Source organism: Sus scrofa, chromosome 9 (genome assembly GCF_054392235.1).
Source record: "Sus scrofa isolate SSC_HxYL_T2T_F1_AM1 chromosome 9, Sscrofa_HxYL_maternal_Yorkshire_Landrace_v2.0, whole genome shotgun sequence".
NCBI classification, from domain to species: Eukaryota; Metazoa; Chordata; class Mammalia; order Artiodactyla; family Suidae; genus Sus; species Sus scrofa.
The window spans coordinates 5,379,789-5,451,877 of NC_139391.1; the positions used below are offsets into that span (position 1 = coordinate 5,379,789).

General features: G+C 40.2%; 5 protein-coding genes and 1 pseudogene across 5 annotated transcripts; 4 read left to right on the forward strand and 2 right to left on the reverse strand.

The window, feature by feature from the left end:
- The first annotated feature begins 3,808 nt into the window (after positions 1–3,808).
- On the forward strand, positions 3,809–5,002 carry LOC102165149 (olfactory receptor OR51C1-like). Its single transcript, XM_084978223.1, has one exon. The coding sequence runs from the start codon at positions 4,058–4,060 to the stop codon at positions 5,000–5,002; it is 945 nt and encodes a 314-aa protein (XP_084834349.1). The 5' UTR covers positions 3,809–4,057.
- A 7,378-nt stretch (positions 5,003–12,380) lies between these two features.
- Positions 12,381–13,325, forward strand: LOC102165268 (olfactory receptor OR51C1-like; annotated as a pseudogene).
- A 6,202-nt stretch (positions 13,326–19,527) lies between these two features.
- On the reverse strand, positions 19,528–29,100 carry LOC100514670 (olfactory receptor OR51C1-like). Its single transcript, XM_084978286.1, is given in 3 exon segments — positions 19,528–20,018; positions 20,021–20,469; positions 29,039–29,100. Coding segments are annotated over 3 exon segments (1,002 nt in total).
- A 6,098-nt stretch (positions 29,101–35,198) lies between these two features.
- Positions 35,199–36,149, reverse strand: LOC100625873 (olfactory receptor OR51C1-like). Its single transcript, XM_084978224.1, has one exon. The coding sequence runs from the start codon at positions 36,141–36,143 to the stop codon at positions 35,199–35,201; it is 945 nt and encodes a 314-aa protein (XP_084834350.1). The 5' UTR covers positions 36,144–36,149.
- Positions 36,150–47,375: 11,226 nt separating this feature from the next.
- Positions 47,376–54,698, forward strand: LOC110255384 (olfactory receptor OR51C1-like). The gene is made up of 2 exons (XM_084978225.1): positions 47,376–47,411; positions 53,680–54,698. Exon 2 carries the CDS (start codon positions 53,681–53,683, stop codon positions 54,623–54,625), a length of 945 nt encoding a protein of 314 aa, XP_084834351.1. The 5' UTR covers positions 47,376–47,411; position 53,680; the 3' UTR covers positions 54,626–54,698.
- Positions 54,699–60,292: 5,594 nt separating this feature from the next.
- LOC100625684 (olfactory receptor 51E2) lies at positions 60,293–63,267 on the forward strand. Its single transcript, XM_021062411.2, has one exon. It carries the CDS (start codon positions 61,166–61,168, stop codon positions 62,126–62,128), a length of 963 nt encoding a protein of 320 aa, XP_020918070.1. The 5' UTR covers positions 60,293–61,165; the 3' UTR covers positions 62,129–63,267.
- The last annotated feature ends 8,822 nt before the right edge of the window (positions 63,268–72,089 follow it).

A 72,089-nucleotide genomic window follows, 5' to 3' on the forward strand; every position in this document is an offset into this window, starting at 1 on the left:
CTTTGTGCTTGAGCTGTGACTTTGAGATATTTTACTGGCAAAATCAAAGAGTTAGATAGATGGATCTAAGATTTAGGAGATTAGCCTGGGAAGAAGTGAATATATTAAAATAGGAAAACAAATGAATAAAAAACATGGAATGACTAGGGAAAGGAAAGTATGTGGAAATGGACAATGGGTTTGGAGAAAGTTCAAACTAATTTTTAATCACATCCATAAGTTAAGTTTTGTGGTTAATTAGATGATAAAATTTTATTACAATGGGCATACTTAATGGAAATGATCTTGAATGGCTTCTAAACTAACACTAGAAATCTTAAAGAAGTTAAAAATATATTTTGAGCAATAGCTTTATTTTTGCAATAAATGTTATGTTCACTACAGATTAATATAAATTATAGCATCCAATATGGATATATTTTTTTCTCTTTTTAGGGCCACACCCATGGCATATTTGGAGGTTAACAGGCTAGGGGTCACACTGGAGCTGTACCTGCTGGCCTATGCCATTGCCACAGCAACGACAGATCTGAGCTGCATCTGCAACCTACACCACAGTTCATGGCAATGCCAGATCCTTAACCCACTGAGTGAGGCCAGGAATCGAACCTGCATCCTCACAGATGCTAGTCAGACTCGTTTCTGCTGAGCCACGATGGAAACTCCTATAGCATCCAATATTATGCTTAATTTCCTATTTGCTAAAATTGTCATTAATTTATTTGTATAGCATAACAAATACATGCAATCCAGAAAAAAAAATTGTTCCAACTCTGAACCATAGAAATGTTAAATAAGAGATTTGCACACAGATATCTCTAACACATGTTTGCCTTGTTTATTAATAGAGATTATATCATTGAAGTATTGCTATTATTATAATTATTATTTTCATTGGAAAGTGTAGTATAGTTTTTAATATCACAGATTCTAAAGTCTTATTTTCTGGTTCCCAGCATCATCTGTTTCACATTTTATCTTTGGTAATTGATCTTCTAAATTTCTCTTTATTTTTATCTATAATAAAAATACCTCTTCCTTAGCTTTGTCAAATCATCCTTGTGAACCTAAGCTGAATCCCACCTGGTCATGGTGTATGATCTTTTTTATATGTTGTTGGATTTGGTTGGCTAAAATTTTGTTGAGAATTTTTGCATCTATATTCATCAAAGATATTGGCCTATAGTTTTCTTTTTTGGTGATATATTTGTCTGGTTTTGGAATTAGGGTGATGGTGGCATCACAGAATGTCTTTGGGAGTCTTCCTTCAAATTTTTGAAAAAGTTTAAGGAGGATGGGTACAAGTTCCTCTTTCTATGTTTAATAGAATTCACCTGTGAAGCCATCTGGTCCTGGACTTTTATTTGTAGGGAGTGTTTTTATGACATATTCAATTTCATTTCTAGTGATCGGTCTGTTCAGTTGACCTATTTGTTCTTGATTCAGTTTGGGCAGGCAGTAAGTCTCTAGTAAGCTGTCCATTTCTTTTAGGTTGTCAAATTTGTTGGCATACAACTGTTGATAGTATTCTCTCATGGTTTTTTGTATTTCTGTAGTATCCATTGTGACTTCTTCTTTTTCATTTCCTATTGTGTTTATTTGATTTTTTTTCTCTCCTCTTCTTGGTGAGTCTAGCCAGAGGTTTGTCAATTTTGTTTACCTTTTCAAAGAACCAGCTCTTGGTTTGATTGATTTTTTCTGTTGTTTTTTGAATCCCTATTTTATTGATTTCCTCTCTGATCTTTATGATTTCCTTCCTTCTCCTGACTTTAGGTTTTGTTCTTCTTGTTCTAATTAATTTAGGTGGTAGGCTAAGTTGTTGACTTGAGATTTTTCTTCTTTTTTGAGGAATGCCTGTATTGCTATGAATTTCCCTCTGAGCACTGCTTTTACAGCATCCCATAGATTTTGAGTGGTTCTTCATTATCATTTGTCTCAAGGTATTTTTAAATTTCCTTCTTAATTTCCTCATTGATCCATTGGTTTTATAGTAGCATATTGCTTAGTTTCCATGTAGTAAGTTTTTTCTCATTTCTTTTCCTGTAGTTGATTTCTAGTTTCATGCCATTGTGGTCAGAGAAGATGCTTGAAATAATTTCTATACTCATAAATTTGTTGGGGTTAGCTTTGTGCCCCAACATGTGATCAATTCTTGAGAAGAATGTGTATTCTGCTTTTTTGGATGTAATATCCTGAAAAGGTCAATTAAGTTTAACTTTTCTATTGTGTCCTTTAGGATCTCTGTTGCCTTATTGATTTTCTGTCTAGAGGATCTGTCATAGATGTGAGTGGGGTGTCAAAATCTCCTACTATGATTGTATTCCCATCAATTTCTCTTTTTATGTCTATGAGTATTTTTTGTATGTATCTGGGTGCTCTTATATTAGGGTCATATATATTGATGATTGTAATAACCTCTTCTTGAATGGATCCTTTAGCCATTAAATAGTGTCCTTCTTTGTCTTTCTTTATGGCCTTCGTTTTAAAGTCTATTTTGTCTGATGTGAGTACTGCAACTCCTGATTTCCTGTCTCGTCCCTTGGAATGAAATATCTTTTCCCATCCCCTCACTTTCAATCTATATTTGTCCTTTGCCCTAAGGTGAGTTTCTTATAGACAACAGACGGAAGGATTTTGCTTTTTTATCCAGTCTGCCACTCTGTGTCTTTTTGATTGGAGCATTCAGTCCATTGACATTTAATGTGATTGCCATCAAATGAAATAATCTACATAAAATGCTTGGGACATTGTATAGAATGTGGGCTTATTATTCACATATTATATCTCTGAATAATCCCGTAAGGAGCAGGGTGTACATGTTACAAAAGGTTTTCCTTATTGATTTTTACCACATCAGAGGCAGGCTCCATAATGGTAATTGAGGCAGTATTTTAATGTTACAAATTAAGAATACTGGAGTTCCCATGGTGGCTCAGTGGTTAACGAATCCAACTAGGGACCATGAGGTTGAAGGTTCGATCCCTGGCCTTGCTCAGTGGGTTAAGGATCCAGCGTTGCCGTGAGCTGTGGTATAGGTCACAGATGTGGCTCGGATCTCATGTTTCTGTGGCTCCAGCATAGGCCAGCAGCTACAGCTCCAATTAGACCCCTAGCCTGGGAACCTCCATATGCCGAGGGTGCGGCCCTAAAAAGACAAAAAAAAAAAATTAAGAATACTATCAAGCTTCAGACTTATGGGACCTGAAGCATCTTCCTTTTAGTTCCCTTTAGTAAATACATGTTTTGAGATAGGATGAACTGAAATCATCTGGGGTGGCTTTTTAGGTATACCTAGTCCCTGAAACAGAGATGTTCCCCTGCTAAGTTAAAATGAATTTTCACTTGGAATCTGAGTTTAATAATTCTAAAATTCCAAGACAAAATTAGTCAATTATTGTCTTAGGCAAAGTTCTGCTTATAGTTAGACTATTTCAGGAAGGGCAAATAAAATACAAATCGGTTAGCAAAAACATATAGAGTACTATAAGCAAAGAAATCTATGAAGCAAAGATTTGCTAAAATTAACCCCTTATTCTGATGAGTAAATATTAATAAGTTTATAATCCAGTTGAAGAATAAAAATATAATACAAACATTGGTACGAGTACAAGATAAATGATAAATACCAATAGATTTAGCTAAATAAAATGAAATTAAATTGAACTTAAATATATTGTTTCAGTGATGAATATCATATACATAATACTGAGTGAGAGAAGCAAGATGCAAATAGTACACACTGCATGATTCTATTTACGCCAAGATCAAGAACAAACAAAAGTAGTTATGGTAATAGAAGTCAGAACAATGGCAACTGTAGGAGAGGACAATCATGAGGACGAGGCATTGGGAGGGTTTCTGGGTTGGTGGTAATGATGCCTCAGTTGATCTTGGAAGTGGTCACGTAAGTATACATAGATGCCAGGCTTCATTGAGCTGTATTCAATGCTTTGTGCACTCTACTGATTGCGTATTAAACGTCAACTAAAAATGATTTCAAAATTCTAAATTTAGAAAGTCAAGGTCTCACAAGAGAATTCTGCTCCTGCAGACCACAATGCCAATTTTCCATAACACCACTTTGCCCACCTTCCTCTTGACTGGAGTTCCTGGGCTTGAATGGGCCCATGCCTGGATCTCCATCCCCTTCTGCTGCCTCTATTTAACTGCCCTTTCTGGAAATACCTTAATCCTCTTCATCGTCCTCACTGAGCCAAGCCTCCATGAGCCCATGTACTATTTCCTCTCCATGTTGTCCACCACAGACATTGGCTTATGCCTCTCAACGCTGGCGACCGTACTGAGAATATTTTGGGTCAATGCCCGGGAGATCAGCTTCAATGCTTGCGTATCGCAGATGTTCTTCATTCACCTCTTCACTTTCATGGAATCTTCGGTGCTCCTGGCTATGGCCTTTGATCGTTTTGTGGCCATCTCTCACCCCCTGAGATATGCCACCGTTCTAACGCACACAAGGATTGCACAGATTGGTTTGGCAGTCGTCACCAGGGGCACAGTCATTCTGACACCACTAGTCCTGCTTCTTAAGCGTCTGTCCTTTTGCCGCAGTCGTGTGCTCCATCACTCCTACTGCTTCCACCCTGATGTGATGAAGCTCTCGTGTTCAGATACAAAGGTCAATAGCGCATTTGGACTAACTGCCATTATCTCTACTGCTGGAGTGGACTCCGTCTTTATCCTGCTTTCCTATGCCTTGATTATTCGCTCAGTTCTCAACATTGCATCCCCGGAGGAGAGGAAAAAGGCCTTTAGCACCTGCGTTTCTCATATCACTGCTGTGGCCATATTCTACATCCCCTTGATCAGCCTGTCTTTTGTCCACAGGTTTGGAAAAGAAGCTCCATCCTATGTGCCTACACTCATTGCTAACATGTACTTGCTCATTCCTCCTGTGATGAATCCCATCATCTATAGTGTGAAAACAAAGCAGATTCAAAAAGCTATGCTCAAACTTGTGTGTTCCAAGAGAACTCATATCTAACACTCCCGCCCCCCAAAGACCTATTTCCAAGTCAGTGAAAATTGACCACAAATTAGAGTTGGAGACCAATGCAGTTTTACAGTTGGATGTAACTAGGTACTATCCAATTCAAACATCTCCAAATCAAGTTAATCCCACCTAAGACAAGCTTATCTTTTCTACCACCAAAATATAATTCATAGTCTCACTCTCTGTCACTTATCCTATTCCTACAGATGACTAATGAAACTCCTGTCTCAATGCTATTTCTTCCCAACACCTCCTATCATTCACTTTGAATTACTTTTCCAAATAGCCAGCTCAAATAAAATTTTAAAACAAACCAACAGACCTCTCTTTCATGGATATTATTCCTCATACACCACCTAAATGAAGCAAAAACTCCTGTCTATGATGAAGTCCTTCGCAATTCAGGTTCAATTTTCCTTTAAAGTTTAATCTACCCCTTTCTCTCTTCCCATGTTCTACAAGTATGAGAAAATCAGTCTGCTAACTCTTCTACTGTGTACATGCAACTTCTCTAACTGCAACTTCTCTAACTGGGTGCTTTACTACGAATTCCACTTCAACCCTGACATCCATCGTTCCAATTTGAAACTCTACTTATGTGTCAAGGCTCGTCTTTAAATACCTTCATTAAATTTCTCATGATTACAACAATGACATCTGATCTTTCTATAATTCGATTTTCCCAATGCTTTGTCTGTATCTTTTGAATACAGCCAAAGAAGTATTTTTGGCTCTACATTTGTATATAACTATTGTAACTTCCACAAGGCTGTAGCATAACATAAGAAATTTCTCTTATAACTGATGCTAGTTTTCCTTCCTGTGTTATCTAGTAATTGATCATAGTTCTGATTTTCCAAATCATATAGGGAAAGAGCTATTTTGGAACCTGAGATTGTAGTCTTAGCAATTTATCCCAGTTGGCATCAGGCACAATTTGACTAAGAATAATTTAAGTCATTTCTCTTCTGGAACAGGAAGGTTTCCTAAAACTACTGCTATTTTGTAAGTTTTTTTCTTAATTTATGAATGCAGAAGACAAAAACTTATAAACTGTCTTCAAATGTTCACTCAGCTTTTGCTCCTTCATGCAGTAAATCTGTATTTCTTATCTATTCTAACACCAAATATCTCTTCATATCCATCTATAATACTAAAAGTCTTTTCAACTAAATCATGATTTCCTTATAGGTTTCTAGGTGTCCAATGCTTTCTCTCCTTTCTGTTTTTCATCAAATGATCAGAAAAAAAAAAGATTAAAAGGATTTTGAATTAAATTTAATTGTATAAGAAATATTAGATACCTTCTCACTAACAAAAGACTTTATAGAAATAGCCAAAGTCCTCCTTGATATATTCCTTCAAGTCTAGTCTTTCCACCTTCTGTGTGAACCTGATTTTTATTTTTACTTTTTAATGAATTTCTATTCATAGATATGAATAAAATAAAAATTAAAGCAAATATCTTTATCATTTGTATTTCAGACAGAAATGCAATTTTCTAGGGACATTTGACTTTTATTTCGAGAACTACATGAAACAAAGTAGAGAAACCTGCTCATTGCTCAGAATTCCTACCTATCTCTCTCTTCCTTCAGCTCTCTTATTCAACACCTTCCTGGGTATTAGCCCCAACTGGTTTCAAACCCCATTGTCTATTCCTCTACAAATCTTTGATCTCTATGTGGTACGCTAGCTTTGGATCGCTAATTTTATAGACATAGAAATGCTTTGAAACACTCTTAACATTTACTTACCTAGGCTCAACTCACACCTACCATAGTGTCAAAATACTCTGCCACAATTATTCTAGCTCATTGCCACCCCAGCGCCCTAGATTTAGCCTGATTTGCCCTGCCCGACTTCACACACTCACTTCTTCACAGAAGATGATAAGACAGTGGCACATTGCACCATATGAGGCAGCATCAGCTCCGAGTCCTACAGACTTGAAAATAAAAAGGATAAAACCAGGGCCATGACCATCCCAAATTATATCCTTATTATTTTTTCAACACCAACATGTATCTAGTACCTATAATGAAACAGGTTTTAGGACTGATATTGAGACTATAAATATGAACAAGATCAGCTTCTTGCTGTAAGTGAGCCTATTGCTTAGTAAGGAATATAATGCAAAAATGTACTTGCATTAAAATGTTTATTACAGATGTATCCACTTTCAAGAAAACTTAGTAAAGGGCACTAATGTTGAATAGTTCAAATTGCAAAGAACTTATAATGGTAATTCTGCTTTATTACAACAATGGTATGAAGTCACAAATCACCTGACATAGAAATAGATACAAAGAGGCAAAGCCAAACTGATAAGAGCAAGTTAAAAATGAGAAATAAGGATTTCTCTTGTGGAACAGTGGGTTAAGGATCCAGCATTATCCCTGCAGTTGCTTCGGTTGCTGCTGTGGCATGGCTCTTATCACTGGCCCTGGAATTTCTGCATGCCACAGAGAAAGCAAAAAAAAAAAAAAAAAAAAAAAGTAAGTAAAAGTGGTGTATTATTTGAATTAATAATGCAAATCAATGAGAATATAGTATCCACTATATAGAGCTTAACTGATAATAAAATTTACAAAAAGCTACCTCTGTCTGTAATGTATTTTCCAAAGGCCAGTCCATAGAATTATGACACAGGAACCTGACCCCCTTGCTGTACAGTGGGAAAATAAAATAAATAAATAAATAAATAAATAAAATAAATAAATAAATAAATAAAAAGAATTATGACACAGGGCCAGATACATAATAACTGATGGGGCTTTTGTTAAAAATACAGATTCCTGGAGTTCCCATTGTCACTCAGCAGGTTAAGAACCCAAGTAGTATCTATGAGGATGTAGGTTGGACGCCTGGCCTCACTCGGTGGGTTAAGGATCCAGCATTGCTGCAAGCTGCAGTGCAGATGGCAGACACGGCTCAGACCTGGTGTTGCTGTGGTTGTGGTGCAGGCCAGCAGCTGCAGCTCTGATTCAACCCCTAGCCTGGGAACTTCCATATGCTGTAGGTGTGGCCCTAAAAGGAAAGGAAAAAAAGCACATATTTCTAGTACATTAATACAATGGATTCTAAACTGAGCTATCAAGCCACAAAAAGATACTGGGAAACCTTAAATGGATATTATTAAGTGAAAGTAATCAATCTGAAAAGGCTACATAGTTGATGATTCCAACTATATGACATTGTGGGAAACATAAAAGCATGGGGACAGGAGTTGGGGCCAGGGAAGGATGTACAGGTGAAATGGGATTTTCAGGGCAGCCAAACTATTCTATATGATACTATGATGGTGAAACAAGTCATTATACATTTGTCAAAATCCATAGAATGCACCATACCCAGAGCAAACCCTAATGCAAACTATGGACACTGTGTGATAATGATGTGTCAGTGTTGGCTTAGTGATTGCAACAAATATATCACTTTGGTGGGGGAATGTTGGTGGTGGAGGAAGCTGCTCATGTGCTGGAGTGGGGAGTGTATGGGAACCGTGTAATTTCCACTTAATTTTGTTATAAACCTAAAACTGAAAAATAAAATCTACAAAAAAATTCAGTTCCTCAGCCCCACTTCAAAATATTTTATTTTATTAGTTCTTGCTTAAGAATCTGTATTTATAACAATTTGGAGAGCCACTGAGCTATAACAAAGCACACCAGGCATTGTACCATCTCTCTTGTTTGTTCTTTTTTAATTTGCATTCGTTTATTTTTTATATGTTTTCCTTTTTTACATATAATGATCTTTATTTTTTCCATTATAGCTTTATCAGCAAACTAAAATTTATTTGTTTTGATCTCTGCCTATGGGGCAGGGGGAATCATCTTTAAGGCTTTCTGTCTGTGGAACAACTGAATCTAATATCCTGGTACAGGAGGGTGATTCTTTTTTCCCAAAGCAGGTGTGGAAACTACATTCATACCCTTTTCATGTTTGTTCAATATTTACATTTTCCTGGCATATGATTCCAATATCAATTATGGCAAGTCAAAAAGAAAACCACTTTGGCAATTGCAGTGCACTAAACCACATGGGAGTGCAAGCAGCATTACTGTGACTCTGAAGCACAAAGCCAACACAAGCAAGTACAATTGGCCACGAGATCCCTTAGGAATAGGTTTTCTGGTGGTAAATGACTCTCCTGTGAGTGAGTTCTTCGTAGAGAACCTCCACTCTGGGAGCTGAAGGGGACCTCACAGCCCTGTCTCTTCCTCATCCTCCTCTCTTGATGTAAGTACAGAGCATGAGAGAGACAATGGGTATGCATCCATGTTAGAAGGGTTTTGTGCACTCATTTTGCAGCAAGAGATTTGGCTTCATCAGAGGAAGTATTTCTAAGAGGAAATTATAACAGCCATGCAAACACAAGATGTGGAATTGCCTTTGATTTAAAAATGTACAGCAGGGAAGGTCCTAGCATTTTACTGTCTTCAGCACAGCTTAGAAATGAGGAACGGAGATTCTCTCCAAAGCCCTGAATCTCCATTCTGAAAAAATTTATAAACAGTGAAATTCTGAAATCCAGGTTTCCAGGTTATGTGGCCAATCTGAAATCTGACTATGAGTCCCTAGATAAAATAAAATATCTAAAGTTTATTATTCATGGTGCTAGACGTGGAGAATCCAAATAGCCCCAAAATTCACTTTGAGTAATGAATGTATAATTCTGCCATAAAAAGCAAGATTTGATTTCTTTAAGTGAAGCACAGACTATGAGCTTTCTAGGGTTGTATGCTCAAATCTCCCTTGAATGTTGACAAGGAAATAAGTTTTAAATAGAGCAATAAAAATCAAAACATGGAGTTCCCATTGTGGCTCAGCAGAAACGAGTCCAACTAGTATCCGTGAGGACGCAGCTTCGACCCCTGGCTTCGCTCAGTGGGTTAAGAATCCAGCGTTGCTGTGGCTGAGGTGTAGGCTAGCGGTTATAGCTCCGATTAGAGCCCTAGACTGGGAATGTCCATATGCCGTGGTGCAGCTCTAAAAAGAGGAAAAAAAAAATCAGAACATGAAAAGCAAATCTTTCAAAACACCAGGTGCTGTAAACACTAGTGCCTGTGCATTTATATGACTGTTAGAGACAGGAAAGATAATAGCGTATGGCTGTTAAACACACACACACACACGAATACTTGATATTTTAGTAACGCGCAAGTATATATTAACATAAAAGTTTATGTTTTTATATGTCCTTCTACCAATTTACCACTATTGAGAAACATTGATATGTACCACGGTGGAACATTAGCAGATTTTAAATTTATAAAAATGGTATTCAAAGCCTCGCTTTTCCACTCTGTGAAATACTGCAAAGTTCCTCCCTCTAGTTTTTACTTTCCTGGATGAAAAACCTGAATCTTACATACAAGATGATTTTTAAATTAAATAATTCCCTTAAAGCACAGAGTATCACTGTGGGATTCTTTAAATGATAGGTCTTAACTTCTTTCAAAGTAACTATAGTTATTATCATTCTCCAATTCACCAATGAGAAAAAGTTATCAAAAATAATCTGTCCTCTGATTTTAAAACTTTTTGCATATTAATTTTTGAATGATGCCAGGAAACTGAGAAATTGATTTAATTATTTGTTATTGATTCAATTTAAATTCATTTGATTTTATTCCATTGATTTCATTTCATTTAATATGTTTTTAAGTCAAATAAGTATAAAGTCAAGAGAACATGAATCACCTTATGATCAGCCTAGTAACTATTCCATAGTCACTAAAATGTGCACTTGAAACTTTATTTATCGGGGTCCCTTGCATAATCTCTCATACAGTTAAGATATTAAGCAGTGTCCATACACATGTTTCTGTGATGTTTTTTTAAATGGCAATTACATAGAATAAGAAAACAATAATGGAAATTGTTCATTCAGTCACCTTAATATTAATATTAAATGACAAGACCAAAGGCATGTGGCTATTCTGAATCCAAAGTGAGCAGCCTCAGATGTAAGGTATGTTAGGATCTCTGTAGCCTGTAAGAACAGGAATAAAATTTGCAACTGGACAGCAATAATAGCTGAGGATTAAAAATAAAAGTAGTCAGCAACACAACACATAGTGACAAGAGGTGTCCCAAACTAAGATTTGGAGCCTGGGTATTTTACTAACACAGCCGCAGGAGTATATTCGCCAAACCAAGTGGTTGGAGCATCGTAGTTGAATGTTCATGAGTGGTCAGTGGGATTCCAACCAATGCCTGGGCCAATGAAGACATCATCCAGTCTCCCAGAGGCCAAAGAGAAGAAACCTAAGAACAGAGCACCACCATATTGGCTTAGCGAGGATCTTAGCAAGACTTTCCAGCACAGAAAGGACTAGATCAAGGGGTTGAGTCAATATGGGAAAGGAAAAAGGAACGAGGAGAAGACGTATCCAGAACCTCGCCTACATAACTGTAAGTCTCATTTCAGATACTACCCACTGGTGGAGCTGGACACTCAGGTGTGTTATTTACCTTGATGAATCTTGTTCTGAGGCTGTGGCAAGTAAACAGTGGACAATGATTGCAACAACACCAGGCTGGAGAGCGAAGCATCTAAAATCAGGTCTCCACACACCCAGGTCCCTGTTAGCCCTGGAACGTGATACAGTTGCTTCTGAAAGGAGTACTTGCTGAAGGTGACATTACAGAGAATTTTCTTTAACATGTATCAACACAACTACAGTGACAACAGATGAGAAAAGAAAAAACAATCAAGATCGGAAACTAACCAACAAACAAAAAGATCAGAAACAGCCCTAGCAAATCAGGAGTGAGATTCATTGACCAAGAAATAGTGAATAGGATATTTCAATGGTATAAAATTATTTCTTTACTTCTTCAAAAGGCTACATTTTTAAAATATATTATAAAATTCCACAATAATGCAGTAGTGTTAACACAATTTTCTAGCATATGCATATTTTTAGTTAAATAATGAATCTTATCTTTAAAACCTAATATTATTTTGAGGTCTCCATTAAATTAAATTCTTGGTATTTTCAGATTATCTTAATCTGATTCTCCCTCAGTGTGGGGATTGCAAAGAAAGACAATGCTTAGGGTCAAAGTGGAAGATGACAAAACGAATCCTAAGATTAAAAAAAAAAAAGCCCTTTTCTCTATTGAAAATCAGGAAACAAGAATCATGGGGGATAAGTTCAATACAGAAAAAAAAAGAAAGAAAGAAAAAAAAAGAAAAATTGGGGAGGAAAAAAGAGAGGCTAAAGTTGTAAGGATAATCTCCAGTTTGATTTCTCTAACTGTTGTTAATAGGAATCACAATGAAATTACTGAAGGGTGTTGTCATTTCTCATTCTAGGACATTTTATTGCAACCCCACTGTTCTTCCATAGTAATTATGTCACCTTCTCCTAACATCACTTCCTCTCCTCTGATCTTTTTCCTGACGGGCGTTCCAGGTCTGGGAGCTGCCCATGGCTGGATCTCATCCTCTTCTGCTGTCTGTACATAACTGCCCTCTCTGGAAATAGTTTAATCCTATTTGTCACCATCACTGAGTCCAGTCTCCATGAACCTATGTACTATTTCCTCGCCATGCTCTCAACCACCGACCTGGGACTGTGTATTTCTACGCTGGTCACTACGCTGGGCATATTCTGGTTCGACACAAGACAGATCAGCTCCCATGCCTGTGTTGCCCAGACATTCTTCATTCAACTCTTCACGGTCATGGAGTCTTCAGTGCTCCTGGCAATGGCCTTCGACCGCTTCGTTGCTATTTGTAACCCACTGAGATATGCTACCATTTTGACTGAGTCCAGAATCGTCAACGTGTGGTTTGCCATCCTTGCCAGGGGGACAGTGATCCTAATGCCTCTGGCCCTACTTCTTAAAACGTCTGTCATTCAGCAAAAGCCACGTGCTCCATCATTCTTTCTGTTTCCATCCGAATATAATCCAACGCTCCTGTTCAGACAAGATCAACAGTGTCTCGGGACTCACTGCCCTCCTCGTGACTGCAGGGTGGACTCTGCCTTTATTCTCCTCTCCTATGTCCTGGTCTTAGGACCATCCTAAGCATCGCTTCCCCAGAGGAGCGACGTAAGGCCTTTAGCACTTGTATCTCCCACCTCGGTGCCGTGGCTGTCTCTGCATCCCTCTTATTAGCTTGTGCTTTGTCCACAGGTTTGGGAAAAGGGCCCCTCCTTATGTACACACTCTTATGGCCAATGCGTATTTGCTCATTCCGCCAGTGATGAACCCCATTATCTATAGTGTAAAAACCAAGCAGATCCGTGGAGCCGTTAAAAAAGCCCTCTTTCCCAAGCGATCTGAGGTGTGACTTTCACAGCTCTGCAGTAAAATCTGCACCTTAGTTATGACTCCTAAGACCTATAGTCTCTTTGGTCTGTCACTCAAAATAAAAAAAAGAAAAGAAGTAGAAGGTTGGGTGGGCTTGGTAGAAAATTATTTTTTTACTTTTAAAAATTTTATTTATTTTTCATTGAATGGCAGTTGATGTACAATATAGTGATTCACAATATTTATTTATTTACTTACTTTGCTTTTTAGGGCTGCACCCGCAGCATATGAAGGTTCCCAGGCTAGAGGTCGAATCAGAGCTAGAGCTGCCGGCCTACACCAGAGCCACAGCAACGCCAGATCCCAGCCATGTCTGCGACCTACACCACAGCTCATGGCAACGCCAGATCCTTAACCCACTGAGCAAGGGCAGGGATCGAACCAGCAACTTCATGGTTCCTAGTTGGAGTCCTTTCCACTGCGCCACGACGGGAACTCCAATTCACAATTTTTAAAGGTTATACTTCATTTAAAGTTATTATAAAATATGGGCTGTATTCCCTGTGTGGTACAATATATCCGTGTTGCTTATTTATATGTTATACTTTGTACCTTTTAATCCACCTTCCCTATATTGCCTCTCCCCCCCTGGTAACTACCAGTTTGTTCTCTATATCTGTGAGTGCATTTCTTTTCTATTATATTTACTATGTTGTATTTTTTAGATTCTACATATGGATGGTATCATACATATTTATCTTTCTCCATCAACTTAGTTCACTTAGCATAATATCCTCCAAGTTATCTATGTTACCGCATATAATCTGAATTTTTGTATAGAAGAGGCTAAGTAATATATTTTATAATTTTTTGATGACCCGATGAATTTTATTACACTTATAGTTGTACAAAAATCATCACGAAGAAATATATTTTATAATTATTAAAACTAATAAATGACCTCTGCAAAGTTGCCAAAAATCAGGGAGTTCCTGTTGTGGCAATGCAGAAATGAATCCAGCTAGTATCCATGAGGATGCAGGTTCAATCCCTGGACTTGTTCAGTCAGTTAAGGATCTGGCACTGCCGTGAGCTGTGGTGTAGGTCACAGATGCTGTTTGGATGCGGCCTTGCTATGGCTGTGGTGTAGGCTGGCAGCTGTAGCTCGGATTTAACTCCTGGCCTGGGAACTTCCATATGCCATGGGTGCAGACCTAAAAAGCAAAAATCAAAAAAAAAAAAAGTTGCTGAAAATCAGATCAATAAATTGAAAATATATTGTATTTGTATACACTAGCAAAGAACAAACCAAAGCAGAAATTAGGGGGGAAAATTCCATTTACAATAGCATCTAAAAGAACAATACTACTTGGAAATACATTTAGCTAAGGAGGTGCAAACCTGCATGCCAAGCACGTTGTGCACAAAAACACTGCTCGAAGAAATTAAAGAAGTCATAAACAGATGAAAAGATATGTCATGTTCGTGCATTTTAAGACTTAATGTGGTTAGTATGGCTATACTTCCCACACTGGTTCTTAGGTATGATGAAATCCCAATCGAAATTCAGGTTTGTTTCTTTAAATAAATTGACAAGCTGATTTCTAAATACACACGAAGTTTTAAGGCACCCAGAATAGCAAAGATCATCCTGAAGAATCAGCAAAATTAGAAGATTCATACTTAATTTCAAAATGTACTACACAACTGCAGTCATACAGACAGTGTCATACTGGCATGCGATAGTCATTTAGTTCAATGAATTGAGAGTAAAGAAGTAAAACCTCCCATTTCTTGTCAATTGGTTTTTGACACAGGTATCATGAAAGTTCATTTTCCACAAATGGTGCTGTCACCCAAATGTCCATCAACTAAAAAATGTCCACACAGCATGACGGATTCCTACAATGGAACATTAGTTGCAAGTGAAGAAGAGTGAAGTGTTTACATGGACCACAAAATGGATGAACCTTGGAAAGATTATGCTAAGTGAAAAAAGCCAGTAACTAAAGGCTGAATCCTATGGGATTCAGTTTATATGAAATGTCCCAAATAGGCACATCCACAGAGACACAAAGTAGATTAGAGGTTCCCCAGGGCTGGGGGAGAGGGAAGGGACTGAGACGTGGCTGCTCCTGGGTAGGGTGTTCCATAACAAATATCCCAGAGTGAACTGTAGTGATCGTTGCACGGCTCTGTGAATATTCTAAAAGCATTAAACTTTTCCATATTAAGTAGGTAACTTGTATGGTATGTGAATTGTATCACAAAACGGCCACAATGAAAAAAGAGGACTGGAAATACATAAGGAAGGTGGAGAGAGGATACATGTCTGAACTGCTTCCACCATAGAAAAAGGAGAAAATGTGTTTGAAATAAAAGTTAAATTAATCGTGGCACCAGAATATAAATACAAGTACAATCTGTGATCTGTACATGTGGGGGATCCATGAAAGATAGAATAAAAATAAAAAACATTGATAGATAAAACTGTAAATAGTTCAGGAGCATGTCGAAAAGAAGGTTTAGACTGCCCGAGGGGATGGCCCGGGTTCTGAGATGCTGGACTCCATCAGAATAATCAGCGACTTTACTTCTAACCCTAACCTGACCCTCTTTATGCCATATTTTAGGCTTCAGAGAACTTTGCTTAATGGTGGGAAAAAAATGAATATGAATTGTCCCGCCCCAGAGGCAAGTCTGCACTTGAACTCTGGCAATATCAAGGGACAGTGAACCTGTAGGACCAGATGAAGACCGAATAGCATGTGTCCCTCCCCATGGCAGGATATCTCATCCTCCCCCACAATACCGAAGGCAGTAAGTCCATAGAGAATGGAAACACTACCCTTGAAAATATCAGTGGAAACTCATAAATGCTTAGATCACACACTGACATGTTCCTAAATACAGCATATCAGGCAGCTACAAATTGACAGGAAATAGCTACACGTATGTGCAGAGCACTCACTTTAACATTTGAATTAAGTCATAGAATATTAAGTCTGAATATTTTGAAAGTGTCCCCATATCATACATGTAGCATCTCCAAGAGTACCTTCACGTACACCCCAGAAGCATAAATGTGAGGAGAGATGGTGGGGGGAGGAGAGCTGCTGTCGCCTGTCTTCGCATGTTAGGGCATGACCTGACCAGAGTCTGATTTTTTTACCATAGTCTTGTGAACGAGTAGACCTTTCACCTTCACTCAGAAGTACCCAGATAAACTAACTCTAATGGGAAATGTATACACATGTCAAACACTCTCCGGGTATTCCAGAAAATTTCAATGTCAGCCAGGTGCACACCTGCCGGTGTGCAGGGAGAGATGGGGAGAGATGGAAGAGGGTATGCCTCCAGAACCCAAAGGGGCCTGCTAAGCATTGGGTATCTTTCTTGCTTTGGAAAGCAAAATACAATGTTTTTCCTTTACTATGCAAGAGATATCCTAGCATACTCTAGAACACTGGGTCATTCAAAGTTTCACTGATGTGTCAGACCTCTATATTTCCAGGCTGATTTCCCTCTGGAGTGCATGTGTTGCTAGCTACTTCTTGTCCATCCCACATGTTTATGGTTTCATCATTTCATCAATACAGTGGGCAAGTGTCATACTTTGGGGGATGTCCTACTGCTCCAGATCTCTTAGAACTGCATTATGACAGAGTTGCAGAAAGACAGCATAGCCCTGGGTCAAGACTATGAATGTGAACAAAAGGGTGGAATAGGAGTTTGCTACCATGTGCTTTTCAAAGAGCCCTGAACTTTGATAACCACCCACAGACAAGAGTACCTGTGGTAGAATCTCTGAGTTCAGTAGAGGAATTCCAGCAAAAAAATCCAAGAATAGATGCATTGAAGAAGAGAACAGTTGCATTTTTCTTGCATCACACTACCCCGGAGCAGCCCGGCTCAGCGCCAGGAGAGACCCCCTCTTCCACAGGGGAAAGTGAGAGGGTAGCGAGGGAACACCCGGCTGCCCCATCTACACAGGATGCTGCCAAGGAGGCCCGTGTCTTTCTCACCTCCCCCAGGATACTGAAGTGATCCGCACGACTGAGACACAGGGAGAGGTGGGAGCACAGCATCCCAGGCTTGGAACTCACAGAAGGCATGCAGATCCTATTATCTACTTTGCAGAATCCACTAGGAAGCCTGCCCACAAACCACTGGAGATGCCTCACTTCAGACCCCCTATCTGACCTATGGTACTTCCCAGTGGTCCGTGTGCCTTACCGTACACCCTCCATAGCCAGCTCCCTGTGTGCGTCCCCACAGGCAGAGGGTGTGAGCTTTTGCAGGTGGCCAGTGCGCACACACGGAAAGCTGGCTGGACTCTGCAGGACTGAGAGAAAGCACACAGAGTTGAACTATCAACACCACCCTAGGGAAATTAAGTGGGAGGCTAGCAGAAGTCAGCCTGTCTCTGTAGAATGGAGAGAAGACATACAATCTGAAGATTCGTCCCACCACCACTACCCCCAAGGGGAAGTAAGGTGTGTGAGCAGTCGCATCCATCCAAAAGATCTGTGAAAACTTTAGGATCCCCAAGCAGATCTGACAGGTAATTCTGTTGAGGCTTGTTGGGTGACCTGTCCTGGAGAATGTTCTTTGCATGCTTAAGAAGAATATATATCCTGCCTCCCTCTGTTGAGTAGAATGTTCTGCTTATGTCATTTAGGCTCATTTAGTCTGAAGAGTAGTTCAAGTACAGCGTTTCCTGGGAATTATCGATTAGCAGCATTCCAGAAGATTATATGTAGAAATATTTGGTGAACTGTGGAAGTACTTATTTGCCTATAGTTACTAGTTCCTGTTATTATCGGCAGTCCAGATTAGAGCAACTAAGAGGACTCCTGTAAGGGCCGTATCAAGCTTGATTGTGTTATGTGCACCTGACCCCACTGTGCCAGTGGTGACGATATTGTGTCTCGGCAAAACCACCATTCTCTATGCTCTGCTGCTGTCAAGAAGACAGAGAACCATGAACCACAATCATTGTTTTCCAGCAGGGTTCCCTGATATATGCTGTTAATCGGAGGATGCTAGAGGGAGGCAACTGCAAGGACAAGCATCTCCACCGTTGCCTTGCTCCTCCTGTCAGTGCCAAGACAGCAGCAGTTCTTTGCTGACTGGTATGGAATCCAGTTTCCAGTTTCAATGTTTTGACATTCCCAGCACAAATCTCATCATACTCCCTAGAGAGAAACAGAACCAGACACAGTGGACCCCTTTTTAGGAATCTGAGTCCCAGTTCTATGAGCGGTCCTGCTATGAGTGACATCCTACAGTTCTTATCTCCATACTGTGTTTGTGTTCCCTTTGTGTCATTTCAGTCATCTAATACCTGTGTATCCAGATCCTTGGATTAAATACTCCCAGGCTTAAACACTGGCATAATCTGTGTTTTCCTATCTAGAGCGTGGCTAACAAACCCACATGAACTGTCCTTGAGGAGAGGGTCCAGATATAGCAACACAAATCCAACCGAATTAAATTCTGTCCATATTAGGTACATGTTAAACTTGGGAATTCAAGAAAAATTACTGTATTTCCAGATGATATTTGCTAAAACCAAGAACAGATTTATTAAGCGTCAAGAATAACAGTACTTCTGAAGAAACTATACAGATTGGAGTTAAATTAAGCAGAGTTATTTTCTCAGAAAAATTGTGCTAGAAATCTTTCATAAAGAGGTGGGGGAAAGTAAGAATATTTGACAAACAGTTTAGATTACTGTCAAAGCAGTAAAATGTGTATTGATGATGACACCAGCTATTATGCTAAAAGTCAGGGATGTAAGAGACGGAAAAGTAAAAATATTTGGAATAATTCCATAATTATGGACAATGTCAGTTATATGTGCCAGATTTATATGCTAAAATTCAGTAATTTACAATTGTTAATACACACTGTATTCCCATCCTTGTCTCAAAAAAAAAAAAAAAACCCAAAATAATTCCACATTTGAAACTGAAGCTGGGTCATAGGTTATCTTGGTCATTATAAATTTTTCATCTTGATGAGGAAATATTAAATCATTGTGGTTATCTGAGGAAAATAGTAAAAGAGAATTCCCAGCCTAAATTTATCTCTTTTAGCCCGGAATCGTCTCCCTTAAAGCTTAGTGGCTTTCTGGGATGCTTTAATTCCAAGCATGAGTCTCAATATGTTGCCTTCTAGATGGCATTTTACTCATCTATACAATGCCAGAATTAGGAAAAATAAAACTGAAAACCCATTTAATTCTTTGCTGCACCAGGATGGAGAACTTTTATCACAGCTCTGCGTATCTGTTTGGTCTTCACACTGTAGATGATGGGGTTCATTACAGGAGGGATCAGCAGGTAGGTGTTAGCAATCAGAGTCTGTACATAGGCTGGGGCTCGCTTCCCAAATCTGTGAACAAAGGACAGGCTGATCAATGGAATACAGGAAAGAGCAGCATCCTCAATGTGGGAGAAACATGTGCCGAAGGCTTTCTTCCTCTCTTCCGGGGGTGCGATGCTGAGGATAGTCTTAATGATCAAAACATAAAAGAGGATAATGAGGACTGAGTCCACGCCAGCAGGGGTGATCAGGGCAGTCAGCCCAGCTGCATTGTTGACTGTGGTGTCTGTGCACGAGAGCTTCATCACGTCAGGGTGGAAGCAGGAGGAGTGGTGGAGCACGAGGCTGCAGCAGAAGGACAGTTGTTCAAGCAGCACCACCATAGGAGTCAGTGCTAGCATCCCCTGGTGATGATGGCCCCTCCAATCTGTGCCATTTTAAGATCAGTTAAGATAAAGGCACATCTAAGAGGATTAGAGATGGCCACAAATCGATCGAAGGCCATGGCCAACAGCACGGACGATTCCGTGGCAGTGCAGAGTTGAATAAAGAACATCTGTGACAAGCAGGCATTAAAGGCGATCTCCCTGGCATTGAACCAGAATATGCCCATCGTGGTGACCAGGGTGGAAACGGACAAGCCTGGGTCAGTGGTGGACAGCATGCAGAGGAAGTAGTACATGGGTGCGTGAAGGCTCGACTGGGTGACAATGACCAAGAGAATCAGGCTGTTTCCTGAGAGAGCAGTCACACAGAGAAAGCAGAAGGCAGTGGGGATCCAGGTGTGGGAGGCTCCCAGCCCAGGAGCACCAGTCAGCAGGGAAGTGATAGAAGAGGATGTGGTATGTTTAAAACTGACACATTGAACTCAAACTGATAAATTATATGTAATGATAAATTATATGCAATTTTTATGTATTCAACATGAAATTATTTTACCAAGTAACTATTTATAAGGGAACAACATCTATATTATATTAAGCATTCATGAAGATTCACACACAAAAAACTACACATCTAATAAAGGAGCAAAAAACAATAAATGAACAAGTGTGGGAGGACATAGACATTGTTTACAAACAAATGTCGTAACAACCAGTCTTATTTAAATTCATGTCTGTTGAGTGAGATTTTATCCATCACTTCCTGACTTCATGTGGTAGACAGCCATTAAATATTTGTTGAAGTCTGTCTATAGAGTTGAATGAAATTTTAAATGAATAGCAAACAGTATATGCAATGATTCTGACATAGTAAATAAAGTAAGTTAGCTTCTGGTGGCCCAAAAAAAGGAATCCACGCTTTATCTCCTGGATACTTTCTTTCAAGCAGGTTGAATATCTTCAATCTTAATAAGTAACTAACATTTGTTCAGCCCCTACTAGTGGTTGTTATGTTATCTTATATAAACATACAGTCTATTTGCAATATCATAACTTGAACTGTATCTAATTAAATTTAATACCACAAAATGAGTAAAAGCAATCAAGACAGTTACAAACAGAACAATTTGTGTATAGAAGATCTCAAAAGTAAATATTATGGATATTTTGAAATGTTCATTTTTTGGCGTATCAAATCAATATTTTAGGATTGCATATTCTAAACTTTAATATGTTCAAACATGGACAAAATGTGTTTATTGGCTGAGTTATCCACATGACAAGTTACTGTGTGTGCCTGAATTACTCCATCTCTATGTAATACTGATATGCTTAACCCAAAGGATGATTGTAAAGATTAAATTAGTTAATGCATGTGAAAAGTTCTGAAGGGTACTTATCTATGATACAAAATTCACCAAAATGAAACAAACTAACAAACTAACTTATTTACAAAACAGAAACAGACTCACACTTACATAGAAAACAGTCTTATGGTTACCAAAGGGTAAGTGGGGAGGGATAAATAGGAGTTTGGGATTACCACATATATGCTATTGCATATAAAACAGATAACCAACAAGGACCAGTATAGCACAGGGAACTATGTTCAATATCTTGTAATAACCTATAATATAAAAGAATCTGAAAAAGAATATATATAATATACATATAACACTTTCCTGTATACCTGAAATTAGCACAACATTGTAAATCAACCATACTTCAATAATTTTTAAAAGTTCACTACATATTGGCTATTACAACTTAAAGTTAAAATATTATATCATCGTTTAGCTCCCTTTCTTTTTTTAATTTTTGTTAAATTTTATATTGATTTTTTTCATTATATCAGGTTTATAGTGTTCTGTCGATTTTCTGCTGCACAGAAAGGGGACCCAGTCACACATACATGTATACATTCTATTTTCTCACATTATCATGTTCCATCATAAGTGACTAGATATAGTTCCCAGTGCTATACAGCAGGATCTCATTGCTAATCTGTTCCAAAGGCAATAGTTTGCATCTATTAATCCCAAATTCCCAATCCATCCCACTCCCTCCCCCTCCCCCTTGGCAATCACAAGTCTGTTCTCCATGTCCATGATTTTCTTATCTGTGAAAAGGTTCATTTGTGCCATATATTAGATTTCAGATATAAGTGATATCATATGGTATTTGTCTTTGTCTTTCTGACTTACTTCACTCAGTAGGAGAGTTTCTAGTTCCATCCATGTTGCTGCAAATGGCCTTATTTTGTTCTTTTTTATGGCTGAGTAGTAGTCCATTGTGTATATATACCACCTCTTCCTAATCCAGTCATTTGTCAATGGACATTTAGGTTGTTTCCATATCTTGGCTATTGTGAATAGTGCTGCAATGAACATGCGGATGCATGTGTCTTTTTCAAGAAAAGTTTTGTCCAGATATATGCTCAGGAGTGGGATTGCTGGGTCATATGGTAGTTCTATGTATAGTTTTCTAAGGTACTTCCACACTGTTTTCCATAGTGGTTGTATCAGCTTACATTCCCACCAACAGTACATGAGGGTTCCCTTTTCTCCACACCCTCTCCAGCATTTGTTATTTGTGGACTTCTTAATGATGGCCATTCTGACTGGTGTAAGTCGTACCTCACAGTAGTTTTGATTTGCATTTTTTCTAATAATCAGTGATGTTGAGCATCTTTTTCCTGTGCATGCTGGCCATGTGTATATCTTCCTTGGAGAAATGTCTATCCAGCTCTTTTGCCCATTTTTCCATTGGGGTGTTGGCTTTTTTGTTGTATAAGTTGTTTGAATATTTTAGAGATTAAGCCCTTATCAGTTGCATTTTTTTGAAACTATCTTCTCCTATTCTATAAGTTGTCTTTTTTTATGGTTTCCTTTGCTGTGCAAAAGCTTGTCATTTTTAGTACGTCCCATTGGTTTATTTTTGCTTTTATTTCTGTTGCTTTGGGAGACTGACCTGAGAAAACATTTGTAAGGTTGATGTCAGTATCTCCCTGTCTTTACCACTTCTCTCTACATATCCTCCTCACTTATCCACGTATCTTATTATCTCATAGCTGACAAAAGAGATGGAAGTATTATCTTTCTCACTTATATATTAGAAACTCGTGTGGGGGAAGGGTTAAAAGAAAGGGAACTTCCTTGAGAACAAGAAGATTACTTGTGCGGAAGCCAAAGTAAAAATCACCATGAAAAAAAGTCTAAGGATTGTTTAAAGTTACACAGTTTCAGATATTTTCAAAATGCCACTAAAGTATGAGATGTAGAGTGTTAAAAGGTAATACTCAAAGGTAACCAGGATCCAGTATGGAATAATTTTATCACCATTCAAAGGGTAAAAATGTGGGTTTTTTTAAACAATAAGCAAAGAAAGAATATACCTCTTTTTGTACTGTGAAGTAATCCCAACAATTTTTCCTTCTTTTTTTGAAAAAAAAATTTGTATTCTCTTTCTTTTGTAGCATTACTACAGTCTGTAAACATTCTAATTTCTTCCTCAACCAAAACAATTTGTTAGAATGAAGGAAGGAAGGGACTGATTTCTTATTAACCCTGTCTTCCTGTTGCATGCTTCTCCTTCTCTTCATGAACAACTTATTAAATGTCCCCACTTCTTAAACTTAAAGGGTTTACAGCTCTTTAATGGTTCACATCTAGAGTTGAAGTCTGTTTTGTTCTTGGACTGAGACATACTCATGAGCTTCCACCAGTACTGTGTTCATCTCTGGAGCTCAGGGCCCTCCTCCAGACTCATTCAGGTTCTTGGCAGAGGTAGTTCCTTGTGGGATAGAGTTCCGGTCTCCACTTTCTTACTGCCTGGGGACTGGAGTTGCTCTTACCTCCCAGAGACTCCTCTCATTCTCAACCATGTGGACCTCACAACATCCCATCTTGCCTCTTCTAATCCAGAAGAAGAATCTCTCCACTTTTTTTCTGTTTTTATTTTTCTTTTTGTCTCTTTTAAAGGCACACCTAACTAGGTTAGGCCCACCTAGTATAATCTTGCTTTTGATTAATTCAAAGTCAAGTAACCATGGATCTTATTAATATCTGTAAACTCCCTTTGCCATATATTATAACACAAGAAGAGAAGTAATATCCTGTGACATTGATAGGTCCATTCAGACTCAAAGGTGGGTTTTGTACTGAACAAGTGTGTAAGAGGCAGGCACGTCGGGGGCCCTTTTGGAATTCTGCCTACCATAACCGTCTAGGCCATCTAATCTGCAGACGTTCGTAGATTCAGCTTCTGCAGTACTCTTTTTTTTTTTTTTTAATTTTCCCACTGTATAGCAAGGGGGTCAGGTTATCCTTACATGTATACATTGCAATTACATTTTTTTCCCCACCCTTTGTTCTGTTGCAACATGAGTATCTAGACATAGTTCTCAATGCTATTCAGCAGGATCTCCTTGTAAATCTATTCTAGGTTGTGTCTGATAAGCCCAAGCTCCCGATCCCTCCCACTCCCTCCCCCTCCCATCAGGCAGCCACAAGTCTCTTTTCCAAGTCCATGATTTTCTTTTCTGAGGAGATGTTCATTTGTGCTGGATATTAGATTCCAGTTATAAGTGATATCATATGGGATTTGCCTTTGTCTTTCTGGCTCATTTCAGTACTCTTTGATTGACCATCCTCATCTTCCAGTTCCATCACCAATACCTTACATAATTAACACTCTCACCAGTTTTTCAGGTAATTAGCAATATTTTCATAAGCAATTTACCTTCCCTGAGTTTCAAGTGTTTACAAACTTTCTCTGTATTGATGCAAAGTGGTCTCTCAAAAATACATATTCACATCACTCCTTATCCAGAGCTCTTCATTGCCTTCAACATGAAGTCAGAACTCTGTCTCTTTATTGCAGAAGTCAAGGATATCCCAAATCTACTTTAACCACCCCCAGTCCTCTCCCTAACCCAGGAACCTTTTGATACAGTCAACGTGGGCTTTTTCTACTTCACCAAACTACCAAATACAAATTCTCTCACATTGCAATGCTTTACTTAATTCGTCTCCATCTCACGCCTCTTGAATTAGCCTATATTCTTTAGACCCTTTAGTTACTCCACTGAACTCTTTCTAAATTCAACATTTCATTTATTTCTTTTTTTTGTAATTTTATTTTTATTTTTTTTACAGAATAAAATACATATAAACACAATTATTCACACAGATTTTTTTAGTCTGAAATTTCATTTTTATTTTTTACAGAATAAAATACATACATTTAAACACAATTGCATTCACACAGATTATTATAACATGGATCTTAAGAAAGAGATTAAGTGACTCCCTCTGGAGAAGTGGAATGGAAAATATGCTGCGACAAATAGGAAATTTATTCTATACTTTATCTTATTTTGTATGGCTTTCATCCTTACTATTTAGTATTATCTATTACATTTCAATTTTTCTTTAAAATTAGCATTATATTAAAATTGTTATATTATGCAACTAAAATTTATAAAGAAAGCCTTATATACCATTAAATATTTTATATAGTATAATAAAAAGAATAACTTAACTGGTAAGAATAACAAAAATAATACACCCTCTGAAAATAAGTAAAATATAAAATGCATAAATTGGTTAAAAAACAATGTAATTATATAAATATGTCCTCACAATTTGTTACATCTTATTGATTCTTCAATATAGGCATTACACCATTCTAGGTGATGTGATAAACAAGACATTATAGACCTTACATTGTACCATGGAGAGAAATGGTTATTAATAATACAATTGCAGAACTGTATTATTTAATTGTACAGTTGCATTATTTAATTATAATTATCATAAATTCTTTGATGGAGAGGAAATCAGAATGAGATCTAAGAAGACTTCAGCATTCCAAGAATGATGTCAAATGACCCCCCCTTCATGGTGGATTATGCACTTATTTACTATGAGATATATTTCTTCTCCAGAGATTCCTTGTTTGTATATCAATTGTATTTTTGGTTTGCAGTTATTCTGAAGTTTTGATATAAGAGTCTATATGTATATGAGATTATTTTAAGTTGTTCTCTTAATTGCAAGTTCATCTCCAGTGTCCTGCATTTGTACCCACCTCTTCTCATGATTTCTGATTTTGATGGTATAATTGTGCATGGATGATTTCGTATCTTTACTGTATATATATCTTTACTGGTGAGGCTTGTCATTTGTGGAATTTTTGTTTCCTGTTGCTGTCTTGTCTTTTCTGCCTAGAGAAGATCCTTTAGTATTTGTTGTAAGGCCGGTTTAGTGTCACTGAATTCTCTCAATTTTTGCTTATCTGTGAAGGTTTTGATTTCTCCTTCAAATCTGAATGAGAGCCTTGCTGGGTAGAGTAATCTTGGTTGGAGGTTTTTTCCTTTCATCACATTAAGTATATCATGCCACTCCCTTCTAGCCCGCAGAGTTTCTGTTGAAAAATCTGCCAATAGCCTTATTGGGGTTCCCTTGTATGTTACTTGTTTCTTTTCCCTAGCTGCTTTCAAGATTTTCTCTTTGTCTTTCATTTTGGTCAGTTTGATTATTATGTGTCTCCGTGTGTTCCTCCTTGGGTTTATTTTATATGGTACTCGTTGTGCTTCCTGGATTTGAGTGAGTGGTTCATTTCCCATGTGAGGGAAGTTTTGGGCTATTATCTCTTGGAATATTTTTTCTGTCCCCTTCTCTCTCTCTTCTCCTTCTGGCACCCCTATAATACAGATGTTGGTGCGTTTCACATTGTCCCAGAGTTCCCTGAGACTCTCTTCATTTTTTTTCAATCTTTTTTCTCTTTTCTGTTCTGCACCTGTAATTTCTTCTAATCTGTCCTCCACCTCACTTATTCATTCTTCTGCCTCCTGTATTCTGCTGTTGGCTGCTTCTAGTGAGTTTTTTATTTCAGTTATTGTATTTTGCATCTCTTCTTAAGTTTGATATCTTGTATCTCTTTGCTCAGTGTTTCCTGTAAGTGATCCATTTTTGCCTCCAGTTTATTTCCAATGTCTTGCATCTTCTTCAGCATCAACAGTCTAAAGTCTTTTTCCTGGAGGCTGAGAATCTCCTGATCACTTAGCTGTTTTTCTAGGTTTTTTCCTTTCTCCCTCATCTGAGTTATAGTTCTCTGTCTTTTCATTTTTATAGGTTTTTGGTGTGGTGACCTTTGTACAGATAATAGAGTTGTAGCCTCTCTTACTTCTGATGTCTGCCCCCCTTGTGGCTGAAGTCAGTATGGGGGCTTGGTGTAGGCTTCCTGATGGGAAGGAGTGGTGCCTGCCCTCTGGTAGGTGGAGCCAATTCCTATCCCTCTGGTGGGTGGGGCTTAGTCTCTGGATGGGATTAGAGGTAGCTGTGTGGCTGAGGGGTCTTTAGGTACCCTGTTTTCTGAGGGGCGGGGCTGTGATGCCACCTGGATTGTTGTTTGCCCTGGGGCTTCTCAGGCTGACTGACGGGTGGGGCCAAATTTTCCCCACATGGCCCCCTCCAGAGAAAGGCAGCTGCTGAATATTCCCAAGAGCTTTGCCTTCAATGTCCTTCCCTCACAACAAACCACATTCACCCCTGTTTTCCCAGGATGTCCTCCAAGAACTGCAGTCAGGTTTGAACCAGATTCCTATGAAGACCTCACTCTGCCCTGGGACTCAGTGCACGTGAAAGTCTGTGTGCACCTTTTAAGAATGTGGTCTCAGTTTCCCCCAGTCCCGTGGAGCTCCTGCACCCAAGCCCCACTGGCCTTCAATGCCAGATGCTCCAGGGGCTCTTTCTCCCAGTGCCAGGTCCCCACACATGAGGGTTTGATGTGGGGCTCAGAACTCTCACTCCTGTATGTGAGTCTCTGTGAACCAGTTAGTTTCCAGTCTGTGGAGCTTCCCACCCGGGAGGTATGGGGTTGTTTATATCACGAAATCAGCCCTCCTACCTCTTGATGTGGCCTCCTCTTTTTCTTCTGGAGTAGGGTATCTTTTGTAAGGTTTACAGTTCATTTGGGTGGAGATTGCTCAGTCTTTAGTTGTGAAAAATTCAACATTTCATTTATTTCTATGTAAGCATTACATGTAAACATTAAGTAGTGACATTAAGAAATATCAGGTGGCATCACCTTCACCAAGTCAAGTCAGAAGAAATTACTTCTTCTAGAGTCACAACCTTTTTTCATTTAAACATCCAAAACAGTGGTTATTCCACTGTGTGTTCTTTGAAAATATGTCTCTCCAACTAAAATAAGCTACCGGCAGATGGATCATTCTTCTTCATCATTATAGCTCCTGTATTTTGTACTATGTTGGGCAGTGTGGGAAGAAAATATGTACTTCTTGATGGAAATTAAATCCTAGAGTTGGAAACTGAGAAAGGAATCTCACTTAAGCCCCCTTCATTCCCACAAGAGTGTGTGTGTGTATGTGTGTGTGTGTGTGTGCGCGCACACGCGTGCGCACGTATATTGGTTTTTTTGTTTTGTTTTGTTTTGTTTTGCTTTGCTTTGCTTTTAGACAGAAGACTTTCCTAGTACTGCAGGGTAAACTCTTTTGTGCATCCTTCCATTTGTTGATGGTAATTCTCCCCTTATATGAAGACTGTAGCCCAGCCCCACTGTAAGAGCTACAAGTTCTGTGCTGGTCTCCCTTGACTTATATCTCTCCTCTGATCACAGAGAGATTTTAACATGGCCGTTGGGTCAGGAAAACCTAGGTTCAAATGCTCACTCTACTAAAACCCAGGTGAGGTCCTCCATATGAGCATATGACATTGGTGTCTTCTGTGCAGTTAGAGTTTACCAATGGCATTCGTTTGTCAGGATTAACTAGGATCACGTTTATAAAGCACTGAACCTGTTAACGAGTTCTTGGGAGACATTTAATAATGGTAAATGAGGGTGAGGATGATGCTGGTGGTGACTGGTAGTAGTCGTGCCGGCTGGCTTTAGACATGGTTTTGAAATGTGGCACAACGAACCAGGACTCACCGCTAGTCAGAGAACTTGCATGCTAACAAACTCTTCTGAATAGCAAGACATGTGATCTGTAGGCCAATGTAACATCATCATTTACCATATCACATCCCCAGGAATACAGATGGCAGGAAAGAGCTTTCCACCACTTTCTTTAGGCATCATGAAAGCTTTTTGCAGTTGATAAAATCTCCTTCATTCTGAAAGAAATGAGACTTCTGCGTAAAGTCTTATATTTTCTCTGAATATAGCAATTTTATTTACAAAGTATGGAGGTGTGTTCTTTCCTGCCCTGCTTGCCTGAGGAGCTGGAGAGGTTAAGGGCTCAGGGAAAGGCAACTTATACAAGGAGCTAAGATGCAGGTTGTGTGACATCTCTTAATAAGAAAACTCCTGATGGATTTTTTTCTTGTGTGTGTGTGTGTGTGTGTGGCTCCTAGAGTCTGAAGCTGTCCAGGGGTTCGTTCTACCTCGGGTTGCCTTCTCCTACTTCATTGCACTTATTTTTGTCATTTCTCTGTGGGGACTGGTATGGTAGTCCGTTGACCCTGTATCCTGGTAAATGTTTGTTAAACATACACTTGTGAGTAAAAATTCCAAGACAAACCCCCTACTCTATGCATGAGTTCACTCCTTATCCCCACACCCAGCTGACAAATATATCAGCCTCCAACATCACGTGGGAGAATTTTGTACATTCCTAAGAAAACTTCACATTTCTTTAAAAAAAATCATTGATTCCTTCATAAAATATTTTAAGTATCTATCACATTCCAGCATTTTGCACTGGTAACACAGGGAATAGAACAGAGACATTTCCCTCTAAATGCTCAAAGCCCAATGAAGAAATAAACACAAAACTTGATGATTACAACAGGGCATATTTATGGTGAGAACATCGAAGGGCCTGTACTTATCTTGCGGGAGGCCAGCACCAAGTTTGTCAGGAGAAAAGGGAGAACCGAGTAAGGGAAGCACAAAAGTGACTGATAACATATTCAGAATGCCTGGAGTCCTGGGTGCAAGTGGGAGAGCTGGTAGCAAGTGAAACTAAACAGGGAGGCAGGATCCATGCTGCGAAAGTTCTTATGGGCATTCTAAAGCATTTGAATCTAAATCACAGAATAAGCAATGCTTAGTATGAAACTGAATCAATCCCCAAAGTAATAGTGCCTGTTTTCAACAAGTTTCAAATCAGGTGTGTCCAAGACGCAGGCGAGGGAGACCCTGAGTTCACTCCCTACCCCCCCCCCATCTGCTCCCCTCAATGCACACCAACTTTACTATTTACAGGGTAACTATTAGTGAGAAATACCTGGAGACTAGCAGAAAAGATATCCTACAACTAGAGATACAAGGAAGGAACCACAAGCATGTAGGAGGGGTGGAGACGTGGTGTAGCCAAGACCCATACCCCAGGTAGGTGACCCACAGACAAGGGGATAATTACAACTTCAGAGATTCTCCCCAAGGAGCAAGGGGTCTGAGCCCCACATCAGGCTCCCCAGACCAAGGGTCTTGCACTGGGAAGACAAATTCCCCAGAATATTTAGATTTGAAGGTCAGTGGGGCTTTCTTAAAGTCCCAGAGGGCTGGAGGAAATAGACTGCACTCTTAAAAGGTGCACACAAAACCTCACATGATACAAGACCCAAGGCAGAAGCAGTAGTTTGAAAGGAGCCTAGGTCAGACTCTCTTAGAGAACCTCCCAGAAAGAGGGAGGCAATTGGAACTCACACTGGAGACATAGACCCTGGCAGCAGCCATTTAGGGGAGCTCACCCCACCATGAGGACACTGTCTCTGGCAAGCACTATTTGGGGATCCTCCCTCTAGCTTATTAATGCCAGGACCAGCTCTGGTCACCAGCTGGTCAGCTCTAGACCTGGGACACCCCAGATCAAGCAGCCAGTTAGGCAAGTAAACGGCCCCAACAACTAGCAGGCCCAAGAACCCCAGGACCCAGCCCCACACACCAGATGGCAGACATCAACTCCAGGTTGAGAAAGATGAACAAAACTGGAGGCACCACACTTTCTGGTCTCAAACTATACTGAAAAGCTATAGTAATCAAAACAGTATAGTATGGTACAAAATAGACACACAGTTTAATGAAACAGAATAGAGAGCCCATAAATGAACCCACACTTATATGGGCCATTAATCTACGATAAAGAATGAAAGAATATATAACAAGGAAAAGACAATATTTTAAATAAGTGGTGCTGAGAGAACTGGACAGCTAACATGCAAAAAATCAAACTGGACTAATTTCCCATTTTTTATATAAAAATAAATTCACGATGAATTAAAGACTTCAGTATAAGACCTGAAACCATTAAATTTCTATGCAAATCATAAGTTGTCCAATCTTTGGCATAGGTCTCAGCAATATTTTTTGGGCTATGGCTGCTCAAGCAAGAGAAATATAAGCAAAAATAAATAATCTGTAGCCTGTCAAACTAAAAGCTTTTGCACAGTGAAGAAAAACTACCAGTACAAAAAGGCCTCCTACTGAATGGTAGAAGATATTTGCAAACAAAATATTTGACAAGGAATTAATATCCAAAACATACATAGAATTTGTACAACTCAACTTCAAAAATAAACAAACAACCCAATTTAAAAATGGGCTGAGGTCCCATATAGACATTTGTCCAAAGAAGACACCTAGGCCAACAGGCATGTGAAAAAATGTTCACTATCTCAGATTATCAGGGAAAAGCAAACCAAAACCACAATGAGATACCACTTCACACTTGTCAGAATGGCTATTATCAAAAAGACAACACATAACAAGTGCTGAGAAGATGTGGAGAAAAGGGAATCCTTATGTCTTGTTGGTGGAATGTAAATTGGTGCAGCCATGACAGAAAACAGCATAGAGATTAATTTTTAAAAATTAAAAACAGAACTACCATATGATTCAGCAATTTCACTCCTGGGTATTCATCCAAAGAAAACAAAAACAATAATTTGAAAAGATATATGCACCCCTATGTTCACTGCAACATTAATAATAATAGCCAAGATATGGAGGCAGCCTAAGTGCCTGTCAGTATTTGAGTGGTTAAAGATGTGATAATGTGTAATTGATATTACTAAGCCATAAAATTTTTTTTATAATCTTGCCATTTGCTGCACATGGACAGACCCAGAGAGTATTATGCTAAGTGAAATAAGTCAGACAGAAAAAGACAAATATAGTACGATTTCCTTTATATGTGGAATCTAAAAAAACAAAACAAAGGAACAAACATAATGAAGCAGAAACAGATTCATAGATACAGGGGACTACATGTGGCTGCCAGAGGGTTTGAGGGAGGAGAGAAATAGACGAGGGAGATGAAGAAATAGGTGAGGGGGATTTCAGACATAAAATAAATGAGTCACAGGAATGAAAAATACAGTAAGGGGAGTACAGTCAATAATTATGTAATATCTTTGTATGGTGACAGATGGTAACTAGACTTATCGTGGTGATGACTTTGAAATTTATGGAAATATCAAATCACCAGGCTGTGTAACAGGAACTAACCTAGTGTTATAGGTCAATTATACTTCAAAACAAACAATCTCATAGAACAAGAAATCATATTGTGGGGGTGGGGGGGCAGTGGAGGGAGGCAGTCACAGTACAGACTCCCAGTTCCACGATGAGTGCTAGGGATGCAACGTACAACCTGACAAACACAAGCAGTGCTGCTGGGTGTTACCTCTGAAAGCTGTTAAGAGAGGCAGTTCGGAGTTCTCATCAGAAGGGAACGTTTTCTTCCTCCTTCTTTCGTGTTTTTCTATATCGGAGGATGACGTTCACTAAACTCATTGTGGGAACCATTTCATGATGTCTGTAAGTTATTACGATGTCAACTTTAAGCTCACACAGCGTTGTGCACCAATTATTCCCCAGTAACACTGGAAGAAAAAATAAAATCGCTTCAAATCAGTCCGGGAAGAGAGGTCTGACTGCCTATAACAAAAAGATACACGAATGACACTGGAAGAAGGAAAAAGTGCAGTAAAACGATAAAATAAAAATATTTTTTTATTTTTTGAAATATGTGAAAGCAGGTGGATATTTCCGTTAGAGAGAGCAAAATGGTTGAAAGTTGTGGACAAGAGATTCGTGGCGTCATTCCAAAGTGAAAACAGCTCACGGGAGTATTACTCTAATACGCACGATAACCTATAGGTAGCTTGTTAAAATGCAAATTCTTGTGCTCCACCTGAAGAGTCTCTGATTATGTAGTTCTTGGGTGGAGTTGAGGGATCTGCCCTTTAAAAACCAACTTCAAGTGCTTTCGATGCCCTGGTGCTGGATCACACTGAGATCAGTGAAGGATGCAAATGGAAAGTGGATGTCCCATTATAAATTCATCCGGTGGGTGGGATGAAGACAGACTCTGAGGACCCATGGGAATGAAACTGGACAAATTGTGTGTTTTAGGTAGTTGTTAAATGGAAATTGATTATTTTATTATCTGAAGTTAAAAAACAGCAACAACAAAAATGTCATCATGGAGCATTTTTAAAGTATAAGAAAGTTATAAAAAAGTATAACTAAACATTATTTAATGATCCAAAGATAAGTACTTTTGACATTTGGAACGTGTTATGGACAAAACAAGGTCTCCACTCAACAGTGCAGAATAGAAATGTGGAGACAGAGTTTGCGGTGAAGTAGAAAAGAATAGCTCTATTGCTTTGCCAGGCGAAGGGGCCTGCAGCAGGCTAGACCCATCAAAACTGTGTCCCACCCTGGAGGGGGTAGCGAGGAGTCTTATGCTGTTCAAGGAACAGAGCTTGACTGGCTCCCAGACATTCTTCTCATTGGTCGGTGGTGAAGTGAGTGGGAGCCAGCATCATCAATCTTCTGGTTCAAACTGGTCTGGGCTCTGTACTTATACTTAACTTCTTCCACCTGGCAGGGGTTTCAGTATCTGCAAAATAGCTCAAAAGTAATGGCTCAGAATATTATCTGCAGCCCCTATGGAAGAACTTAAGGTCCCCTACTTTGCTAAGTAGCTAAACTATTATTTTATCTTGCTTAACTGTTTTCTTTTCTCTCTGCAATTTCTCACTTTTCTGAATAAGTTTATTTTTGATGAAAGTTTTTCTACAGGCAAAAGGCAGGCAGAAGACATGGCTGGGGTCTACTCTGGGGAGGCTCAGGGTTCCAGGACCCTGCTTGGTCAGAGTCTTTCCATACCTTTAAAACGACTATGTTATATGCACGAATATGTACACGTGTGTGTGTGTTCACATGAAATTTATACACAGCAGTGATAAATACAATGTATACTAATCTATCTTTTCTCTGAATGTATTATTTGTATCTATATCATTATTTAGCATGTTGTATGAGGGTTCATATTTTACCAATATTCCTAAGTAAATGTTTCCAAATTAGCATCACAATAGGTAATATAAGTTGACTATCACAACACCTCATTGTGTTCTTGCCCACTTTCCCCCATTACACACACGTTTAGAAGATGAATCATTAGACATTAGATACTTGAAACATCTACCGAGAGTTCTGAAGGACTTTTTTCAAAATTGGAAAAGTACCCTTTTAATTCACATTTTCTCTCTCTCTCTCCCCCCTTTCCTTTTTTGGCCATCTCACAGGATATGAAATTTCCAGGCCAGGGATCAGATCAAGCCATAGTTGTGACCTATGCTGCAGCTGTAGCAATGCCAGATCTGTAACCCACTGTACCTGGCCGGGGATTGAACCTGTGTCCCAGGACGCCAGAGATGCCACCAATCCCATTGCACCACAGCAGGAATGGTACATTTCTTCTTGTTTAGTGTGCTTAGTCATGATCCTCAGCTATGAGTAATCTATTCTGGGGAACATTAATCACTACCAATAATTGTAATTATTTCTAAACTCTAGACTTTCCTACTGAACTAAATTATATCAGACATATATTGGTAGCTGCATATCTTACAAGTGATGAGACTATTTGGACCCCAAGTTATGACTTAATTTGTCCATTTTGCAAACATATCTTAATTCTGGTTCTATTCTGTGCCAGGTGCAATATGTGCGATATGGTTACAGGTATATAATACACAGTCCCTGTTCTCAAAGAATTCAGTGAAGGAGTCTATAAATAATAAGTCACTGGATCTTCAGAAGAATGAGAGCATATATAAACAATTTTTTTGATGTATAGTGGTAACTAACATTTAGTGACTGATCAAACATCAATCATAAAAGATAATATTAGGAAAGAATACACGGAAAATGTCCTAAATTAGCTTAGGAAGGAATATTCTGAGCATAGCCTTGCGAATTTGCTTTGTCTTCACGCTGTAGATTATGGGATTCATGACGGGAGGGATAAGCAGATAAATATTGGCAATGAGAGTATGCGCAAGGGGAGGGGCATGCCTCCCAAATCTGTGCACTAGTGACAGGCTGATCATGGGGATGTAGAAGATGGCAACGGCACTCAGGTGTGATACGCAGGTACCAAAGGCCTTTTCCCGCTCCTCTGGGGAGGCAATGCTGAGCACAGAGTGGATGATGAGGACATAGGAGAGGAGGATCAAGACCAAGTCCAGGGCAGCAGTAGCGATGACAATGGCAAGACCAAATGCACTGTTGATCTTGGTGTCTGTGCATGAAAGCTTCATCACATCAGGGTGGAAACAGTACGAATGGTGCAGAACACGACTTCGGCAGAAGGACAGACGCTTAAGGAGCAGGAGCAAAGGCACTAGAGCTGTTGTCCCCCTAATAAGGATTGCAAAGCCTGCTTTGATGATCCTTGAATTGGTTAAGATTGCGGCGTATCTCAGTGGGTTACAGATGGCAATGAAGCGGTCAAAAGCCATTGCCAGGAGTACTGAGGACTCCATGAACGTGAAACCATGAATAAAGAACATTTGGCCGATGCAGGCATCCAAGCTGATTTCTCGAGCATTAAACCAGAAAATACCTACCATTGTGACCAGTGTGGAAAGGCACAGCCCTAGGTCCGTGAAAGAGAGCATGGAGAGGAAATAGTACATGGGTTCATGAAGGCTTGGCTCAGTGATGATGACAAACAAGATCATGCTATTCCCTGAGATGGCAATGGCATAAAGACAACAGAATGGGATGGAGATCCAGGCATGGTAAGTTTCAAAACCAGGGATGCCAGTTAGAAAGAAGACGGCAGGCTGGAAAATGCTCTGGTTGAAGGATGGCATGATGAGTGAAGGAGAAAAATATTTTCACTCTCTTCTACATTTCATGCAATTTAGGGTCACTAGTGAATCTTGCCCTGATCTTCATTGGAAGTGCATTGCTCGTTATTCCTGTCTTAGACTTGGAGTTGACCTTGGGTGGACTAGAGCTAGAGGAAGAGACAGAGCACTAAACTGTATGAGGACACTTGGGTTTTAGTAAGACTCCCACTCAGCCACTAGGCTTCAGTATATATCCATATACACATATAAGAGAAGTCAGATTAGATGATGGTAAGATATTTCTCACTTCTATGATTCTATGATCATAGACAGATAGGGCATTGCTGCACAAATCTAGGAAAACACAAAAGGCAATTCGCCCTGCTTCTTCACTTCTCACTTTCCAAGGCAAAAATCCTTAAGAGGTCCATTAAAATTTACATCTCTGAATACCCAATTAAAATGGTATAATTAAGAGACCATTAAATATTTTATAGAAAAATACTCCTATTTGAATACATACACAAGAGCTATTGATAAAAATGTGATGCTAGGAAAGAACCAATTCAATCTGTGCAAACAGACTAGTGATTGTCAGTAAAGTGTTTATTCTAGTAGCTGTGAACCTGATATTGTTTACGGGAAGTTCTCCCTGAAGAAATCAGGCTTAAGTTAACCTTACCAAGAACAAAGGAATCCATCGCAAGTTAACAGATAATAACTGGAGCCATATAATTTGAGCCAGATTCTTAATATTCCATTATTTCAAAAAGACGCTGAAAAGGAATTGAGGGATTTGGAGGTGGGCATGTTCCCTTACAAAGCCTCACCGAGGCTGGGTGTATCTCCATCCAGAGGGCGGATGATGACTCTGAACCATCTTCTCTCAGGACATGAGCTCAGCTCAGACCAAGAAGTCTCAACCCAGATCAAGACACCTCTAGGATCAAAAATGCTCCTCTAAATTAGTTTTTGTCCTAAGTTTTCTGACATCCTATTTTTATCTGTAGAAAGAAGGCTAGGTTTTTTTTAAGAATGTGTGTATCCTCTGTCTCTCACTCAGGCATGCATTCTTTCCACAAATATGTAAATAACAGACAAAATGCCAGTGTGCAATGAACAGAATTAGAATTAGACCCAGTATTCAAAGAAGATCTGTACATGGCTCAGGCAGAAAAAATCTGAGCATAAGTTAATTTGATGAGTTTCATTCCAGCTCCTGAATGAATAGGGAGTGGCTTCATCTTGAGTGGGAATAATTGATTATAGGACATGTGATTGCCACCTGGATATTGGCACTGACCATCTACCTCTCTAAGGATTAAATCATGCAGCTGCTGACCTTCCACGCCCCGTGAAAGGAGCTCAGGGTGGAGATCAGGAATGAGGCACTCTGTGCTCTGGGAAAACGGGCAGAACAGGTCTTCAGAGAGGGAGATGTTTTCAGGAGAAGGTTTTATGAGCCCAATTCTTGCATCTCCTTGTATATGGAAAAGCATTCAAATCCTTCCTGGTAATGTCTGCGCCTCATGACTGGAAGTTCCCTTCTCGAGACTAGCAGCAGTCTTCTCTACAGGATGTGTGCTTGATGGCATATGCCTCCCTGTCCACCAAAATCACATAACCTTTGACATTTCCCCCCACACCCCTCTATGGAGTGGTTTTTCAGAGCTTTCTGAAATGCTGCCTCCCAGGCTATAGTCTTAACTTAAAACCTAACTTCCAGCTCTCACATTGTGCATTTTTTCCCCCTCTACATGATAAAGAGGGAATTTGAGGAGAAGAAAAGAGAAAAATGTTCAATATAGGAAGCCTCAAGAGGAATCACTAAAAAAAGTGATAATGGCTGGAAGATTTGAATTGAAGCCATGCATAACAAACTTAACTCCACGGGTTTTAATTCAGCCCTCAGACTTCAGTTGGAAGACAAACCTCACTTTTTCATTTTGACTTTCATGAATTGGAATATGTCTTTACCTCTGCATTCCCAACAAAGGGACTCTGGCCCTGACAGTAAGGCTTGAGAATTTCTGGGTTGAAGTTACAGTAAAGGTTAAAAAAAATATCTTAGAGTAATAAAAATCTAAGGGGAAGGAGGTCTGAATAAAAGGCCGTGAGGAATAGCGGTATTTAAGAAAAAGAGTAGCACCTACTAATGAGACTGCAGAGGCACAGCCACTGAGGTACAAATGACCCCCAGGGAAATAAGAATTTCATCAGTTTTTCTCAGACCTTTGATCTCAGAGGCAGGAAAAATGCCCAGCACAAAAGTGTCTAAGAGCATCTGTTGAATAAATGAATGAATGAATTCCACCCGATAATAGTGACAGACTGTAGACATTTCGTATCAGGCCTCTGTAGTGATTCCTGATATATAGCCCTTCACTTTATTCTCTTAACTCTATGTATGTATGTATGTATTTTGCTTTTTAGGGCTGCACCTGTGGAATATGGAGGTTCCCAGGCTGGGGGTCAAATTGGAGCTACAGCTGCCGGCCTTCACCACAGCCACAGCAACATGGGATCTGAGCTGGGTCTGCAACCTGCACCACAGCTCACGGCAACGCTGGATCCTTAACCCACTGAGTGAAGCCAAGGATCAAACCCACATCCTTATGGATCCTAGTCGGATTCGTTTCCACCGCACCACAATGGAAACTCACACTTCTTATTTTTAAAAGAACCTAATTTTAAAGAAAAATGTGGAAGGGAGGAACACATGCTAATGACTCCAGTCTCATAACTATTTTGAACAATACAGCAATTATCTTTCAATTAATAGAAGAATATACTATATAAATCTGTTGAATATGTACTACTGAGTTTACCAATTTCCTCTGAACTGTTTGTTTTATAAACTACCTGAAGATTATACATTCTCTGATGTATTCAGAAAAGACTTCCATGCACTGAAACACTGACCTCTTGCAGAGAAGACTTCTTGGGTCTGGAAAGGAGATCACTTGATCCTGCCCCTACTCTTCAAAATCATCCCAGGCAGCGGCAGAAGCTCTTTAGAGAGAGAGAAAGACAAAGATAATGAGAAAAAATGACCTCAAGCTCACACGTTTACAGGCAGAAGAGTCTTCTGTCCTAAGGCTGGAGAAACGCATCAATCTCTGATCATTGCTGCCCCTTAAACCATCTCAAAGAAGTTCCCTCTTGTCAGCAGACCCCAAGGCCGTTTCCAGGAATGAGACAGCTCTCAGATTTGAAAAGGAAAGACTTTATAAGGAGCCCAGGAGCCACTTGGTGAGAGCCGTTTACCCAGAAGAAAAACAATTCCTAGGAGAAAACTCTGCACGGCTGTGTCTGGCTAACCCTTTGTGCCCTAGACAACCAACTCTGGAGGACAGTTTCCTTTCAGTATAGCTTATCTTCCTTCCCCAAAGGAGAATCCTGGAGGTTGATTGTTACTGTAGTTCTCATTCAAGAGCAAGTTTACGCCTGTCCAACTTAAAAGACAGCGACTCAGCAAAAGCAAGCCTATGGAAACCTGCTCCCCACGTCCTGTGTCGTCAGGGAAATGCCATCAGGACATGATACCACCACACACCCGTGAGAAACGCCAAAGTTCTTAAGACTGACATCAAATCCTGGTGAGAATTTGGAGCAACAGGAACTCCCATTCATTGTTACTGGGGATGCAAAATGGTATGGCCACTGTAGAAGACCGTTTGCTGGTTTCTCACAAAACTAAACACGCTCCTACCGTACGATCCAGCAGTTGTAGTCCTTGGTGTATACCCATGAATGGTGAAAGCTTCTATTGACACAAAGGTTACACGTGGATATTTACAGCAGCTTTATTCATAAGAGCCAAAACTTGGGAACAGTCAAAATGCCCTTCAGTAGATAAATGGATAAATAAACTGATTTATCTGAACATTAGAATATTTTCAATGCTAAAAAGAAATTAGCTGCTAAACCATGAAAAAACATGAAGGAAACCTGAGTGCATATTTACTTAGTGAAAGAGGTTTGTCAGAAAGGCTATAAGCATATAATTCCACACGTATGACTTTCTGGAAAAGGCAAACTTTTGGAGATAAGAAAAAGAATCAGTGATCACCAGGATTTGGGGGAAGGGAAGAATTAATAGGTGGAGCCTTGAGCATTTTTAAGATGGTGAAAATACTCTGCATGCTACTCTAACCTTGACTATGTGTCATTACACATTGGTCCATGACGACAGGCTGCACAGCACCGAGAGGGCACCCTAACGTAAGCTACGGACTTGAGTGATAGTGATGTGTTGGTGTAGCTTCACCAGTTGTAACAAATTAAGCGCCGTAGTGAAGGGAGTGGTTGCTAGTAAGGGAGAGGATGTATACGTGTATGGGGCAGGGCAAATATGGGAACTCTGCACCTTTCACTCAATTGCTGTGACCCTAACAGTTCTCTGAAGAATAAAATCTATTTAAGAAGACATCAGCAGGGGTTCTCATTGTGGCTCAGTGGGTTAAAAATCCGACTAGTATCCATGAGGATGCGGGTTTGATCCCTGGCCTCACTCGGTGTGTTAAGGATCCAGCATTGCTATGAGCTGTGGTGCAGGTCGCAGACGTGGCTTGGATATGATGGTGCTGTGACTGTGGCGTCGGCTGGCCACTGTAGCTCCGATTCCACCCCTAGTCTGGGAACTTACATATGCCCCAGGTGTGGCCCTAAAAAGAGGAAAAAAAAAAAAGACATCAACAACATCTAAAGAAGATGGCAAAATTTTGTGAGTCCCTTTTGTGTCCCTTGCTAGCTTACAGATGTACCAGGTTGTTCTGATAACTGGCCTAAAGCTGACACCAGAATGTTTATCTCTGTGGTGCAGGTATTAATCATGTTTGACCCGCTTCCCTTGAAACTGTGGAAGCACTCAAGTGGCTTTCAGCCTTTGTCCACTTAATGTAGCCTTTGCGGACTTCTGGGGAACTGAGAGGGCTGATAAGTTTCAAGAACAACAATTAATTAAACATGCTTCTTGGCACATGCTCTTGTGCCAAGAGGACATTTCCTGGCAAAGTTCTGTTATTTGGAAGAAGAGGATGAGGTAACTCTTTTCATTAGAATTACTGCAGAGCAGAGACCTTACTTAGCTTGTTTTTTTTTTCCCCTTCTGTCACAAGATTCTAGATCCCTGGGGAAGTCTAGAAAGGCACACTTCTTTCCAAGAATTCAACAAGAACCTGATAAAATATGTCATCATTTTTTTGATATCTTCTGAACTAATAGAAGCATCATCTCCCCCCTGGGAAGCAATTCAACAGATGAGGAAGATATTTTTACAGCCAGAAACTCAGTGCTGGGGTGGGGGGAAGCACAAGTCAAATAGAAGCTTCCAAGATGTAGAAGCAAAGGAAATGCCCAGGCTGTCGCCGGGATATAAATGGGAGCCCCTGCCCACCATCCTGAGGGTTCCGTTCTGGGGAGGGTTGGATCAGGAGCAAGAGGGTTACGCAGTGAGCCGCTCTTTCCCGACATAAACTCAGGGGATTTAAAAGGTTGAGCAGCCCAGCTCTAATTATCAGTGGATGCACAGACCAAAACCCTCACGACCAGTTTCTTCTGAGGCGGACAGTGTGTTTCTAATGGACTTGTCCCAGGGCTTGAATATTTTAAACACCTTCTCTACGCCCATTGAGAGTTCTACCCTGAAAGCTCTGTCTTTCTACTCTTTCTGCTTCAAACGTACTGAACACCATTTTTTAAATTCCCCGAAGACGGCATGCTCACTTCTCCTCTGAGCCTGGTCTCACTCACTTTCCTCTCCAAGGCATTATGAATGTGTTTATTGATTCCAAAACCCTGCCTCAGATGCAATGCAAACGATGTTTTGTTTTGTGGTGACATAAAATTTACATTTGGGTAGCTCTTGTCATAGATATTCTGATTTTATACTTAAAGGTAAATTAATGGAAACTGAATATAGCAGGGGGTTTTTTAGAAATTTTGGTTTCGATGTTGTTTTGTTTAGGGTGTGTTTTTTAGCTTTCCTGCTTCATGGTTCACTAATAACAGTGCTCAGTGCTCAGTCTGCCTGTGGGATAAAACATCACAGCTATTGCCTGTGTCTGCAATATTTCTTTTTTTTTCTATTTTTTTAGGGCTGCACCCAAGGCATATGGAGGTTCCCAGGCTAGGGGTCAGATAGGAGCTGCAGCTGCTGGCCTACAGCACAGCCACAGCAATGCCGGATCCTTAACCCACTGAGCGGAGCCAGGTACTGAACCCACATCCTCATAGGTACTAGTTGGGTTCGTTAACCACTGAGCCACAACAGAAGCTCCTGCAACACTTTTTTACCATCTTCTCACTCTACCTCCGTCTCTCTGGCCCTCCCTCCTCTGGGGGGTATTCTCCTTCCTCAAATCTCATTTTAGCAATTATATTTTGTTAGCATCCATTGATCGAATGGGGCCGGGGTGTCCTGACACCTGTATGATCCACATCAGAATGGCTCAGTGGCACTTGAGTCTCTTGTGTATCTTGCAAAGATGCAGATTTTGATCTAGTACATCTGATATTCTGCATTTCTAACACACTTAACACAGGGGATGCCAATACTGTTGTTACCCACCTGGATTCTTGGACTTCTTAATCAATAGAAATTGACAAGAGGCCAGCGTAGAAAATTCAGACAAGGCTCCATCGGGACTCGTGCGGCATGGGGAATGGAAACAAGCATCAGGTGCCCTCGGTCTGTCTCCCTGAGGAGGGCGGGCTGATTCCGTAACCGGGGTGAGGGTGAGAGCAGGTGGGTGGTCAGGCAGCAGGGTGGCTAGAGTGGTCTGCCCACCCCCTTGGAGGTGCTGCGTGCAGGGGTCCTGCACGGTGCCCTCCTTCTGCTCCTGACACCTCAGAAGTGGCAGCTGAGTTTTTGCTCGTTTTGCATCTTTTTGTACATAATTTGCCCCACTTCCACATGCATGCAGTTATTTTTAGTCCCCTATCTCTGTCTATAGTTGTAGTTCTGCTGCTGGAGGAGACTTTGTCCAGGTGCAAGCACTGCAGCAGAGGGTCCCAGGTCCCAGATCCCAGCCTGTCTCACTCTGAGTTCTTTAGTAGAAAAAGATCTCTATTTATTCTCCTTTTACTGTAATTATAACATGTATTTAATTACATCCTCCACTAGACTCTGTAACATCCAGGGCAATGTTACAGCCTCAAATCTTGTTCAGTAAGAGGTGTACAGTGTGAATACAATATTTTTGTAAAGATGAATGAATAAAGAACATTGACGGAAGCATGTACAAGGCATGGCGGGAACAGAGGAATGGAAAAGTTAGAATAGCAATAGCCAGAAGAAGCGGATAAAGAGAGAGTGGGAAAAGCTACATTTCTTTATCCACTAAAATGGAATGGTTAATTTTGACCAAGTCAGCAAGGGAGGAGAACTGCTAATAATTTGACAGGCTATTGAAGTGGATTGCATTGCTAGCTGCCCTTCTGCTAGTATTTGACTTGAGGGGAAGAGGAGAATTAAGACTTTCACAAACCACAGAGGGCCAGTAGGCACTGTAGGACCTTAACATTTTTTTTTAAATAGTGGTCTAATCAGATTATTGATGCTGCAACCAGATGTTACTATTGTTATTATTGTTTGCTTGGTTTTAAGTTTATTTCTACAATCTGGATACCTTAACTCTAGATTACTGGGTTTGCATCTGGCCTCCTGTGTCTGTCCCAGACTTTCTTTTTCTTTTAGAACCTAATGCTGTTTCCTGCCTTGTAAACCTCTCAGCCCTGACTCTGGCCTTCCCATTTCCTGATTCAGGATGAGCATCAGAGCAGCTGCTACATGCATGAATTTTAAAGGTTATATAACCTCCTATGACTGGATATATGACTTCATTTATTTCTGCATCATTGAGAATGACCTGTATTTTTTGACTACTGTGAATAATGCTGCAATAAAGGTCCCCCTACATAGAACACCACCAGCATCTCTGATTTTTTTTTTTTTACTTTGGATAACTTTTTAGAAATGGAATATTAAAGACATTGTAAGACAGTAATATACTGGAAAATTCACTTCCATAAAGTTTCTACAAATATTGTAAAATACTGCTTAGAACAGTCTAACATGGCAACACAACACTCTGAGTTGTGTTTAAAAAATATTCACTGATTTAATAGGTAAGATTATTTTTCTGTTAACTGTGAAATGTTGATACTCAGAAAATATTTATTATGAGTCCCTAACAAGAAACAGAGTTCTTGTTTCTGTTTCTGCTCTTTCTGATTGTCTTAATAAGTTTGGAAACATTAATATGGAATCCGTTGACATCACAGACCATGGTATGCCTCCCAGGTTCAAAGTCATTGATATTGAAATATCAATCACTACATAGTCCTGTTGCAGCTGATTTTATTGAGGGATCGTTGACCCAGGTTTTTGGAATGCTGGCTTGAGTTCCTAGCTGCTCTTCTGTTAGGCTGGTGTAAGCATAGGGCAGCGGAGAAGGGACATGTTCTCAAAGCATGTGTGTAGCAGAGCAGAACCCTTTGGGGTCTGCCCCCCTATCCTCTGCTTTAGCTCCTCTCCAACGTACCTGGATAATAGTATTTGGTGCACATCTCCTGAGTTGGTTTACAGATGCTAAAACCCACAGCAAATGGATGACATTAACTATTTCGTGATCATGAGCATGTAGCTCCCAGACCTACTGGTGCTTAAGGATTGATAATGTGAACCCCTGTGACATGACCATTGGCCAGTCAGAGAATTGTGCATGAGCTGATCACTTACACTGCGACCGCCCCCCCCCCCCCACCTCCCTGCCTTAGCTTTTTAAAATGCTTTAAAATTTTGGTTAGGGGAGTTCGGGCTTTTGGGGGAAGTCACCCATCTTCTTTCATGGCTTGCAATCCACCTTTCTCTGCTCCAAACTCTGACACTTCAGATTGTTTGGCCTCACTGTGCATTGGGCACACGACCTTGCACTAACACGTGTGTGGATCAGTGCTTTACCCATACACACACCAGTTCCATGGGCATGCACCAAGCTCTGGCACAAAATGCTTATGATACTCCTCTAGTAACTCTACTGCTTTGAGAGAAAAGGAACGTCCTTTTGTCCAGGGGAAAAATAATTCTTATCCTTGTCAAATAGTTTCTGATGGGAAAATAGTCACTGCCCTAGAATTTGTCCAGCCTGGCGGAGACAAAGTTTCCATGGGTCTTGAGGAATTCACTGTGAGATCACAACAGAACAAAACTCCATATGCTAAACATAAACACACACAAGTGACAAGGCATTAACATCCAGTCTGGCACCCAGGCATGCATGCCTGCTGTAGGTTTAGAACAAGTTGAGTCGGATTTACTGGTAGATAAATAGTCATGTGAAAATTCTCTAGGGCATGAGTTTTAAACTTGAAAGAGTCTCCAATAGCCCTTGGTTTGAATCCTGGTTGTCCCACTTGTTAACTTCGAGACCTAAGTAAGTTACTTAAAGCCTATAATCCTTGGTAACTGCATAAATCAAAGTAATAATAGATTCTTTTACCAAATTTAGTAACTTGAAATTGTGTAGGTTGAAATTTTGACTTACTAAAATCAAAGCATCAGCAGGGCTGCATTCTTCTCTAGAAGGTCTCAGAGGGTCTTGGGGAAAGTGGGTTCCCTTGCCTTCTCTCCTTCTAGAGGCTGCCCACATTCCTTGGCTCATGTTCTCCTTTGGCCGTCTTCAAACTATTGACAATGGATCAGGTCCTTCTCATTGAGCTCTGTCTCTAGCTGTCTGCTTTGTAGGACTCATATGCTTATACTGGACCTCCTCAGAAAATCCAGGATAATCTTCTATCTCCAGGGATTCAACTTTAATCACATCTTCAAAGTCCCTTCTTCCATGTAAAGTGACATATTCATAGGAAGCAGTCATTTTTGAGGGTCATTATTTTGCCTACCACAAATATTGGCATACTATATTGGACACAGAAAGCATAATCGTATATAACTATTGTTTTGATACATTGTCAAAATAAAATACTTTATACCAAGACATTTTCCAGGGTGAAACAGACTTGGTGGTGGGGACGTAATCATGGAAAATGGTTAGGAAATGACTGAAATTATCACATCAGAGATAGTTGTGACTTGGATAAGCGAGGCATTTTTGAAGGTGATGGAGAATGATTCCATTCTGGTTATAGTTTCAGATGTTGGCATGATTTGCCAATGGTTTGTATACAGAGTGTAAGAGATAGAAATCGGAGATGACTCATACACTAAAGACTGGTCCAGAAGTGGTGGAAATATCTGAGGATCTAAACGGTACCATTAGTAGAGAAGATGGATAGTCCACAGCTAGAGGTGGGTTCTGTTTACTGAAGACTAAAGAAGACAGTATTCACCTCGCAGCAGCTATACTCAGATATGCCATATAAGATCCTCCAAATTTAAATGCAGGTTGGGAGAACCCCAGATAATCTTGATTAGTCTTCTTCCACCTAGTGGTCTGGAGCTTCAAAACAGAAAATAGAATGGATTATGCAAAAGTAAATTAACTTTATTTTCTGTACACCTAAGTGATGCTGAGTAAACTAGGAGACACTTGGAGAGTAAGAACTATTGTTATATCCTTTTTTTTAATCTCTAGCATTTAGCATGATGATTGGGATATAGGACATTTTAGGAAACATTTACTGAATAGGTATAGATGAATACATAATTTTTTTCTTGTAAGAGAGAGGCTACTGTGAAGCATAGGTAGTCAATGATAGAAACTCTGGGGTGGAGAATGATATACACTCACAATAGGTGCTTTTTAACAATCTTTGGCAATCGAGTGTAAAATTTCACTTAAAAAATACTCTTCAGAGTGATTGCAAATGGGTCTGTGGTTTCTTTTTGGCATAGTGAAATTTTTCTCAAATTAGACTGTGATGGTTGTTTCACAACTCTATGAATTTACTAGATTAAATGGTATACTTTAAATAGGGGAGTTTATGGTATATGACGTATCTCAAAACTGTTTTTACAAAAAGTCCTTCAATAAAAGGGCACCAGGGAAAACATGACATCAGCCTATAAAGCACAGAGCTACACCAAGCAAGTGCATAATGGAAGGGATATAAAAAGGCGACATGAGGCGAAAGAAGTCTTCTGGGAACCACCATACCCTGGAGACACAGGGAGTGACACCACCCCTGGGAATTGGCCGCTCAGCTCTGAGACTGTCCCCACCCAGGCTTGCCGTAAGTCTCCCATAAACTCCGCCCTCCTTTGGATCAAAGCCTCCTCAGCGTTTTGAGTCAGCCTGAGAGGGACAGAAAGACTGCTGTATGGGCCCTGTAAGTAAAACCATTTTGTTTAATGAAACAGCTCAACTCTAGACAAGCCGAACGAACTTTCTTACCCACAGAGAAGCGTTTCCCCACGTTGCGCAGAGTTAGATTAGATAATGGGACAGTGGGCTGAGGGAGACGGTAGAGTTTGTAGAATTATGTATTCTCTGGAAATCTGTAGAGAAGGTGGGTTGGATATCCCGTTGGTCTCTAGTTAAAGACTTAATCCGTTGCTAATGTATTTATCCTAGTTAGTGTTTTGGTACCCAAGAAAACCAGAGTTTTTTCAGAGGTTGAAAAACCTCATTTCTAAGCCCAGTGATTCTTACTAAAATTTTAAAAAGTACCAATTTTGAGAATCTACTGAATGCCAGATACTGTACTAGACACAGTGCAAAGAAAGTTTATGCTACTTGTAGGTTTCAGGGATGCAATAGGTTTTGAAGCATGTGCATTGGAATTAAAAAAGAAATGGGTCTAGAATCCCAGCTCTGCTGTTCAGTAGTTGTATGTGATCCTATATATATTTCATAACTTCTCTGATACTCAGTTTCTTTATCAGAAAAGTGAATTTAATAATACTTGCCACATTGTGTCATATTAAGAATGAAAAGATAAAATGTTTATAGAGTGCTTGGCAAGGTAATGTTAATAGAACAAGTTCCAGTAAATGGTAGCTGCTGTGATGAGTAATATTTTTTGCTATTACCACTGTGCAAAATCTCAAAACTAGTTAGTGTTTGAGCAAGGATCTAAACACAGATCAGTCACACAACAGCCATGCCATTGGCAATGGGTGGGACAATGCCGATAATGTCATACGGTCTGATTCAGCAGTTAAGGACATAGCCACAAACTATAGCTTATGGCAATGCAAGGAAAGAAGAGCATTGTTGTAACCTAAGTGGACAGGAAAATTAGGAAAGACTATAGCTTATTTCTCATAAGAGAAAATGAAGGTTATACAGGGATTGGAGAGGGTGTGTGGAACGGATTCAAGGGTAATGGCTGCTCAACAGAGTAACTTGGGGAAATTTTTGCTTCTTGCTGCTAATATCCATGGGTCCTCCTTTATTCTTTGATAAGAACAGTTACATGTTTTCGATTTTTAAAAAGTGCAATGAAATATAGCTACAAGGACCCACTGCCAACCAGATCGCTACTACACAGCCTTCATAGATAGACCTGATGCTCCAGGTTTTGGCACTTAGGGAGTAGAATCAACACAAACTTAATGATAATTTATATGTTGGGGAGGAGAGAGAGGGAGAAGAGTGTGTGTGGTGTCTGCCCATGAAGAATGTCTGCATCATTCTAAGCAGAGAAGTTGCTAGCGTTTGATATTATTTACAGATAAGTGATGTGTAGGAGAGAGAGCCAGGCTTGGAATGGGGGAAGGAGTGGCTTTTGTTTGGCTCTTATTTATTTTGCAGTGTCTGAGGATATGTGAGTGGAGATACACCTCAAATGAGATAACAAATTTGTTTACTTTTTATCTCTAGCACTAAGCAGAGAGCTTTCATTTGCTCTCCAACTTGCTGCTAGTTTTTTTCTAAATTATCAATTTTGATCATCTAGTTCATGATTCATTACTGCCTTAAGTTCAAACATAGAAATCTTGCCACAGCTTCAAAGATTCTATTAGCTTTTGAAATATAAAACTCAGGAGAGGCCATAATTAGATTTCAGATTTGGAGTCATCTGGGCATGTGTTATTTAAAGCCATGGGAAAAACTAATATACCCCAAGGAGAATATACAGAGACCAAGGAACTCCTTGGAAGAAAAACAGGCTCCTAAAAAAAAAATCAGAATTAAAAGACAGAGAACAAAATACTGCTTGATAGACAGGGGAAACCACAGAATCATTGTCATTGAAGCTTTTGTAAAGAGGAATGTTTCAAAGAGGTGGCAGTCAACACTACAATAATTTGAGATGAGGGAGGGGAAAACTAAGGTGGAAATCAGCTTTTGGACTTGGTATTTAGAAAGTCATTGGTGACATCAGTCGGAGAATGTTCTGAGAGTCATTAGAGGCAAAAATCCGGATTGTGCTAATGGTGAAGACCTCATAAGCAAAAGAAGACTGTCCTTCAAAGAACATTTTTTTGACGTTACAAAAGACATGGCGGGAAATTGAGAAAGAAATAGGATTTATGTTTCTTTCAGTAGCTAAGCACAGGAGCCAGTTATGAGAGCTGTTCAGTGTCTCGCGGTTGAATTGAATGTGCTGAAGAAATATGTACATATGTATATCAACATGTGGGAAGCTTTTGCTGATAGGTGGGGGTAAAATTGATTCTTGTAGGCTGCAGAAAGGGAGTCGATGGTCCTAAATAAGATGTTGAAGAAGGAAAGATATTTTGTTGGCATTAAATTAGAAAAGATGAAGAATAATTTATTTACTCACTCATAAAATATTTGGAAATGCCTAATGCAACAAAAATCTATTCCTTATCTTTTCCACAGAATCCAAGAGTTTCATGTCTCAGCCCCCTTGCCTCCTCTTCATCTTTCATCTCCCATAGCACCCAGCTTCACCTCTAAGACTCCGGCATTCTGATGTTCTTGTAGTCATTCAACAAACTGTATTGCGCTATTATTCCATTTAGCCTCTGCTCCATTGTTACCCATGTCAACAATACCTCTTTCCTGCTTTCCATCCTTGTCAACTCACTCCCCACCCATCAAAATGTTACACAGATAAAATCCATCTGCTCTGTTAAGATTCCTTGGAACTAATTCCTCTCAACACACAGACAAACACATTTACGTAAATATGCACTCCAAATCTGTCACCCCACAGTTTCTGCCTTGTCTATCACTCAGGAGCACCTTAACCTGCACACTCTATGGACAGTGGCAGTTCTTTGTCTCTGATACCCACTGTACCTAATACAGTTCCTGACATGTAGCAGGTGTACAAAATTGGTAGTTTTTCATTTTCATTTTCATTACAGTCCTTGAGCTCTTATTAAAAGACAAGGTCTTAGGCCTGATGAAGACGAGGTCCCGACAGCCCCTCTGGTTTCCTCAGGCACCAAACCACTGTTATTTCCCTTGCTTCATACCCTTAGTGCTGGCGTAATACACAGTGAGCTCCCATTTTGAGGCTGAGATGAACAAAGCGTTTATGGTGGATGATCAAGAGCTTAGGTGGAGTAGGAGTTCCCTGGTGGCTCGGTGAGCTAAGGGTCCAGCATTGTCACTGCTGTAGCTCTGATTACTGCTGTGGTGTGGATTCAGCCCCTGGCCCAGGAACTTCTGCATGCTCCAAGCACAGCCAAAAAAAAAAGAAAAAGTTTAAGTGAAGTTCTTGGTTATGAAAGGAATAAGGACACCCTGTGTCTGAGCCCAGTGTGGATGATGAGAGGGTGAAGGAAGAGATAGATGGGTGTGGACTCACAGAGGAGAAGCAATTCGAGGGCGTTCTCTTCTGCCAGGCTCAGCACAGATCACTTCAGCCTGTGCTGTCCTTCCGACCTCTCAGTAAGAAAGGAAGGGGGAAACAAAAAACCCACAAAAACAATGAAAATGAGGAGTTCTTGTCATGGTGCAGTGGAAACGAATCTGACTAGGAACCATGAGTTTGTGGGTCCAATCCCTCGCCTTGCTCAGTGGGTGAAGGATCCTGTGTTGCTGCGAGATGTGGTGTAGGCCAGCGGCTGTAGCTCCAACTGGACCCCTAGCCTGGGAACCTCCATATGCCACAGGTGCAGCCCTAACAAGCAAAAAAAAAAAAAAAAAAGAATGAAAATGAGCAATGAATGGATTGTTTGGATGAATCAAATAATGTAAGAGGACTCATGAAGAAATTGGGATGAAAGAGAAAGTGTTCAAACAGCAATTTGTTTTTTAAACTGATTTCATAGTTTCCAAGAACTCAGTGACAAAAAGTACAACTAAGTCATTGCATATCATCCTGAAAATCATTGTGATAGGCAGGATTAACTGACATAGATGGAGGCCCTCTGTACTCCCATAACCATTGTTATTATTCGTCCTTATACACTAGACTTTGGAGTTACTTATGAATGTTACCGTTCTTTCTCCCCTCTTCGATTGTAAACACTTTACAAGGGATTTTGTTTGTGTTATGCCCTAGCTTCTAATGCAGCACTGTGCCCATAGTAGATGCTTCGTAAGTGTCTCTGAGAATATAAGGCAACAACAAAGGGAGAGATACTGCAAGTTCAGTCGGGCTTAACACTTTCACAGATGCCATCCTAAAAGCCTTGGAATACATCATCTTGGCATACACAAAACAGAAATCATCCAAGCACTGATTTTCTGGTAAAATCTTCTCCGAATACCCCAGACCTTTTGGACACAGAATTGAAGTGCTCCCTTTTTCATAATTAGTCTACCTCCCAGTAACCCCGGGAAGTTGTTACCTTCAAAAACTTCATCCTTTGGAGTTCCTGTTGTGGCTTAGGAGGTTAAGAACATGACCTTGGGTCTGTGAGGATGTGGGTTCAATCCCTGGCCTCCCTCAGGGTGCGAAGGAGTCAGCATTGCCTCAAGCTGCAGCGTAGGTCACAGAAGAGGCTCGGGATCCGGCATTGCTGTGGCTGTGGCATAGGTTCAGCTGATTTGAACCTATAAGCTATAGCCTGGGAACTTCCATATGCTGTAGGTGTGGCCATAAAAAGAAAAAATAAATAAACTCAGTCCCGGGTTTGGTGAATTAATAATGAACAGATTTTGTAGGAAATGAGAGGGGAACCAATTACTTGAAATTATCATAAATATTATTCATTTAATAGATTTTTAGTTTATCTTTCTGATAAGTATGTACTTTTTTGAAAGAACTGTAAGAATGCTTTTCAGAAATCAATCTGTTTATGGAAAGTGCTAGTAGGACTTGCTCCTCTTTCAGACTTTTGCAATTAGTCGGGAAATGCATGCCCTTTGGGCAAGACAGTATCGACTTCATTTCTATATATTGCTGGTCAAATTCATGACCCTCAATAACCAGTCACCGGAATTAGTGTCAAAAAAGAGATGCCCTTTTTAAATAAACTGTTTCCTTTCTGTTAACTCTCACTACATTATGAGGTTTGATAATATGTTTCTGGCAGTAATTCCGTTGGTTCTTTGAAGTCACACTCTCATTACCTTAAACTGGAGACTCTGTAAAGTTACAATTCACTGATTTGGTCACCTTCTGTAACTAAACACTTCTTTTTTTTTCCTATAATTTTCCATTTGAAGTAAAAATTTCCCAGTTGCTAAAACTAAGAGATTTTGGGGGGGAATTCTTGCAGTGCACTTGTGTGATCTGGAAACATATTCCCCTGAGGAACAGTTACCTTCACCTTGGCTACGTCTCCCACATTGAGCCTCTCCAGGCACAGCCCGAAACTCTAACTTCTCCAGACCCCATCGTCCAATTCATACAGACCCATCTGCCTCATCTTCAATTCTCTACTCAATGAAAAAAGAAATAGGATGTTTGCAGTAAAGTTTTACCATCCCCTCCAAATTGCAACAGTGACATCTAGTAGGTATCGCCTAAGAAGTAGGTCTTGACATAATGGAGAAAATCCGTTCTGGAGGAAAGCTAGTTTTCAAACAGATTGGAGCAAGAAATATATTTGAGCACACCATTATGTGACATCAAGTGGGTGGCAGAGGTCTCGGTAGGTGACAGTTCTGTGTTCTACTTCTTCATCTCTCTCCAGTGCAATTCCAGATGCTGCACGGCAGGGGTTACTTGAAAAGTTTGATGCTCTAGGCACCTTCACGTGACTGCACTGGTGCCTAAACCATTTTTTATCCCTTCATATGTGTCACTTTGCTTTACAGGTACCTCTTTCTCAGTATTTTCCCACATTGTCTGTAAGCTTCGCTGTTTTCTATTCTCATGGCCAGTGTTGTTCCAAAGCCCCAATCTATTTTCCTCTGAAGGCAACTATACAGAAAAACATTCCAGAGAGGATGGCCAATCTTGGATAAGGTGTCTTTTTCATAGTCCAGTCATCTCTGACTAGAGAAAAAGATCCCATAAACCTAGCTACCAGCAAAAGGTCCCATGGAAGAAAAATCATGGGTGGAGCAAATATTTTTTTTTTAAAGGTACCTACTACAACAGTTGAAATATAGTGATTATTTTATCAATTTAAATGAGTCATTCATATTTACGTAGTATGTAAATATTCATCTTTGGTTAGTTTTTGGCTAAATAAAATGTTATTGATTGGATTAATTTTTAAAATAAGGGGTTTTTTAGTTATCGTAGGATTTCATCTCAGAATTCTATGCTTTTCATCCAGCATGTCACACTTCCAGAATACCACATCCTCTTCCATCACTTTCCTGCTGACTGGTGTTCCTGGGCTGGAAGCCTCCCACACCTGGATCTCCATTGCCTTCTGCTTTCTCTATGTGACTGCTCTCTCAGGAAACAGCCTGATTCTCTTGGTCATTGTCACCCAGTCGAGCCTTCACGCACCCATGTACTACTTCCTCTCCATGCTGTCCACCACTGACCTTGGCTTGTCCGTTTCCACCTTGGTCACCACGATGGGCATATTCTGGTTCAATGCCAGGGAGATCACCTTTAATGCCTGCTTGTCACAGATGTTCTTTATTAAACTCTTCACTGTCATGGAATCGTCCGTGCTGTTGGCTATGGCCTTTGATCGATTTGTGGCCATCTCTAATCCTCTCAGGTATGCCACCATTTTAACCGACTCCAGAATCATTCAAATTGGAGTGGCCATTGTCATCAGGGGGACACTTACGCTGACACCAATGGTAGCACTTCTTACAAGACTGTCCTTCTGCCACAGCCTCGTGCTCCACCACTCCTACTGCTTCCACCCTGACGTGATGAAGCTCTCGTGCACAGACACCACAGTCAACAATGCAGCTGGGCTGACTGCCCTGATCTCTACCGTTGGTGTGGACTCAGTCCTCATACCCTTTTCTTATGTTTTGATCATTAAGACTATCCTCAGCATCGCATCCCCGGAAGAGAGGAAGAAAGCCTTCGGCACATGTATCTCCCACATTGGGGCTGTTGCTATTTTCTATATTCCATTGATCAGCCTGTCCTTTGTTCACAGATTTGGGAAGCGAGCCCCAGCCTATGTACATACTCTGATTGCTAACACCTACCTGCTGATCCCTCCTGTAATGAACCCCATCATCTACAGTGTGAAGACCAAGCAGATACGCAGAGCTGTGATAAAAGTTCTCCATCCCAAAGACACATAGAATCATAGAATTCTGTAGATGGTCTATGTCAGGTCGTATGACCAGTTGAAAAATAAATCTGGCGATTGTTGAAGCTAAGTGTGCAAATATTGAAAATCAAAGCTGAAAGAGATACAGAAAATCAGCTCAATGGAGACCTTTATTTTAGAAATGATGAGATGAGAGACACAAGAATAGGAGGAATGAATAGCCTAACTATTCAAATATGTCCCCTAGTGCAAGTTACTTAATATTCTGTGCTTCAAATACTTACGTTTCTTATCAACGAGAAAATTGAAACACAGAAGATGAAGGAACTTGCTTAAATGGCTAGTAAGTGTCAGAGCCACATTTCCCATCCATACAAACTGACTCCAAGGTGCCCTCACTCTTAACTTGAATGCTGTATTGCTATATACAGTATTATCAATATATTTATATATCTACACTATATTTATATATAATATAAACATATATATGCAATATAGTGCATATTTATACATGAAGTAATTAACTTGTACTAGGGGACATAATTTATCCAAACACACAAATGAAAAACAAAACTGTCCTCTAAAAATTTTCAAACAATTTATGGAGGAAAAGACCCCTCAAAAATATCAAAACCTCACAAATATATTCCTACCTGATGTTCTTTCCCAACTTTCTCCACCCTCCATCAACTTTCTGCCTCAGCAGAAACTGAAAAGTGACAGAAATACAAAGGAATTACAATTTGTATTATTTGCTTAGATTTTTTTAAAATTGTGACATATATTTCATGTAATGGCTTAATCTAGCAAGTTAATTATTTTTTCCAACTGTCCACATCAAAATCCTCAACATGTTTGATAACAGTATTTTCAGTCTCAATTACCATCTTCCTAGTCTTTGTATGTTGAGATGTCCTGGGACTTTGCTATGTTCTATTCTTTATATTCTCAGTTTTGGTCATTTCATCTAGTTATCATCATGACTTTAAATACCATCTGTATGCTGGCAAATCCAAAATTAATGTTTATAGTCCAACTCATATCCTGTTGCCTTTGTGTCAGTATCTCCATTTGAACATCTACCAATCATCTTAGACTTAACATGTCCAAAACCTATCTTAATATTCATGTAAAAGATAAAAACTCTCAACCAGTCTTCCATGACTCACAAACTCTGCCTTTCAAGTTGCTGTGATGGAACCCTTGGAGTTATTTCTGACTCTTGCCTGTCTCTCCCGCTCCACATCCATCCTTTCAGCAAGGGCTGATGACACGTCATTGCAGGTAGTCTAGATGTTGCTAGCTGGAGTACACCTAGTTTCTGCTACCTCTGCGGCTCCCACCATGATCCAAGCCATCACCACCTTGAACCTGAATTCAATAGCCTCCTGCCGGATCCTCCCACTGTAGTTGGAGTGATTTTGGGATACGCAAGACAGATCATGTGTATCATGTAATACGCAAGGCCTGTGCAACATGGTCTAAAGGCCTCCTATCTTGCCCAGGGCACATTCACAGCTGTCATAATATCTTATAAGGATTTATGTGTTGAGTCCTCTGTGTCATCTCAACTTCATCTGCCACTGCTCTCCCCTTTATTCGCCCTGCTGCATCTGCACGAGCCTCCAGATTCTCCCTCAAACTCACTGTGCACACTTCACCTTCAGACTTTGCACTTGCTCTCCTTCCTCCTTGGATGCTCTTCCTCCAGAAGCCCACAGGGCTTCCTGCCTCGCTTCACGCAGCCTCTGCTTCTGTGTCTCCTTATTATAGGGCCCTTTACAGCATAAAAAATCATCATGACAAATCCCTCCCTCAGTTAATGCCTGCATCCACGCGCTCCCTTACCTGCCTTGTTTCAATTTCTAGCACTTTCGCCCCTCCCCAACGTATTACATACCTGTTTATTTCTTGCCTAGTGTCCCCATGACAAGGTACATTCTTTGAGAATAAAGACTTTGTTTCATTTATGCTGCCTTCCAGACCCTAAACCAACACCTGCCAGATAGAAAAATAATAAAAATCTCTGAACGACCTGGCTGTATTTACTTCTCAAGCCTCATTGCTTCTCCTCTATGCAATGCTCCAGACATAACTGACAACTTGCATTTCCTTAGCCCTGATTGCTCTATCCCACTTTCAAGCCTTTGCATAAGCTGTCACCTCCATCTACAGCACCCTCCCTTCTCCTAAGTTAGAACAGAAGTGACTTTCCTTCAGAGACTTTTTCACGACTTCTCAAGCCTGTCTGGTGGCCTTTCCAGGTGCTCCTGCAGCACCTTCTGTTTCTTCCTCATGACATGCCTTTTCAGACTCTACTGCAACCATTCTCCCCACAACAGACACTGCCCACTACTCAAGCCCAGGGACCACATCCTATTCTCCATTGGAAATAAGTGAAAAAGCGAAGATGATGGGGACGTACAGACTCGATTTTTGTTTGTTTCCACACATGGCCTAAGATGGACCATGGAGAAGGAAAAGGCAAGGAGAAGGGGGCTTGGGCTAGAGAAGGACGGGGTACTCCAAGACCTAAACATGGGAAGGGAAGATGGAACTTCACTCAAGAACTAAACAGCCAAGATGTGCACACTCCTCCACAGATGTTTCCCCCCCACCACGTCTCCCCCCAACACACACACTAACGTGTGAAAAGCCAAACTGTCCGACAACCCTGGAAACTTGTAAGCTTCCATTCCTAGATGATTTGGACCCTTAGGTGGTTGCCGAGCAAATGTCACCTCTGACCCAAGGGACAGGCTCACAGTGAATGGGAGACTTTCCTAAGGGCCAGAGTGGTGGTAGGTACCTAACCACTGTCAGAGTTACTGGAAGTCAGAGCCCCGGTGAAAATCCTTCCGTGTCCCATGAGTCCTGTCTGGCCCTCTGTGACCCAGTCCCCACCAGCTCTCTGACTCTGCCCCCCTGGTCCTCTTGCCTTGCTACCTCTTCTCAGGCACACCGGCTTCCCTGGAATTCTAAACCGCCAGATACACTTCCTTCTTAGGAACTTTAATTGTAGTTTCTGTTTCTTCTTCCTGGAATAGTTTTCTTCAGATAGCTTCACGAATATGTTTCTCATTCTCCCCTGGCATCTCCTCAAATGTTTTCATTACATGAGAACTTTATACATAGTTTTGTGCTACAACTTCATTTAAAATTTCAGCTACCCCCTTGATACTTATCTGTTCCCTTCTTCCCTTTATTTTTCTCCTTTCAACTAACTAACATTCTATTTCTTTTTTTTTAATATTAACTCCATTTATTATTTGCCTCCCAACCCCCTAACTCCTTGAGAGTGGGGATTTGTGGGTGTGGTATATGGTTTCTGATTGAATCGCAGGCCCTCGATAACTACCTGTTGAACGTGAATGCATAGAGTCCGAATACCTGGTTCTCTGACCAGTAGTCTTGCTCATTAACTGTGTGGCCCAAGCAAAGAGCCTTTAGGTCATGTGTTCTTTCACTGTAACGCAGGGGCAATGAAAAGTGGCTTCTTTACCTCAAGGTCTGTCTCACCAATGGAAAGAAAAGCTGAAGAGACACAGGACCTTCTCTTGAATTATGGGACTGCATTTTTGTGTTCCCGTCTCAGGAAAGAGAGTGTGAATTCCTAAACAGTTGTGACTGGCAAAGAGCTGTGAGGAAAACACTAAACACTGTGGCTAACTGGAGTGTGAGCTACTTGGGAAGTGGAAATAGATGGCTGAGAACCTGTGTGTGAGAGTGTGGGAGTGACAGCAGAGGCAGCGGGCACTGGCTGATAAACACCCCCCACACACTCACACACACCAGACTGAAAGAGTGGGAAGCCTGTGGGAGTGACACGCAGGTGGCCATGGTGATACTGCCCCCTGGCTGTCTACCCCCCAGGGTCCTCTGTCCCTGTTCCCACAGCTGGCCCCCATGGGCTTCATGCACAGCATGAGAAATAGCCCTGTGCCTGAAAGGGAGAGCCAGCTTCAGCTGCATCTCATCAGGAGTGCACCGAATTCCAGTGAGAGACCCTCACGGGGGTCCGGCAGCCCAAGGCCCCTGCCATCCTCAAAGACCCCACAAACTGTCTCATGGCAGGGTGGCGGGAAGCTCTTATGTCTCATCCACATCTTCATTGGCTGGGAGGAAGTGTTCCAGAGAATTAGCTGACATCCAGAAAGGCAGGTGAGAGTAAATGCACAGCCGCATTCAGACCCAGAGAGAAGCTAAAACTGGGTCTGACAGGGGTCATTTAGGCAGAAGGACAGACCACATGGGAGAGAAACATGAGGTCTTCTGGGATAGGTGACTGGGGAGGTGACAGGAGGGCCTAAAGGCTTAGAGGGCTACCAGCAAAGCAGAAAAATGTGCCCCACGGAGAGAAGAGTCAGGGAAGTATCTGACTCTGAGGCCAGCAGAGACCCCTCTGTCTGCCGGCGCTGATGCAGCAGCATGGGCGAGAGGCCCTGAGGAAGGGGAAGTGCATTGCTGTGCTCCCCTTGGCACTCTGCAGGCCTGTAAGCATCTGCCCCTGAAAAGGCTCTTCTTTCTCTGACAGCAGCTGGGGGCTAGATCGGGGGTCTAATCTTTGTCAGGGAAGGTAGCTGCGATATCTAGGCACATGTCCTGAGAATGGAGAACAAATAATAATCAGGGGTGTGGATTTTGTGAGCTTTGAACCCTATATCTGTTCTTAATCCAAATCAAATTTTTTGGTTCTCATTTTATCATGTTGTGTTTTAAGACCTCTGGTCTCCAAACCTTCTCCACTAAGGCCAATTAGAAGAGAAAGTCCCAGAGTTCCTGTCATGGCTCAGCGGTTAGCAAACCCGACTAGCATCCATGGTGAGGCAGGTTCGATCCCTGGCCTCACTCAGTGGGTTAAGAATCCGGTGTTGCCATGAGATGTGGTGTAGGTTGCAGATGTGCCTCAGATCCTATGTTGCTGTGGCTGTGGTGTAGGCCAGCGGCTACAGTTCCAATTGGACCCCTGGCCTGGGAACCTCCATATGCTGTGGGTGCGGCCCTAAAAGACAAAAGGACCAAAAAAAAAAAAAAAGAAAGAAAGAAAGAAAGAAAAGCAAAGCATGTCCCAGTAGCAGTAAGGACCCAGGTTAGGAGTGAAGAAGAATCCTGGGGAGTAGGAGGGGGGTGGCGAACAGATTAACCTGAACACCACAATGAAGGCACCTGCAGACTTTATTCCCCCAATTCAGAACCTCTTCCAAACAAAGCCAAGCCCTTAGCTCTTTCAAGACAATTAGCTGTAAGTACCAGGGCTCTTAGGAAGACTATCAGGGAGAGAGTTTGATGAGGTCAGCGCACAGGTGTTTGGGCAAAGCAGAGCAACACTGGGCTTCCAAAAAAACAGATGTCCCACCCAACATGAATGACTTGTTGGCAAAAGTTCTGAGAAAAATAAAGCTCTAGGAGTGTTAGGACTCAACCCAAGTCGTCATCGAGACCATTCAAATGGCCTTTCAGCAGCTTCTAAGCGTGGAGGAACCTGTTGGCCAGGAGCAGAGAGAAGATTCCTCACAGGGACCATGCCTGGCAGCCAGGATGCTGCAGCACCTTCATGTTCAGGAGATGGAGGTTGGAGGGAGCTACTGCCTTTCATTTGATGTCCCCAGATAAGTTTCCTTTTTATCTTAAGAGATTGCGTTCTGGCCCCTCCCCCCCTTTTTTAAGTGTGTGTGTGTGTGTGTGTGTGTGTGTGTGTGTGTGTGTGTAATCACAGCCATGCTTCTTTCTTCTCTTATTGACCTTAGACCTGGAGACCCGGAATCCTGAAAATTTGCCAAAAAAACAGAAACCTGCACATTCCCACTCTTGGGTACACGTACATTTTATTCCCTCCTCTGTCTGTTTAATTTCAACCCGTGTTTCAAGACTAGACAGAAGGATTATATTTTTTTCAGGAAGGTTCTTTGATCATGCCTCTCCTCCCAATCATTACATGCACATCTTTTGCTAACACTTATCCCAAGATTCTAATATTTCAGTACTTGTCTAGATCGTTCACCCTAGATAGGTTATCCGAAGGGCAAAAGTATGTCTTTGTATCGTGGGCACCTAGCAGATAGCCTTGATATATATAGTAGGTCTTGTAAGTAAATGCTTACAGAACAGCTGAATGGTGGAAGGAGAGGGGAGGAGAAGAGAGGAGAGGGTGGAAAGGGGACACAGCCTATCAGGAAGAAATTCCTGGGAAGGCATCTCCTAACATCTGGCTGAGAAAAGGGCCACCCAATATCCAGGCCATAAAGGTACGTGCCAGGGCAAGGAGTCTGAGAGAACTTGGAAAGGACAGAGTTGGGATAAGCATTGTTCTCTCCAGATTCCCTTTTTCAAATGGAAATGGACTTTGAGCATAGCGGCTGATAAATGAATCTGAGCTGTCTCTTTTGTCTTTGGCAGAAGGCTTCAGAGAGCCTCCTTAAGAGAGAGGTAAATGACTTGGAGGAGTAGGGGGAGAGAACAGGCGAGGGAGAGCTCAGGTGCATCCAGGGCTGGCCTCTCTGATTGTGCTCCATGTCCTAGCAGGCTGCCAGTGTGACCTCACCCTCTCCAGTGCCCCCTCTCCGTGCCAGCTATGAGTTCCTGCAACTTCACACATGCCACCTTTGTGCTTATCGGTATCCCAGGACTAGAAGAAGCTCACTTCTGGATCGGCTTCCCTCTGCTCTCTATGTATGCCGTGGCAGTGTTTGGAAACTGCGTCGTGGTCTTCATCGTAAGGACGGAGCGCAGCCTGCACGCACCCATGTACCTCTTCCTCTGCATGCTGGCCGCCATTGACCTGGCCTTGTCCACATCCACCATGCCCAAGATCCTTGCCCTCTTCTGGTTTGATTCCCGGGAGATTACCTTTGATGCCTGCATGACCCAGATGTTCTTTATTCACGCTCTTTCGGCCATTGAGTCCACCATTCTGCTGGCCATGGCCGTTGACCGTTATATAGCCATATGCCATCCACTGCGCCATGCCGCAGTGCTCAACAACACAGTGACGGCCCAGATTGGCATGGTGGCCCTGGCCCGTGGATCCCTTTTCTTCATCCCACTGCCTCTGCTCATCAAACGGCTAGCCTTCTGCCAGTCCAACGTGCTCTCACATTCCTATTGTGTGCACCAGGATGTGATGAAGTTGGCCTCTGCAGACACATTGCCCAATGTCGTCTATGGTCTCACCGCCATTCTTTTGGTCATGGGTGTGGACGCCTTGTTCATCTCCTTGTCCTATTTTCTGATTATACGAGCCGTTCTACAACTGCCTTCCAAGTCAGAGCGGGCCAAGGCCTTTGGAACCTGTGTATCACACATCGGCGTGGTACTGGCCTTCTATGTGCCTCTCATTGGCCTCTCGGTGGTGCATCGCTTTGGAAACAGCCTTCACCCCATTGTGCATGTTCTCATGGGCGATGTCTATCTACTTCTGCCTCCTGTGATCAATCCCATCATTTACGGTGCCAGGACCAAAGAGATCAGAACTCGAGTGCTAGCTATGTTTAAGACTGGCTATGACAAGGACTTTCAGGCTGTGGGAGGCAGGTGACCCGTATGGTGGCACTTACTCTTACCCTTAGTGGCTTGACATAATGATTTCGTAATTCTGGCATAATCCCAGTTGCCCATAAACACATCAGTGCTTTTCTCTAGTTTGGATTCCAAAAACTCCCTCTGCTTGGGGTGAAATGTTTGAGGCTACCATAATTCTTTTCCACAGATAAAACCACTGTTGATATCTTTACTCTATAAAAAGCTTAATTTGGAAAATAAATAGTAGAAGAACATAAAGGAGAGTGACAAACATTACAATTGACTTTGAAACAAAAGATTATCTGACTAGTAATCCAAGAAACCCCTATACTGAGACAATAATTAGGAAACATTTTTGCCTATTAAATTAGTAGTTTTTATTAATGAAAGTTCACAAGAAAAAAGGAGTTTGGGTTAAAACATATATATATGCCTGAGCATCTCAGCTGATGGTGGACATCGCAAGAACATTTTAAAAGTTGCATTCTTTAAGGAATTACCTGGTGCCTAGTTAAGGATCCTGTGTCACTGCTGTGGTGCAGGTTCAATTCCAGGCTGGGAAAACTTCTGCATGCCAAAGGCATTCCCCCCTCAAAAAAAAGTTTCATGCTTTAATACTGTAATCTCACTTTTGAAGATTCATTTTAACAAAATAACCCTAAATGCAGAAAACAAGTTTTTAATAAAACATATCAGTTATACAATTATTTAGAATAATCATATATTAGAAATCCTAGGGTATGATCTATAAAAGTTAGGAATAGTAAACTCAAGTATGCCCATTCACTTAATTGAATATTTATGAAACAATCCATATTAATGAAATATTATGCAGTCTTCAAAGACTCTACCAAAAAAATGAATCTTGAATGTAATGTTAACTAAAATTAGGAAGAGGAGTTCCCGTCGTGGCTCAGTGGTTAACAAATCCGACTCGGAACCACGAGGTTGTGGGTTCAATCCCTGGCCTTGCTCAGTGGGTTAAGGATCCGGCATTGCCATGAGCTGTGGTGTAGGTCGCAGACACACCTCAGATCCCACGATGCTGTGGCTCTAGTGTAGGCCGGAGGCTACAGCTCTGATTAGACACCTAGTCTGGGAACCTCCATATGCCGCGAGAGTGGCCCAAGAAAAGACAAAAAGACAAAAAAAAAAAAAAAATTAGAAAGAAATGTGATTCAAACTAACTTGAAAAAGAACCTAAGCCTTGAAGGCAATGTGTTCAAATTCTAGTGACTTAATTATGCTTCCATTATTTAATTTTTTAATGGACGTCTTGTACAACTTTTTCAACTTGTACAAGTTGACATGGTCAACTTTTAAAATGGAAAAAGTTAAACTGATAATTTACATAAACAAGGGCTTGTAGGAGACCTCACTGTTGGTTTACCCTCTATGACCTAGGAATTTAAGCCCTAAATAACAATGCTAATGACTATATCTTGAGCTCTTGTAATATTCCAGGACTGTAAGTGCTTTATAGGTTTTATCTGATCTTCACAACAACTTTATGGGATAGGTAATGTTTTTTCCCAGTACCAGTGAGAGAAGTGAGGTTTACATTAACAAGAAAACTATGTCACACAGTTTGTGGTGCTGTGCCATAAGCCGAAATTAAATTTCATAATCAAATACAGTTATTTACTCTCTGTGCTATATTGCTTCCTGTGTAACATCTGCCACTTATTTCCTCAGCCTGTGTAAATCCTGTTTTCTCTCTACTCTGTGCCTTATGAGATGTATGACTGTATTTGTGTTGAGAGATAACTCTGCCCTTATTGGGAGCTATAATTCTAGATTTTTCTTCATGTTCTACAGTCACCTTTTGTGTTCTGCAGGCTGCTTCTTTCCAGATTAAGGGAGAACATTTTTGTCTATTTATCTCTTATATCTTCTCAATCATGTCTCCTTTTTTGTAGTGTATTCTATATCTGTCAAATATTTCCAGTGTCTGAGTTCAACCTATGTGTGAGACATTATAAATTTTCTATTAAATTTTTCTAAGGGCTATATCTATTTGCTTTCACATTCATAGAATGCTATAAACTCAGATTTGGAGATGTGAGAGTTTCCCTGATCTTATTTCCCACCAGTGCAGAGGTCTGAATGCATCTTTTCTCAAGACGAGCTATTTCCATTGCATTGTTGAGCAGATCTGATGAGAAGTTGAAACCTAAAGTCAATCACTGAGCCTATGTGTTTCCTCAATAGCCTCCCTGAACAAATCTTGGATGGGGGACTAGGATGGATTAACCATGGGGGAGACTCCAACCTGTGGGCTTTTCTTACAAGGAAGGGACCTCAGACTCTTAATCTCTCTCCTGGAGAAGGGTCCTCCTAGTATATGTGTCTGTGAGCATCCAATTGTGATTCTCTGTCCAGGGGCAGTAAAGTCACCTCCAGAATCATGCAGCTAATCAATGCAGATAGAGAGGGGTAGGAGTTCCCGTCGTGGCACAGTGGTTAACGAATCCGACTAGGAACCATGAGGTTGCAGGTTCAATCCCTGGCCTTGCTCAGTGGGTTAAGGATCTGGCGTTGCCGTGAGCTGTGGTGTAGGTCACAGACGTGGCTTGGATCTGGTGTTGCTGTGGCTGTGGCGTAGGCCGGCAGCTGTAGTTATGATTGGACCTCTAGCCTGGGAACCTCCATATGCCATGAGAAGCGGCCCTAGAAAAGGCAAAAAGATTAAAAAAAAAGAAAAAGAAAAGAAAAGATAGAGAGGGGCTGAGGGAAAGAGACAGAGTGGAAGGAATGGATGACGTCCCTAAAGAAACAAGGGGGTTCTCACGCTCTGTAAAAATGGGGTTCAGGTATTGGGTGTCATCCCACATGATATGGTTGGGAGCCTCCTTTTATGAGATCGAACCTCCATGTCTCTCCCCACAACTTATATCCTCTTTTATTTTCCTGTGCGTTCCTCTACCTCAAAGCATACCTTCCTGACTACTTCTATTTGCCTAAGTGAATGACTAGATTGATAGTTTAACAAAGTACAAAACTCTTGCTCCCCAAACCCTCACTGTTCACTGTAGTCCAATTTATTCATATTCTATTGCAGTTTCCCTACCCCTCCTTCTGCCCTGAGATTTTAACTTTTTTAAACGTAGTCCAAAGACTCGTGTTCATAGCAGCACTATTCACAATAGCCAAAAAAGTGGAAAGATACCCAAATGTTTTCAACATGTGAATGAATAAACAAAATTAGCATACACACACAATGACATATTCAGTCATAATAATGTGAAATTCTGATATATTCTACAACATGGATGAACCCTGAGAACATGATGCCAAGTGAAATAAGCTAGACATAAAAGGACAAATATTGTATGATTGCGCTTACATAAGGTACTGAAAATTCATTAAGATAGAAAATAGAAGAGGGGTTCCCAGGAGCTGGGGGGGGGGTGAGGATGAGGCATTATTGTTTAATTGGTAGAGTTGCAGTTTGGAATGATGGAAAAGTTCTAGAAATAGATAGTGTTAATGGTTGCACAAAATGCGAATGTACTTAATCCCACCAAATCTGTACAACTAAAAATATTGTTAAAATGGTAAATTTCATGTTATGTATGTTTTATTATGATAATTACTAAAGAAAGAACATGATATATCTCACTATAAATTTTATAACAAGAACATGTTGAAATGTTTGTGCATTTTGGATACACTGGGTTAATGAAAATATATTATTAAAGTTTTCAGAAAGTATCCTAGAGAGGAAGATACTTAATTCCCAGGACTGAGAGTAGGGCAGAGCCCTGGGATGGAATTTAGGAGCTCAAAACTCTCTCGTTCTGCCACTAAGTGGATAACCTTGTCTTCAGTCACATTATGTCTTTGAAAAAGACCATAACGAATGGTGAATAAATTAGATAAGTTTTGAGTTCCATCTACATTCTAAATATTGTGTACTCTGATCATTAGGAAGCCAGGAACAATTCTAAAGGTCCTTCAAGGCTGAAACTCTCCAAGGAACCCTTGAGAACTGCTTTCTGACCCACATAAGAAAACCAGCCACCTTACCTGGGGCCACACCTGTTATTTGCCCAAATATGTTTTTTACCAAATTGATCTCCTGCCCCCTTGATTCTGCCAATTATAGCTCTTTCCAAAAATCAAAACTCCTCTCGAAGATGGGGGCCTGTCCACCCAGGAGACATTCACAGGCTGAAAGGGAGCCTGTCTCAACAGCAGGAGCAAACTGTTCTGCGACTCATTAAATGGATTCATTCTCCGCGAGGCTCATTTTGCTCTCTGTTTACTAGATGCAGTAATCGTATCTAGCCGTCAGTACTTTTGTGAGGATTATGTGCAGTAATCCATGTATAATGCTTAGCACCGTATTTAATACATAGTGTAACTCAATAAATATTCGCTGTTACTGTTAATGCCGTGAAGGAGGTGGACAGTAATCCCTGCCTCACAGAGACATTGAGGGGCTAGAAACACGGGTTCCTGCCCATGGCAAAGCAAGATCCACAGATCTTTCTTACATACCCATCTGGTCACATTAGCCTGGGAACTTGGAGTTTATGACCTGGGCTTTTTCCCCCTTCTCATCTTTCCCTTTTCAAAGTTGTCCCCGGAAAATTTGATTGCATTCTAGAAGGTGGCAAAATAAAGGGGAGTTATGATGATGGCTTATTCCTTGTTCACACAGACCAGAGTCCTGGGAGAGTGTCTGCCTTCTGTTTCCCAGTGATCTGGAAGGGCTTCCAGGAGGAGGGTGCTCAGGGCACTGAGTCAATTTGCAGAGGTGGTCCCAGGCAGCCCTTGCCGTGAGAGGCCTCTGAGTCTCAAGCAAGCACTCACTGTAATTCGCAGAGGTGGTCCCAGGCAGCCCTTGCCAAGGCCTCTGGGTCTCAAGCAAGTGCTCACTGTAATGAGAGCTTCAATTTCCCAGTGAAAAAAAGGGACTCCAGGGACCAAGGACCATAAAAGCACTGCCCTGTTCCCAGCCATGTTTATGTTGGCCTGGACAGTGGAGGGCACCCGTTTAGGTAGCCAATTCCCCTTGAGAGCCAAAGTGCCTAAGCCTGCTCCATAACCAGGACAGCTCCCCCCAGCCCCCAGTAATTACATTTAGCCCCATCTCCAAGCAGCACATCCAGACTGATGGACAAGAAATAAGGGTAGAACATAAGGGGTTATTTTTTTGTTTGGGCATAGAGATTTACTCAGGCTTTTTTTTTGTTTTCAGTGGAAGGAAAGATTTACTCTTAATATGTATTTATGACCAGAGATTACCAGCGTCACATATCTGAGATTCTTTCCAGTGATGATCACCAAGAATTCTCCCAGCCAGTGGCAGAATTTATGCCCAAGTCCATTTCTGATATCATTTAACTTGAACATTCAGAGATCGCTCACAACATTCCAGGCCCTGAAAAAACATGAAGAGAATACAAAAGTAAACAAGAGTGGATATTAAAGTGTATGTCAGATATTATCCAAAAGAAAAGAGATAAGAAGGGTTGGCAAGGAGGTAGAGGAAAAGGCACATTTGCACACGGTTGGTAGGAATGTGAATTAGTGCAGCTACTAAGGAAAACAGTATGGAGGTTACTCAAGAAATTAAAAATAAAAATACCATATGCAATCGTTACCTCAAAGAGCTAGCTGCACTCCTGTATTGATTGCAGCATCGTTCACAATGGCCCATGTATGGAAACAAGCTAAATGTCTGGCGTGGATGAGTGGATAGAGAAAATGCGATATAAATATATACTACACATACGTATCATATATATAATGTGTGGAATATTATTCAGCCTTTAAAAAGAAGCAAATTTCACCATTTGTGACAAGATGGGTGAAGTTGGGGGACATTACGTTAAGTGAAATATAAGACAGAAGTAGATAAATAGTGCATATTATCATTTATATGTGGAATCAGGAAGAAAAAAAGTCACACTCAGAGAGTACAATGGTGGTTGCCAGAGGCTGAAGGAGGCAGGGGACAAAGTAATAGAAGGTTGATAAAAGATTACAAACTCTTAGTTATGAGTATGTTCTTAGTTATAAGATGAGTATGTTCTGAGGCTATAATGTATAACATGTGACTATAGCTAATAATACTATATTGTACAATTGAAATGTGTGAAGAGAGTATAAATTAAGTGTTCTCAGTAAAAAGGAAAAAAGGTAGATATTTAAGGTGATGGATTATTTTTTTAAGGTGATGGACACTTTTTTTAAGGTGATGGATTTGTTAACTGAATGGTAGGAATCCAAACATTTCAAGTGTGTGTGTTTATAAATATATATATATATATATATATACATATATATATATAGTCATCACACTGTATACTTTAAATATAGTACATTGTTATTTGTTAATTATATCTCAGTTATACACAAAATAACTCAAAATTGATCATTAATCTAAATTAAAAAATTTAAATGTAAGCATAAATCCATAAAACTCTTAGAGAAACATAAGAGAAAGTCTTCAGAATCTAGGGCAAATCTTTCTTAGTCTTAACACCAAAAGCATGATTCATTTAAGGAAACGTGGATAAATTAAGCTTTATCAAAATAAAAATTGCTGCTGAATCAAAGATTCAGTAAAAAGGATAAAAAGACAACACACAGAGTGTGAGAATATTTGCAAATTATATATCAAAAAAGGCTTATTGTGTAGAATATAAAAAGAACTCTGAAAATTCAACTATAAAAAATCTAAGTAAAAACAGGCAAAAGACATAAGGAGACATTTCATGGAAAAATATATATGCAAGAAAACACAAAAATATTCTACATTATTAGCCAGTGGGAAACAAAAATTAAAGCTATGGTGAAATACACATGTATTAGAATGGCTTATTTTTTTTAGAACAAATATGAATACACCAAACGCTACCCAGGGAAAACTGGATGCTTCACACACTGCTGGTTGAAATGTGAAATGGTATAGTCAGCCAATCTGAAAAACATTTTGGTAGTTTGTAAAAATACTAAACATCCAACTAACATTTGGCTGAGCATTTGCACTCTGTTGTTGATCTTAGAGAAATGAAGAATTACGTTCACCAAAAGCTTGTATACAAATGTTTTTATTAGCTTTAAAATAATAGCCCAAACTAGAAACATCACAGATATTCTTCAACAGGTGAATAGTTAAACAGTAGTATAACCATGACCTATAATATTGCTCAGAATTTAAACAGAATAAACTATTAAGATGATGCTGTCTGAAGGCCCTGAGTTCACTTCCTCCCATACACCAAAATTACAACTATTTACAGAGCAACTCTTTATGAGAATGACCTGAGGACTAGAAGAAAATTTTTTCACAACTAAAGATATACACAGACTGAATGTGACGGAATAGAAAAAAAAGTATTCCATGCAAATGGACATTGAAAGAAAGTTGAGGTAGCAGTACTTATATCAGAAAACATAGACTTTAAAACAAGGACTGTAACAAGAGACAAAGGACATTGCTTAATGACAAAGGGATACATTCCACAAGAAGCCATTGTAAACATGTATGTATTAAACAGGAAAGCAACTAAATATACAATGCAAATATTGACAAACAGAAGAGCAGACATTGACAATTACCCATTAATAGTAGGAGAATTTAACCACCCATTTACATCAGTGGGCAGATCATCCAGACAGAAAATCATAAGGAAACACTGTTCTTAAAAGACACATTATACAGATGAACTTAATAGATATGTATAGAACATTCCATTCAAAACCAGTAGAACATACATTCTTTTCAAGTGCACATGGAACATTTTCCAGGTAGATCACATGCTAGGTCAGAAAACAAGTCTCAATAAATTTAAGAAGATTGAAATCTTATCAAGCATTTTTTCCAAACGCAAAGTCATTACTAGAAATCATCTATGAGAAAAAAATTGCAAAATGCACAAACACATGGAGGCTAAATGATATGCTACTGAAAAACTAGTGGGTCATTGAGAAAATTAAAAAAAAAATATGGAGACAAATAAAATGGAAATACTATGACCCAAAATCTATGGGACTCAGCAAAAGCAGTTCTAAGAGGTAAGTTTATAGTGATACAAGCCTATCCCAGGAATCAGGAAAAATATCAAACAACCTAACCTTGCACCTACTGGAATTAGAAAAAGAAGAACAAACAAAACCAGAAATTAAGAAAATAAATCATAAATATCAAGAAATAAATGAAATAGAGACCAAAAACAATTAAAAAATCAATGAAACTAAGAGATGATTCTTTAAAAGGATAAACAAAATGGATAAAACTAATCAAGACCAATGAGAGAGAGAGAGAGAAAGGACCGAAATAAATAAAATCAAAAATGAAAAGAATTTACAGCTGATACCACAGAAATACAAAGGATCATAGGAGACTACTATGAACAATTTTATGCCATAAAATGGGCAGCTCAGAAGAAATGAATAAATTCTTGGAAACGTACAATCTCCTAAGATTTAATCAGATAGAAATGGAAAATATGGACAGAGAGACTACCACCAATGAAGTTAAATCAATAATTTTAAAACTCCCAACAAACAGAAGTCCAGGACCAGTTTTCACAGGTGAATTCTGACAAACATTTAAAGAAGAGTAAATGCCTACCATCTCAAACTATTTCAAAGAAATTCAGGAGGAAGGAATGCTTCCAAACTCATTCTATGAGGCCATCATAACCCTAAAATCAAAACCAGACAAAGATACCAAAGAGAGAGAGAGAGAAGAAAATTATAGGACCATATCACTGATAGTTAGGTTCAAAAATGCTCAACAAAATATTAGCAAATTAATGTCAACAATACAATAATCATATAACATGATCAAATGAGATTTATCGGTAGGATGCAAGAATGTCTCAATACCAATAAGTCAATCACTGTGAGACACCTCATTAACAAACTGAAGAATAAAAATCATATGATCATCTCAATAGATACAAAAAAAAACTTTTGACAATATTCAGCATCCATATATGAGAAAAACTCTCAACCAAGTGGGTATTGAGGGAACATACCTCAACATAATAAAGACAATATATGACAAACCTACAGGCAACATTATACTCAACAGTGAAAAGCTGAAAGCAGAGTAAAAGAAAACAAAACCAAAAGGCAGCCTACCTAAGAGAAGAAGATATTTGCAAATGATGTATCTGGTAATGGGCTCATATCCGAAATATGCAAAGAACTCATACACCTCAACATCAAAAAAAAAAAAACCTAATTAAAAAATGGACAGAAGACCTGAATGTAGTTTTCCAAAGAAGACACACAGATGGCCAACAGACATGTGAAAAGATGCTCAACATTGCTAATCATCAGGGAAAAGCAAATCAAAATTGCAAAGAGCTACCTCTTAACACTTTGTCAAAATAGCTGTCAACAGAAAGACAACAAATAACATGCGTTGACAAGAATGTGTTAAAAAGTGACCCCTCTTGCACTATTGGTGGGAACATAAATTGGTGCAGCCACTATGAAAAACAGTATGGGAGTTACTCAAAAAAAATAAAACTACAGAATGATCCAGCAATTCCACCTCTGTGTTTTTTGCTGAAGAAAAAAAAAATAATATGAAAAGATATATACACCTCTATGTTCATTGCACCATTATTTATGATACCCAAGACATGAAAGAAGCTGATAGATGGATAAAGAAGGTATGGTGTGTGTGTGTACACACACATACATAAATATATATATATACACACAATATGTGTATATACACACTGAAATATTAGTCATAAAAAAGAACGAAGTCTTACCATTTACAACAATATGGATGAACCTAGATGATATTATGCTTAGTGACATAAGTCAGGCAAAGAGACAAATACTATATGACTTTACTTACATGTGTAATCTAAAAAAAAAAAAAACAAATAAACAGAAACAGAGTCATGGATACAGAGAACAAACTGGTGTTTCCCAGAGTGGAGAGAAATGGATAGACGAGTGAAATAGGTGAGGGAGATTAAGAGGGACAAACTTCT

Coding starts and splice junctions, on each gene's coding strand:
- LOC102165149 (XM_084978223.1), top strand. CDS start 4,058: ATGCCAATTTTCCATAACACCACTTTGCCCACCTTCCTCTTGACTGGA.
- LOC100625873 (XM_084978224.1), bottom strand. CDS start 36,143: ATGCCATCCTTCAACCAGAGCATTTTCCAGCCTGCCGTCTTCTTTCTA.
- LOC110255384 (XM_084978225.1), top strand. CDS start 53,681: ATGTCACACTTCCAGAATACCACATCCTCTTCCATCACTTTCCTGCTG.
- LOC100625684 (XM_021062411.2), top strand. CDS start 61,166: ATGAGTTCCTGCAACTTCACACATGCCACCTTTGTGCTTATCGGTATC.